This window comes from Melopsittacus undulatus, chromosome 27 (genome assembly GCF_012275295.1).
Source record: "Melopsittacus undulatus isolate bMelUnd1 chromosome 27, bMelUnd1.mat.Z, whole genome shotgun sequence".
In the NCBI taxonomy this organism is placed as follows: domain Eukaryota; kingdom Metazoa; phylum Chordata; class Aves; order Psittaciformes; family Psittaculidae; genus Melopsittacus; species Melopsittacus undulatus.
The window spans coordinates 359,542-422,814 of NC_047553.1; the positions used below are offsets into that span (position 1 = coordinate 359,542).

At 58.9% G+C, this 63,273-nt stretch overlaps 8 protein-coding genes across 9 annotated transcripts in view; 5 read left to right on the top strand and 3 right to left on the bottom strand.

Moving 5' to 3' along the window:
* PRR12 (proline rich 12) overlaps nucleotides 1-3,618 on the bottom strand; it is a 26,761-nt gene extending 23,143 nt beyond the window's left edge. Inside the window, exon 1 of the mRNA XM_034072358.1 lies at nucleotides 3,514-3,618. Coding sequence (XP_033928249.1) covers nucleotides 3,514-3,599 — 86 coding nt within the window. The 5' untranslated portion in view covers nucleotides 3,600-3,618. The remainder of the gene's footprint in view (nucleotides 1-3,513) is intronic.
* A 2,647-nt stretch (nucleotides 3,619-6,265) lies between these two features.
* Nucleotides 6,266-14,693, top strand: NOSIP (nitric oxide synthase interacting protein). Of its 2 annotated transcripts, none has more exons than XM_034072392.1 (8): nucleotides 6,266-6,395; nucleotides 7,546-7,651; nucleotides 8,551-8,632; nucleotides 9,526-9,607; nucleotides 9,933-10,015; nucleotides 10,994-11,187; nucleotides 13,532-13,640; nucleotides 14,586-14,693. In XM_034072392.1, exons 1-8 carry the CDS (start codon nucleotides 6,326-6,328, stop codon nucleotides 14,655-14,657), a joined length of 798 nt encoding a protein of 265 aa, XP_033928283.1. In that variant the 5' UTR covers nucleotides 6,266-6,325; the 3' UTR covers nucleotides 14,658-14,693. The 2 variants fall into 2 exon arrangements, with proteins under 2 accessions (XP_033928283.1, XP_033928284.1); XM_034072393.1 differs by having other exon boundaries at nucleotides 10,994-11,127.
* Nucleotides 14,694-16,018: 1,325 nt separating this feature from the next.
* Nucleotides 16,019-20,658, bottom strand: LOC117437748 (proline-rich AKT1 substrate 1). The gene is made up of 4 exons (XM_034072359.1): nucleotides 20,172-20,658; nucleotides 19,229-19,297; nucleotides 18,412-18,560; nucleotides 16,019-16,254 (listed from the first exon to the last, which is right to left on the bottom strand). Exons 1-4 carry the CDS (start codon nucleotides 20,656-20,658, stop codon nucleotides 16,129-16,131), a joined length of 831 nt encoding a protein of 276 aa, XP_033928250.1. The 3' UTR covers nucleotides 16,019-16,128.
* LOC117437749 (TBC1 domain family member 17-like) lies at nucleotides 20,432-32,934 on the top strand. The gene is made up of 17 exons (XM_034072361.1): nucleotides 20,432-20,601; nucleotides 21,137-21,216; nucleotides 21,302-21,403; nucleotides 22,041-22,103; nucleotides 22,680-22,761; nucleotides 22,859-23,045; nucleotides 23,125-23,203; nucleotides 23,931-24,062; nucleotides 24,162-24,290; nucleotides 24,720-24,796; nucleotides 25,274-25,368; nucleotides 26,890-26,988; nucleotides 27,502-27,602; nucleotides 28,021-28,108; nucleotides 28,601-28,692; nucleotides 29,896-30,090; nucleotides 32,857-32,934. The coding sequence occupies exons 2-17, from the start codon at nucleotides 21,190-21,192 to the stop codon at nucleotides 32,932-32,934; spliced, it is 1,626 nt and encodes a 541-aa protein (XP_033928252.1). The 5' UTR covers nucleotides 20,432-20,601; nucleotides 21,137-21,189.
* Nucleotides 32,935-33,028: 94 nt separating this feature from the next.
* GRWD1 (glutamate rich WD repeat containing 1) lies at nucleotides 33,029-41,160 on the top strand (the record flags this gene model as incomplete). Its single annotated transcript, XM_034072423.1, is given in 8 exon segments — nucleotides 33,029-33,224; nucleotides 33,936-34,053; nucleotides 34,819-34,984; nucleotides 36,831-37,047; nucleotides 38,234-38,285; nucleotides 38,287-38,374; nucleotides 39,496-39,693; nucleotides 40,849-41,160. Coding segments are annotated over 8 exon segments (1,347 nt in total), but the record flags the coding sequence as incomplete, so codon positions are not given.
* Nucleotides 41,161-42,186: 1,026 nt separating this feature from the next.
* TSEN34 (tRNA splicing endonuclease subunit 34) lies at nucleotides 42,187-43,207 on the bottom strand. Its single transcript, XM_034072362.1, has 3 exons — nucleotides 43,192-43,207; nucleotides 42,933-43,106; nucleotides 42,187-42,440 (listed from the first exon to the last, which is right to left on the bottom strand). Exons 1-3 carry the CDS (start codon nucleotides 43,205-43,207, stop codon nucleotides 42,247-42,249), a joined length of 384 nt encoding a protein of 127 aa, XP_033928253.1. The 3' UTR covers nucleotides 42,187-42,246.
* Nucleotides 43,208-45,798: 2,591 nt separating this feature from the next.
* Nucleotides 45,799-57,822, top strand: MBOAT7 (membrane bound O-acyltransferase domain containing 7). Its single transcript, XM_034072363.1, has 9 exons — nucleotides 45,799-45,923; nucleotides 46,825-46,954; nucleotides 48,301-48,427; nucleotides 49,250-49,406; nucleotides 50,195-50,546; nucleotides 51,933-52,097; nucleotides 53,088-53,297; nucleotides 54,871-55,226; nucleotides 57,710-57,822. Exons 1-9 carry the CDS (start codon nucleotides 45,848-45,850, stop codon nucleotides 57,820-57,822), a joined length of 1,686 nt encoding a protein of 561 aa, XP_033928254.1. The 5' UTR covers nucleotides 45,799-45,847.
* On the top strand, nucleotides 57,706-60,271 carry LENG1 (leukocyte receptor cluster member 1). Its single transcript, XM_034072364.1, has 4 exons — nucleotides 57,706-57,966; nucleotides 58,969-59,124; nucleotides 60,025-60,134; nucleotides 60,190-60,271. The coding sequence occupies exons 1-4, from the start codon at nucleotides 57,835-57,837 to the stop codon at nucleotides 60,269-60,271; spliced, it is 480 nt and encodes a 159-aa protein (XP_033928255.1). The 5' UTR covers nucleotides 57,706-57,834.
* The last annotated feature ends 3,002 nt before the right edge of the window (nucleotides 60,272-63,273 follow it).

The following is a 63,273-nucleotide window of genomic DNA, read 5'->3' on the forward strand; positions in this document are numbered from 1 at the left end:
TGTAACCGGTACCAGTAACCAATGTAACCGGTACCAACCCCCAATGTAACCGGTACCAACCCCCAGTGTAACCGGTACCAACCCCCACTGTAACCGGTACCAACCCCCACTGTTACCGGTACCAACACCCAATGTAACCGGTACCAACCCCCAATGTAACCGGTACCAACCCCCAATGTAACCGGTACCAACCCCCAATGTAACCGGTACCAACCCCAATGTAACCGGTACCAACCCCCACTGAGACCGGTACCAGTAACCAATGTAACCGGTACCAACACCCAATGTAACCGGTACCAGTAACCAATGTAACCGGTACCAGTAACCAATGTAACCGGTACCAACCCCCAATGTAACCGGTACCAACCCCCACTGTAACCGGTACCAACCCCCAATGTAACCGGTACGAACACCCACTGTAACCGGTACCAACCCCCAATGTAACCGGTACCAACCCCCGCTGTTACCGGTACCAACACCCAGTGTAACCGGTACCAACCCCCAATGTAACCGGTACCAACCCCCAATGTAACCGGTACCAACCCCCAATGTAACCGGTACCAACCCCCAATGTAACCGGTACCAACCCCCAGTGTAACCGGTACCAACACCCAGTGTAACCGGTACCAACCCCCAATGTAACCGGTACCAACCCCCAATGTAACCGGTACCAGTAACCAATGTAACCGGTACCAACCCCCAATGTAACCGGTACCAACACCCAATGTAACCGGTACCAACCCCCAGTGTAACCGGTACCAACCCCCAGTGTAACCGGTACCAACCCTCAATGTAACCGGTACCAACACCCACTGTAACCGGTACCAACACCCAATGTAACCGGTACCAACCCCCAATGTAACCGGTACCAACCCCCAATGTAACCGGTACCAGTAACCAATGTAACCGGTACCAACACCCAATGTAACCGGTACCAACACCCAATGTAACCGGTACCGACCCTCAATGTAACCGGTTCCAACCCCCACTGTAACCGGTACCAACCCCCAATGTAACCGGTACCAACCCCCAGTGTAACCGGTACCAACCCCCACTCTTACCGGTACCAACACCCAATGTAACCGGTACCAACCCCCAATGTAACCGGTACCAACCCCCAATGTAACCGGTACCAACACCCAATGTAACCGGTACCAGTAACCAATGTAACCGGTACCAACCCCCAATGTAACCGGTACCAACACCCACTGTTACCGGTACCAACCCCCAATGTAACCGGTACCAACACCCAATGTAACCGGTACCAACCCCCAATGTAACCGGTACCAACCCCCACTGTAACCGGAACCAACCCCCAATGTAACCGGTACCAACCCCCAATGTAACCGGTACCAACCCCTAATGTAACCGGTACCAGTAACCAATGTAACCGGTACCAACCCCCAATGTAACCGGTACCAACCCCCAATGTAACCGGTACCAACCCCCAATGTAACCGGTACCAACCCCCAGTGTAACAGGTACCAACCCCCACTGTAACCGGTACCAACCCCCAATGTAACCGGTACCTGTAACCAGTGTAACCGGTACCAACCCCCAATGTAACCGGTACCTGTAACCAGTGTAACCGGTACCAACCCCCAATGTAACCGGTACCTGTAACCAGTGTAACCGGTACCAACCCCCAATGTAACCGGTACCTGTAACCAATGTAACCGGTACCAGTAACCAATGTAACCGGTACCAACCCCCAATGTAACCGGTACCAACCCCCAATGTAACCGGTACCAACACCCAGTGTAACCGGTACCAACCCCCAATGTAACCGGTACCAACCCCCAATGTAACCGGTACCAACCCCCAGTGTAACCGGTACCAACACCCACTGTAACCGGTACCAGTAACCAATGTAACCGGTACCAACACCCAATGTAACAGGTACCAACCCCCAATGTAACCGGTACCAACCCCCAATGTAACCGGTACCAACCCCCAATGTAACCGGTACCAACCCCCAATGTAACAGGTACCAACCCCCACTGTAACCGGTACCAACCCCCAATGTAACCGGTACCTGTAACCAGTGTAACCGGTACCAACCCCCAATGTAACCGGTACCTGTAACCAGTGTAACCGGTACCAACCCCCAATGTAACCGGTACCTGTAACCAGTGTAACCGGTACCAACCCCCAATGTAACCGGTACCTGTAACCAATGTAACCGGTACCAACCCCCAATGTAACCGGTACCTGTAACCAATGTAACCGGTACCAACCCCCACTGTAACCGGTACCAACCCCCAATGTAACCGGTACCAACCCCCAATGTAACCGGTACCAACCCCCAATGTAACCGGTACCAACCCCCACTGTAACCGGTACCAACCCCCAATGTAACCGGTACCAACCCCCAATGTAACCGGTACCAACACCCCCTGTTACCGGTACCAACCCCCAATGTAACTGGTACCAACACCCAATGTAACCGGTACCAACCCCCAGTGTAACCGGTACCAACCCCCAATGTAACCGGTACCAACACCCCCTGTTACCGGTACCAACCCCCAATGTAACTGGTACCAACCCCCAATGTAACCGGTACCAACCCCCAATGTAACCGGTACCAACACCCAGTGTAACCGGTACCAACCCCCAATGTAACCGGTACCAACCCCCAATGTAACCGGTACCAACCCCCAGTGTAACCGGTACCAACACCCACTGTAACCGGTACCAGTAACCAATGTAACCGGTACCAACACCCAATGTAACAGGTACCAACCCCCAATGTAACCGGTACCAACCCCCAATGTAACCGGTACCAACCCCCAATGTAACCGGTACCAACCCCCAATGTAACAGGTACCAACCCCCACTGTAACCGGTACCAACCCCCAATGTAACCGGTACCTGTAACCAGTGTAACCGGTACCAACCCCCAATGTAACCGGTACCTGTAACCAGTGTAACCGGTACCAACCCCCAATGTAACCGGTACCTGTAACCAGTGTAACCGGTACCAACCCCCAATGTAACCGGTACCTGTAACCAATGTAACCGGTACCAACCCCCAATGTAACCGGTACCTGTAACCAATGTAACCGGTACCAACCCCCACTGTAACCGGTACCAACCCCCAATGTAACCGGTACCAACCCCCAATGTAACCGGTACCAACCCCCAATGTAACCGGTACCAACCCCCACTGTAACCGGTACCAACCCCCAATGTAACCGGTACCAACCCCCAATGTAACCGGTACCAACACCCCCTGTTACCGGTACCAACCCCCAATGTAACTGGTACCAACACCCAATGTAACCGGTACCAACCCCCAATGTAACCGGTACCAACCCCCAATGTAACCGGTACCTGTAACCAATGTAACCGGTACCAACACCCAATGTAACCGGTACCAACACCCACTGTTACCGGTCCCCCCCCCCCCCCGCTGTTACCGGTACCCCCCCCCCCGCTGTTACCGGTTCCCCCCCCCGCTGTTACCGGTTCCCCCCCCCCGCACCCGGTCCCCTGTATCCCCTCCCCCCTCACCTGGCCTTGGCCGAGCGCTCGTAGCTCCACCCGGGCCCGGCCCCCAGCGGGTCCCCGAACCCGGCCCCGGGGTAGTTCCGGTCCATGGGGGCGGTACCGGATGTACCGGGGGGGGGGGGAGGGGGGGGCGGGGCCGTCGGTTCCGGTTGTACCGGACGGGGGGGGGGGGAGGGGGGGGAGGCGGCGGCCGCGGGATGGGGAGGGGGGGGGGGGGGGAAGCGCTCACGGGGCGGCCATGTTGGATGGGGCCGCGCGCCGCTTCCGCCCACAATGCAACGCGGCGGGGAAAGGGGCGGGGCGGAGGGGGTGGGGGGGGAGAGGAGGGGGCGGAGCCAAAGGGGAGGGGGAAGGGGAGGAGCCAATGAGGTGGAGGGAGAGAGGGAGTGGGCGGGGCTAGGAGGTGGCGGGAGAGCGAGGGGGCGGGGCTATGGGGCAGGGAAAGGGGCGGGGCTAAGGATGTGGCGGGAGCGCGGGAGTGGGAGGGGCCAATGGGAGGGCGGGGCCAATGGGGAGGAGGGGGCGGGAAAGGGGCGGGGCTAATGGGAGGGAAGGGGCGTGGCCTAGCGAGGTGGGCGGGGCCGGAGCGCGAAGGGGGCGGGGCTTTGGGGCTGGGTCGGCCCCCTTGGGAATGGGGATAATGGGGGGGGGGCTGGGGATGATGGGAGGAAATGGGATGTACTGGGGGGAATTGGGATGTACTGGGGGAACTGGGATATACTGGGAGGATTTGGGGTGTACTGGGATGTACTGGGAGGAACTGGGATGTACTGGAAGGAATTGGGGTGTATTGGGATGAACTGGGAAGAACTGGGATGTAGTGAGAGGAATTGAGATGTACTGGGATGTACTGGGGGGAATTGGGATGTACTGGAACCGGGATGTACTAGGATGTACTGGGGGGAACTGGGATGTATTGGGAGGAACTGGGATGTACTGGAAGGAATTGGGGTGTATTGGGATGAACTGGGAAGAACTGGGATGTACTGAGAGGAATTGAGATGTACTGGGATGTACTGGTAGGAACTGGGATGTACTGGGAGGAACTGGGATGTACTGGAACTGGGATGTACTGGGATGTACTGGGAGGAACTGGGATGTACTGGTAGGAACTGGGATGTACTGGGATGTACTGGGAGGAACTGGGATGTACTAGGATGTACTGGGATGTACTGGGATGAACTGGTCCCAGTAGGGACGAGCAAACACCGGGAACCACCCGGACCTTTACGTCTGCTGCACCCGGCGACGCCTCAAGGGAACTTCCGGTTGGAGGAGGGGCCGGTCCCCTTTCAGCGTCGCACTTCCGGTAGGAGCTCGGTTCCGGTAGCGGCACTCGGGCTTCCGGCGCGGCCGGGGACGGAGGTGTCGGGTCCGGCTCCGACCGAGGCTCATCCGGTACCGGCCGAAGCTCATCCGGTACCGACCGAAGCTCATCCGGTACCGACCGAAGCTCATCCGGTACCGACCGAAGCTCATCCGGTACCGACCGAACCTCATCCGGTACCGACCGAAGCTCATCCGGTACCGGCCGAAGCTCATCCGGTACCGGCCGAACCTCATCCGGTACCGACCGAAGCTCATCCGGTACCGACCGAAGCTCATCCGGTACCGGCCGGAACCTTCGGGACCCCCCTGAGCTCATCCGGGACCCCTCGAACCCTATTCGGGAGCCTCCGGTACCGTTTGAACCCCATCCGGTAACGTCCGGGGCCGTTCGGGACCGTTCGGGCCCCCCCCAGCCCCATTCGGGACCCCTCGAACCCATCCGGGACCGTTCGGGACCCCCCCAGGCCCATCCGGGGCCTTCGGGACCCCCCAAACCCCTTCGGGATCCCCTCCAGCCCCTTTCGGGCCCCTTCGAGACGCTCCGAACTCCTTCGGTACCTTCCGGGACCCCCCCGAACCCCTTCGGGAGCCTTCGGGAGTGTTCGGGGCCCTTCGGTACCTCCCGAACCCCATTCGGGACCCCTCGAATCCCTTCGGGACCCCCCAGCCCTATCCGGGACCTTCGGGACCCCCCTGACCCCTTCGGCCCCTCCGAAGCCCCTCGGTACCGTTCGGAACCGCTCGGAACCGTTCGGGTCCGTTCGGAACCATTCGGGACCCCCCTAACCCCATTCGGGCCCTTTCGGCTCCCTCCGAACCCTTTTGACCCCCTCTCTCCCCCCCAGGTCCGTTCGGGTCCGTTCGGGTCCATTCGGGTCCGTTCGGAGCCGCTCGGGTCCGTTCGGAACCGTTCGGGTCCATTCGGAACCGTTCGGGTCCGTTCGGTTCCATTCGGGTCCGTTCGGTTCCATTCGGGTCCGTTCGGGTGCGTTCGGGTCCGTTCGGGTCCATTCGGGTCCGTTCGGAACCGCTCGGGTCCGTTCGGGTCCGTTCGGGTCCATTCGGGTCCGTTCGGAACCGCTCGGGTCCGTTCGGGTGCGTTCGGGTCCGTTCGGGTCCATTCGGGTCCATTCGGGTCCGCTCGGAACCGTTCGGGTGCGTTCGGAACCACTCGGGTCCGTTCGGAGCCGCTCGGGTCCATTCGGGTGCGTTCGGGTCCATTCGGGTCCGTTCGGGTCCGTTCGGGTCCGTTCGGGTCCGTTCGGGTCCATTCGGGTGCGTTCGGGTCCATTCGGGTCCGTTCGGGTCCGTTCGGGTCCGTTCGGAGCCGCTCGGGTCCATTCGGGTGCGTTCGGGTCCGTTCGGGTCCGTTCGGGTCCGTTCGGGTCCGTTCGGGTCCGTTCGGGTCCGTTCGTGTCCGTTCGGAACCGTTCGGGTCCGCTCGGGTCCGTTCGGGTCCGCTCGGCAGCGCCCCCCCGAGGCCGCCATGACCAGGCACGGCAAGAACTGCACGGCCGGAGCCGTGTACACCTACCATGAGAAGAGGAAGGACACGGGTGAGATGGGGGGTATAGGGGATATAGGGGGTATATATAGGGGGTATATAGGGGGGTAAATAGGGGGTATATAGGGGTAAATGGGTATAGGGGGGTATATGGGGGGATATAGAGAGTATGAGGGGGTATATAGAGGATATAGGGGGGTATAGTGGGTATGTAGAGGGGTATATAGGGAGGTATATAGAGGGTATAGGGGGGTATACAGGGGGGTATATAGTGGTATAGGGGGATATAGGTGGTATATAGAGGATATAGGAGAGTATATATGGGGTATACAGGTTGTACATAGAGTGTATATAGAGGAATGTATAGGGGGTGCATAGAGGATATAGGGGGTGTTAAGGGGGGATATATGGGCATGTATAGGGGGTATATAGGGGGTGTAGGGGGATATATAGGGTGTACAGGGGGTATGTAAGAGGTATAGGGGATATAGAGGGTATAGTGGGGTATATAAGCACAATAGAGCATATATGAGGGATGTAGCAGGTATATAGAGGGTATATAGGGGATATATAGCGGTATATAGAAGGTACGGCAGGTATACAGGGAGAATATAGGGTTTATAGGGCACATATAGTGTATATATGGAGGATATAGGGGGGTACATAGAAGGTATATAGGGGTACATAAGGGTACATAGGAGGTCTATGGAGGTACGTAGGGGGGTGTATGGGGTACATGGGGGTACATAGGGGGTGTATGGGGTACATAGGTGGTGTATGGGGTACACAGGGGTACATATGGGGTACATAGGGGGTACATGTGGGTACATATGGGGTGTATGGGGCTACATGGGGGTGCATAGGGGGTGTATGGGGTACATATGGGGTGTATGGGGTTCATGTGGGTACATATGGGGTACATATGGGGTGTATGGGGGTGCATAGTGGGTACATGGGGGTGCATAGGGGGTGTATGGGGGTGTATAGGGGATGTATGGGGTACATATGGGGTACCTAGGGGTGCATAGGAGGTACATGTGTGTACATAGGAGGTCTATGGGGGTACATAGGGGGTACATGTGGGTACATAGGGGGTACATGTGGGTACATAGGAGGTCTATGGGGGTACCTATGGGGTACATAGGGGTACATGTGGGTACATATGGGGTGCATGGGGTCTGATGGTGCTGCCCCCCCCGCAGCCGCCTCCGGTTACGGCACCCAGCGGCTGCGCATTGGCCGTGATGCTGTCAAGGACTTCGACTGTTGCTGCCTGTCCCTGCAGCCCTGCCGGGACCCTGTGGTCACGTGAGGCACCAAAACACCCCAAAACACCCCAAAATCACCCTGAAATCACCCTGAAACACCCCAAAATCACCTGAAATCAACCCAAAATACCCCAAAACACCCCAAAATCAACCCAAAACACCCCAAAATCACCTGAAATAGCCCAAAATCACCTGAAATCACCCCGAAATCACACGAAATCACCTGAAACACCCCAAAACCAACCCAAAATCACCTGAAACGCCCTAAAATCACCCCAAAATCACCCTGAAACACCCCAAAATCACCCAAAATCAACCCAAAATCAACCCAAAATACCCCAAACACCCCAAAATCACCTGAAATCAACCCAAAATCACCCCAAAACACCCCAAAATCACCCTGAAACACCCCAAAATGACCCAAAACTCCCCAAAATTACTTGAAACACCCCAAAAACACCCAAAATCATCCCGAAACACCCCAAAAACACCCGAAACACACCAAAATCACCTGAAATCACCCCAAAACACCTCAAAACACCCCAAAATCACCCTAAACACCCCAGAACTATCCCAAAATCAACCCAAAATCACCTGAAATCAACCCAAAATCACCCCCAAAATCACCCCCAAAACCCTCAAAATCATCCCAAAATCACCTGAAATCACTTGAAACACCCCAAAATCACCGGAAATCAACCCAAAATCACCCTGAAACACCCCAAAACAACCCCAAAAAACCCAAAATCACCCAAAATGACCCAAAATCACCCAAAATGACCCAAAATCACCCAAAAATCACCCCAAAAACGACTCAAAACCCCAACCCCCCCATCCCCCCCCCTCCCCCCCCATCCCCCCCCCTCCCCCCCCCAGTGACCCCCATGACCCCCCCCCCCCTCCCTTCCCCCAGTGACCCCCCCTGTGCCCCCCCCCCAGCCCCGATGGGTTCCTGTACGAGCGCGAGGCCATCGTGCAGTACCTGCTGCACCGCAAGGGGGAGCTGGCGAGGCAGAGGAAGGTAATGGGAGCCTATGGGAGCCTATGGGAGCCTATGGGGAGCCTATGGGAGCCTATGGGGAGCCTATGGGGAGCCTATGGGAGCCTATGGGAGCCTATGGGAGCCTATGGGGAGCCTATGGGGAGCCTATGGGAGCCTATGGGGAGCCTATGGGGAGCCTATGGGAGCCTATGGGGAGCCTATGGGGAGCCTATGGGGAGCCTATGGGAGCCTATGGGGAGCCTATGGGGAACCTATGGGGCACTTATGGGGCACTTGTGGGGCACTTGTGGGTCTCAGGGGGGCACTTATGGGGCACTTGTGGGGCACTTAATGGGCACTTATGGGTTTCGGGGGCACTTGTGGGGCACTTATGGGTCTCAGGGGGCACTTATGGGTCTCGGGGGGCATTTATGGGGCACTTGTGGGGCACTTGGGGGGCACTTATGGGGCACTTAATGGGCACTTATGGGTCTCAGGGGGTACTTATGGGGCACTTATGAGGCACTTATGGGTCCCAGGGACCACTTATGGGTCCCAGGCTGTCACTTATGGGGCACATATGGGTGCCATGGGGCACTTATGGGGCACGTTTAGGTCCCAAGGGTCACTTAGAGGGCACTTATGGGTCCCAAGGTGTTAGTTAGGGGTCCAGTAGCATCATACAGGGGTCACTTAGGGGTCCCAGTTGGTCACTTATGGGGCACATTTGGGTCCCAGAGGGCACTTAAGGGTCACTTATGGGTCTCAGGGATCACTTATGGGTCCCATGTTGTCACTTATGGGGCACATATGGGTCCCAGGGATCACTTATGGGTCCCAGTTGGTCACTTATGGGGCACTTATGGGTCCCAGGGGGTCACTCATGGGTCACAAGGGTCACTCAGGGGTCACTTATGGGGCACCCCCCCCAGGCCTATCGGCGGCAGCAGCAGCAAGAACGGGAGCAGCAGAAGCAGAAACAGAGCCCCCAGGCGGCCGGAGGGAGCACTGATGGTATGGGGGCTATGGGGCAGGCTATGGGGCAGGCTATGGGGCTGGGCTATGGGGCAGGGCTATGGGGCAGGCTATGAGGCAGAGCTATGGGGCAGGGCTATGGGGCTGGGCTGTGGGGCAGGCTATGGGGCTGGGCTATGGGGCAGGCTATGGGGCAGGCTATGGGGCAGGGCTATGGGGCAGGCTATGGGGCAGGCTATGGGGCAGGGCTATGGGGCTGAGCTATGGGGCTGGGCTATGGGGCTGGGCTGTGGAGCAGAGCTATGGGGCTGGGCTATGGGGCAGCCCCACAGCTCTGACACCCCCCTTACCCCTCCCCCCATAGATCCTGGCCCCTCCGGGACCCTCCCAAGCTTCTGGATCCCATCCTTGACCCCCGAGGCCGGAGCTGAGCGGCTGCGCAAGCCGGTGAGTGCCCCATAGCGTGGTGCCCCTGCCCCATAACCCCTCTATGGGGCAGCCCCATAACCCCTCTCTATGGGGCAGCCCCATAACCTCTCTCTATGGGCCAGCCCCATCGTCCCTCCCTATGGGGCAGCCCCATAACCCCTCCCTATGGGACACCCCCATAACCCCTCTCTATGGGGCAGCCCCATAACCCCTCCCTATGGGTCACCCCCATAACTCTCTCTATGGGGCAGCCCCATAACCCCTCCCTATGGGGCACCCCCATCACCCCCCACTATGGGTCACCCCCATAACCCCTCTCTATGGGTCACCCCCATAACCCCTCTCTATGGGTCACCCCCATAACCCCTCTCTATGGGCCACCCCCATAACCCCTCTCTATGGGTCACCCCCATAACCCCTCTCTATGGGGCAGCCCCATAACCTCTCTCTATGGGTCACCCCCATAACCCCTCTCTATGGGGCAGCCCCATAACCCCTCTCTATAGGGCACCCCCATAACCCCTCCCTATGGGTCAGCCCCATAATCTCTCTCTATGGGGCAGGAGGGGGGCGCTCTCTCTCTCTCTATGGGTCACCCCCATAACCCTTCTTTCTATGGGGCAGCCCCATAACCTCTCTCTATGGGGCAGGAAGGAGGCGCTCGCTCTCTATGGGGCAGCCCCATAACCCCTCTCTATGGGGCAGCCCCATAACCCCTCTCTATGGGGCAGCCCCATAACTCTCTCTATGGGGCAGCCCCATAACCCCTCTCTATGGGGCAGCCCCATAACTCTCTCTATGGGGCAGGAAGGGGGCGCTCGCTCTCTCTCTATGGGGCAGCCCCATAACCCCTCTCTATGGGGCAGCCCCATAACCCCTCTCTATGGGTCACCCCCATAACCCCTCTCTATGGGTCACCCCCATAACCCCTCTCTATGGGGCAGCCCCATAACCCCTCTCTATGGGTCACCCCCATAACCCCTCTCTATGGGGCAGGAGGGAGGCGCTCGCTGCCCCATGAGCGGCCGCCGCCTGCGCCTGCGGGACCTGACCCCCGTGCGCTTCGTGCCGGTGGAGCCAGGGCTGAGGCGCCAGCAGCTCCTGGCACTGCCACAGGGATCCCGGTACAGGTGTGCGGTGAGCGGAGACCCCCTGGGCAATGCCAGCCCCTGCGCCGTGCTGCGGCCATCGTGAGTCATGGGGACCTATAGACACCCTATAGAGACCATATAGACCATATAGAGACCCATAGGGACACCATAGAGACCCCATAGGGAACCATAGAGACACATAGAGACCCTATAGAGACCCCATAGGGATCCATAGAGACCCCATAGGGAATCATAGAGACACATAGAGACCCCATAGAGACCATATAGAGACCCTATAGAGACCCTATAGAGACCCCATAGAGACCATGTAGAGACCCTATAGAGACCCCATAGAGACCCTATAGGGACCATATAGAGACCCCATAGAGACCCTATAGAGACCCCATAGAGACCATATAGAGACCCCATAGAGACCCTCTAGAGACCCATAGAGACCTTATAGAGACCCTATAGGGAGCCATATAGAGACCCATAGGGACCATATAGAGACACATAGAGACCCCATAGAGACCCTATAGAGACCCCATAGAGACCCCATAGAGACCATATAGAGACCCTATAGAGACCCCATAGAGACCCTATAGAGACCCCATAGAGACCCTATAGAGACCCCATAGAGACCTCATAGAGACCCCATAGAGACCCTATAGAGACCCCATAGAGACGCCATAGAGACCCTATAGAGACCCCATAGAGACCATATAGAGACCCCATAGAGACCATATAGAGACCCCATAGAGACCCTATAGAGACCCTATAGAGACCCCATAGAGACCCCATAGAGACCCTATAGAGACCCTATAGAGACCCTATAGAGACCCTATAGAGACCATATAGAGACCCTATAGAGACCCCATAGAGACACATAAAGACTGATAGGGAACCCATAGAGACACATAGAGACCCTATAGAGACCCCATAGGGAACCCATAGAGACACATAGAGACCCCATAGGGAACCAGAGAGACTCCATAGGGAACTCATAGGGAACCATAGGGACACCATAGAGACACATAGAGACTGATAGGGAACCATAGGGAACAATAGGGAACCCATAGGAACACCATAGAGACCCCATAGGGAACCATAGAAACCCATAGAGACCCCATAGGGAACCAGGGAGACCATAGAGACTCCATAGGGACCTCATAGAGACCATAGAGAGTCCATAGAGACCATAGGGAACCATAGGGAACCATAGAGACTCCATAGTGACCTCATAAGGGACCCATAGACACTACAGCAACCCATAGAGACCATAGAACACTATAGAACCCCATAAGTAGTGTAGAGACCCACAGAGACCCATAACTGAGCCCTGGGACCCATAAGTGACCCCTAAGTGATGCCTGGGACCCCCAAGTGCCCCTGTGGGACCCATAACAGACCCCTGGGCCCCCCAAGTTCCCCCCATAGGACCCCCAAGTCCCCCCCATAGGACCCCAAACTGACCCCATAGGACCCCCAAGTGACCCCATAGGACCCCCAAGTTCCCCCTATAGGACCCCAAACTGACCCCATAGGACCCCAAACTGACCCCATAGGACCCCCAAGTGGCCCCATAGGACCCCCAAGTGACCCCATAGGACCCCCAAGTTCCCCCTATAGGACCCCAAACTGACCCCATAGGACCCCAAACTGACCCCATAGGACCCCCAAGTTCCCCCCATAGGACCCCAAGTGACCCCATAAGACCCCCAAGTGAACCCATAGGACCCCAAACTGACCCCATAGGACCCCAAACTGACCCCATAGGACCCCCAAGTGACCCCATAGGACCCCCAAGTGACCCCATAGGACCCCAAACTGACCCCATAGGACCCCCAAGTTCCCCCATAGGACCCCCAAGTCCCCCCCATAGGACCCCAAACTGACCCCATAGGACCCCCAAGTTCCCCCCATAGGACCCCAAACTGACCCCATAGGACCCCCAAGTTCCCCCTATAGGACCCCAAGTGACCCCATAGGACCCCAGACTGACCCCATAGGACCCCTAAGTGACCCCCATAGGACCCCCAAGTCCCCCCTATAGGACCCCTAACTGACCCCATAGGACCCCCAAGTGGCCCCCATAGGACCCCAAACTGACCCCATAGGACCCCCAAGTTCCCCCCATAGGACCCCAATCTGACCCCATAGGACCCCCAAGTGACCCCCATAGGACCCCAAACTGACCCCATAGGACCCCCAAGTGACCCCATAGGACCCCCAAGTTCCCCCTATAGGACCCCAAACTGACCCCATAGGACCCCAAACTGACCCCATAGGACCCCCAAGTTCCCCCTATAGGACCCCAAACTGACCCCATAGGACCCCCAAGTCCCCCCTATAGGACCCCAAACTGACCCCATAGGACCCCAAACTGACCCCATAGGACCCCTAAGTGACCCCCAGGTGACCCTGACCCCCATGTGTGGGGCAGGGGGTCAGTGGTGACACTGGAGTGTGTGGAGAGGCTGATCCGGAAGGAGATGAAGGATCCGGTGACAGGAGAGGCCCTAAGTGAAGGAGACATCATCGTCCTACAGAGGGTGTGTGGGGTCAATGGGGGTTAATGGGGGTTAATGGGGGTTAGTGGGAGTCAGTGGGGTCAATGGGGCTCAATGGGAAGCAGTGGGGTCAATGGTGTCAATGGGGCTCAGTTGAGTTCAAGGGGAGTCAGTGGGGTTCAATGGGGTGCAATGCGGCTCAATGGGAGGCAATGGGGTCAATGGGAGGCAATGGGATCAATGGGGGTTAATGGGGGTCAATGGGAGGCAATGGGGTCAATGGGAGTCAATGGGGTCAATGGGGCTCAATGGGGATCAATGGGAGGCAATGGGGATCAATGGGGATCAATGGGAGGCAATGGGGATCAATGGGAGGCAATGGGGTGCAATGGGGGTCAATGGGGCTCAATGGGGTCAATGGAGATCAATGGGAGGCAATGGGGATCAATGGGAGGCAATGGGGGCTCAGTGGGAGGCAATGGGGTCAATGGGAAGCAATGGGGTGCAGTGGGTTTCAATGGGGGTCAGTGGGGCTCAATGGGAGGCAAAGGGATAAATGGGAATCAATGGGATGCAATGGGGACCAATGGGGGTCAATGGGGCTCAATGGGAGGCAATGGGGTCAATGGGGTTCAATGGGGATCAATGGGAGGCAATGGGGATCAAGGAGAGGCAATGGGGATCAATGGGTGGCAGTGGGGGTCAATGGGCTCAATGGGGCTCAGTTGAGTTCAAGGGGAGTCAATGGGGGTCAGTGGGAGGCAAAGGGATAAATGGGAATCAATGGGATGCAATGGGGATCAATGGGGCTCAGTGGGGTTGAATGGAGATCAATGGGAGTCAGTGGGGTCAATGGGGCTCAATGGGAAGCCATGGGGATCAATGAGATACGATGCGGCTCAATGGGGGTCAATGGGGCTCCACAGGAGGGGTCTGTGGGTTTTGGGGCCCCCCCTCACCCCCATTTCCCTTCCCCCCCCATTCCAGGGTGGAACCGGATTCGCCGGCTCCGGGATCTGTTTGGAAGCACAGAAATCCCGACCCGTGATGCAGGCATAGGGGGGACCCCAAAACCCCCCATTGACCCCCAAGTGCCCCCCAAGTCCTCCCATTGCCCCCCAAGTCCTCCCATTGCCCCCCAAGTCATCCCCATTGCCCCCCAAGTGCCCCCCAAGTCCTCCCCATTGCCCCCCAAGTCCTCCCATTGCCCCCCAAGTCATCCCCATTGCCCCTCAAGTCATCCCCATTGCCCCCCAAATCATCCCCATTGCCCCCCAAGTGTCCCCCATTGCCCCCCAAGTCATCCCCATTGCCCCCCAAGTCCCCCCTATTGCCCCCCAAGTCAACCCCATTGCCCCCCAAGTCCTCCCCATTGCCCCCCACGTCCTCCCCATTGCCCCCCAAGTCCCTCCATTGCCCCCCAAGTCATCCCCATTGCCCCCCAAGTCCTCCCCATTGCCCCCCAAGTACTCCCCATTGCCCCCCAAGTGCCCTCCAAACCCCCCCATTGCCCCCCAAGTCTTCCCATTGCCCCCCAAGTGCCCCCATTGCCCCCCAAGTGCCCCCATTGGCCCCCAAGTCCTCTCCATTGCCCCCCAAGTCCTCTCCATTGCCCCCCATGTCCCCCCCATTGCCACCCCAATTGCCCCCCAATAAAGCCCTTTGTGTGTTCACCTTCATGCCCCCCCATTTATTATAGGGGACCCCAAACCTCAGCCCCACACTCCCCATTGTGGCCCCCCCCTTAGAGCCATTGCCCCTTTAAGCCGCTTTAAGAGACGCAGCCCCTCCCCTCCCACCGCCTCCACCAATCAGAGCGCACCGCCCATAAAACACAATGAGTCTTTATTGGCTGCAGGGGGCGGGGCCTCGTGGGCGCCGACCAATCATCTTTGGACAAAAATAAAGGGGGCGGGGCCACCCCGGCTCTGCTAGAAAACAAGGGGGCGGAGCCTCGGGCAGCTCCGGCCACGCCCCCTTAAAGGGGCCGCTCCCCTCTATGGGGACCCCCTATTTGTGCAAGGGGGGGGGGGTTAAACCCTCCCATCCCCCCCTTAATAAGACACTTGTGGGGGGAGGGGCTGTAGTGTGGGGCCCCATTTGCCCCTCCCCCAACCCCTATGGGGGGGGGGCAGCGCTTATGGGGGGTCTCTAGGGTGCTCCCTCCCCCCCACTTTGGGGGCAGACCCATAGATGTGGGTGCCCCATAGATAGGGGGTGCCCCATAGATGGGGGGTGCCCCATAGACGGGGGGTGCCCCATAGATGTGGGGTGCCCCATAGATGTGGGGTGCCCCATAGAAGGTGCCCCATAGATGGGGAGTGCCCCATAGACGGGGGGTGCCCCATAGATGTGGGTGCCCCATAGATGGGGGTGCCCCATAGATAGGGGTTGCCCCATAGATGTGGGGTGCCCCATAGATGTGGGGTGCCCCATAGATGTGGGGTGCCCCATAGAAGGTGCCCCATAGATAGGGGGTGCCCCATAGACAGGGGGTGCCCCATAGATGTGGGTGCCCCATAGATGGGGGTCATTGGGGGTCCCCAGCCAGCAGTGGGGGGCGGGGCAGGTCCCCGAACATCTCGGTGCCGTCGCCCCCCCCCCGCAGCACCAGCGCCCGCATGGAGGCCGCAATGCGCTCCAGGTCCGGGGATGCCTATAGGGGGGGCAGGGATGGAGGTGACACATAGGGACCCACTCCCAGCCCCATAGATTGACCCATAGAACCATATCCAGCCCCATAGAACCATATCCAGCCCCATAGATTGCCCCATAGCCCCATAGATGCACCCCTATGGGTGCCTCAGCCCTATAGCAGTGCCCCATAAGCCTTCGCAGCCCCATAAAGTCCCCCCTGCCCCATAGGGACCCCCCCAGCCCCATAGTTTGCCCCATAGAAACAAACCCAGTCGCATAACTCCCTATAATCCTCCTATCCCCATAGATGCATCCCTATAGATCCCTCAGCCCTATAGCTCTGCCCCATAGCCCCTCCCAGCCCCACAACAGCCCCCCCCACCCCATAGAACCTGGGTTACAACCCCCTATCCCCATAGATACACCCGTATAGGTCCATCAGCCCTATAGCAGTGCCCCATAACCCCTCCCAGCCCCATAGATCCCCCCATAGGACCCATCCTATGCCCCCCCCTGCCCCATAGATCCCCCCTCCCAGCCCCATAGATCCCCCCATAGGATCCATCCTATGCCCCCCTCCTGCCCCATAGATCCCCCCCCCCTGCCCCATAGATCCCCCCATAGGACCCATCCTATGCCCCCCTCCTGCCCCATAGATCCCCCCTCCCAGCCCCATAGATCCCCCCCATCGGACCCATCCTATGCCCCCCTCCTGCCCCATAGATCCCCCCCCCCTGCCCCATAGATCCCCCATAGGATCCATCCTATGCCCCCCCCCTGCCCCATAGATCCCACCTCCCAGCCCCATAGATCCCCCCATAGGACCCATCCTATCCCCCCCCTGCCCCATAGATCCCCCCCCCCTGCCCCATAGATCCCCCCCCCTGCCCCATAGATCCCCCCCATAGGACCCATCCTATGCCCCCCCCTGCCCCATAGATTCCCCCCCCTGCCCCATAGATCCCCCCCCTGCCCCATAGATCCCCCCATAGTACCCATCCTATGCCTCCCCCTGCCCCATAGATCCCACCTCCCAGCCCCATAGATCCCCCCCCGCCCCATAGATCCCCCCCCCTGCCCCATAGATCCCCCTCCTGCCCCATAGATTCCCCCTCCCGCCCCATAGATCCCCCCTCTCAGCCCCATAGATCCCCCCATAGGACCCATCCTCTGCCCCCCCCTGCCCCATAGATCCCCCCCCTGCCCCATAGATCCCCCCCAGCCCCATAGATCCCACCCCCTGCCCCATAGATCCCCCCCTGCCCCATAGATCCCCCCCCTGCCCCATAGATCCCCCCCTGCCCCATAGATCCCCCCCCTGCCCCATAGATCCCCCATAGGACCCATCCTATGCCCCCCCCTGTCCCATAGATCCCCCCTCCTGCCCCATAGATCCCCCCATAGGACCCATGCTCTGCCCCCCCCCTGCCCCATAGATCCCCCCCATAGGACCCATCCTATGCCCCCCTCCTGCCCCATAGATCCCACCTCCCAGCCCCATAGATCCCCCCATAGGACCCATCCTATGCCCCCCCCTGCCCCATAGATCCCCCCCCTGCCCCATAGATCCCCCCCATAGTACCCATTCCATGCCCCCCTCCTGCCCCATAGATCCCCCCCCCTGCCCCATAGATCCCACCCCCTGCCCCATAGATCCCCCCCCACTGCCCCATAGATCCCCCCCCCCTGCCCCATAAATCCCCCCCCTGCCCCATAGATCCCCCATAGGACCCATCCTATGCCCCCCCCTGCCCCATAGATCCCCCCCCTGCCCCATAGATCCCCCATAGGACCCATCCTATGCCCCCCCCTGCCCCATAGATCCCCCCCCAGCCCCATAGATCCCCCCCTGCCCCATAGATCCCCCCCCTGCCCCATAGATCCCCCCCCTGCCCCATAGATCCCCCCCCCCTGCCCCATAGATCCCCCCCCAGCCCCATAGATCCCCCCCTGCCCCATAGATCCCCCCCCGCCCCATAGATCCCCCCCCAGCCCCATAGATCCCCCCCCTGCCCCATAGATCCCCCCCCCCTGCCCCATAGATCCCCCCCCGCCCCATAGATCCCCCCCCAGCCCCATAGATCCCCCCCCAGCCCCATAGATCCCCCCCCTGCCCCATAGATCCCCCTGCCCCATAGATCCCCCTGCCCCATAGATCCTGCCCCATAGATCCCACCTTATGAGCACCTCCCTCGGTGTGTGGGGGGCGGGGCCCCGGGGGGGGTCGCAGGGCCCAGGAGGGCACCGAGACGGGCAAGGAGCGAGCGTAGAGAGGAGCCCCATGGGGGGGGGGAGGGGTCAGCGGCTCCTCTGTGGGGCTGCCCTCTGCTGGCCGGGAGGAACACAGCGTCAGAGCCCTAGGAGCCACGTGACCCTGACCCACGTGACCCTGAGCCACGTGACCCTGAGCCACGTGACCCTGACCCACGTGACCCTGACCCACATGTTCCTGACCCACATGACCATGACCCACATGACCATGACCCACGTGATCCTGACCCACGTGAAACTGACCCACGTGAAACTGACCCACATGATCCTGACCCACGTGACCCTGACCCACGTGACCCTGACCCACATGAACCTGAACCACATGAACCTGACCCACATGATCCTGACCCACATGACCCTGACCCACGTGACCCTGACCCACATCCCCCCTCTGACCCACATGACCCTGACCCACATGTGCGTGTCCAATTGACCCTGACCCACATCCCCCCTCTATCCCCATGTTTCTGCCCCACATCCCTCCCTCTGCCTCCCATGTTGCTGACCCACATCCCCCTCTCTGCCCCACATATTCCTGCCCCACATTCCCACTCTGCCCCCTCTATCCCTGCCCCACATCCCCTCCCTCTTCCCCCCATGTTTCTGCCCCACATTCCTCCCTCTGCCCCCCACGTTACTGACCCACATCCCCCTCTCTGCCCCACATGTCCCTGCCCCACATCCCCCCTCTGCCCCCATTCCCCCCCCAGCCCCTCCCCCACCATCAGGGCTCTCAGGGTCTGAATCCGGTTCCGGTTCCTCCTCAGGGTCCTCGTCCATCAGGAACAGCCCTGGGGGGGGAGGGGCAGATTCAAGGTGGGTGCCCATCCCCCACCCCCCCAACAGCCCCTCCCCCCATTGACCCCATTTACCCCTCCCCCACCCCCCATTGACCCCAACTTCTCCCCTCCCCCCACCCCATTGACACCAATACCCCTCCCCCATCAATGACCCCCATTGACCCCTTTTACCCCTCCCCCATTATCACCCCTCCCCCACCCCATTGACCCCAATGTGCCCTAATGACCCTAATCCCACTCCTCCCCCCATGACCCCCATTGACCCCTCCCCCATCCATTAAAACCAACTTGCCCCTCCCCCACTCTCCCCTCCCCCCCATTGACTCCCATTAACCCCTCCCCCACCCCACTGACCCCAATGTGCCCCTCCCCCACCCCCCCATGACCCCATTGACCCCTCCCCCACCCATTCACCCCAACGAGCCCCTCCCCCACTCTTCCCTTTTCCCCCTCCCATTGACTCCCATTGACCCCTCCCCCCATTGACCACCCTTAGCCCCTCCCCCACCCATTAACCCCAACTCACCCCTCCCCCCTCCCCCATTGACTCCCATTAATCCCTCCCCCACCCCCTCAATGACCCCATTGACCCCTCCCCCACCCCACCAACTCCATCGCGCCCCTCCCCCCTTTGCCCCCAGGTTCCCCCTTCCTCCCCTCCCCCACTCTCCCCTCCCCCCCATTAACTCCCATTGACCCCTCCCCCACCATTAACCCCCACTCGCCCCTCCCCCCTCCCCATTGACCCCCATTAACCCCTCCCCCACCCATTGACCCCTCCCCCACCATTAACCCCCACTCGCCCCTCCCCCCTCCCCATTGACTCCCATTAACCCCTCCCCCCCTCCGCCCCTCCCCCACTCACCGGTAGCATCACTCAGCGCCCCCCTCCCCCCCCCCCACCCGCGCAGGAGGAGGGGGGAGGGGCTACGTGGGCGGGGCGAGCTCCCCGGGGGCGTCACCACGGCAACGGCTGGGGGCGTGGCCTCCGCCAGGGCAGGGGGCGTGGCTTGGGAGAGGGGCGTGGCCTCCGCCAAGGCAGGGGGCGTGGCCTGCGCTGCGGGGGGCGTGGCCTCGGTCCGGGCAGGGGGCGTGGCCTCGGTCCGGGCAGTGGGCGTGGCCTGCGCCGCGGGGGGCGTGGCCAGCGCCCTGTGCGCAGCCGCAATGTCGGGCAGGAAGCGGCGCGCGGCCTGGCCTAGAGGCCCGTGCCCGTGGTGCGCGTACCCGCGGCCTGCAGCGGGGCCGCGCCCGGCCCAGGCCGTGAGCAGAACGACCTCAGCCCCCGTCGCTAACCGGTAACCTTCGGCCGCCGCCACCAGTGCGGCCCAGCGCTCCCGGTGCCCCTCCCCCATGGCCGCGGCCCACATCGGGGTGGGGGAGGGGAGGGGGGGAGGGGAACGGAGGGGGGGGGGAGGGGAATGGGGGAGGGGGAACCGGAGGTACCGGTAACGGCGGCTGCGGAGCGCCCCGGGGCCGCCCCGCCAAGATGGCGGCGGCGGAAGGGGTGGGAGCGGAAGTGGAGGGAGGGGAGGAGGGAGGGGATTGGTTGGGGAGGGGGCGGGGTTACAGCGGGAGGGCCAATGGGGAGCGGGGGTGAGGGAAGAGGGGGTGTGGCTTCGGAGGGAGGCGTGGTCGGAGGAGGAGGGGGCGTGGATTGGAGCCTATTGGCTGTAGGGCAAAAGGGGGCGTGGCCACACGGGAAAGCTATGCGCCTATTGGCTGTAATAGAGAAAGGGGCGTGGCTACAAGGAAAAACTAAGCGTCTATTGGCTATAACGGAGGAATGGGCGTGGCCACAGGGCAAAGCTGAGCGCCTATTGGCTGTAACAGATGATGGGCGTGGCCGGAAGGGGCGTGACCACCGCAGGAAGCGGAAGCGTTCTATGAGAATGGAGTCCGTGTGCGAGCGGGTGAGCGCCACCCGCCCTTGCATGACGTAAACGTGACGTCATCGCGACGTCAGCATGACGTCACCGTGACGCCCCGCCCCCATAGGTGCTGCTGGAGGTCACGGGGGTCTCCATCCACCCCAGGCTCCGCCCCTCCCCCCCCCACCGCGACGGGCTCGTGAGGGGGAGACTGCGCGTGCTCGAGGGGGTGGGGCCATGGGGGGTCAATGGGGGTCAATGGGGGGAACTGGGATAGACTGGGAGGCAATGGGAAGCACTGGGATAGACTGGGGGGGAATGGAAGGGCTATGGGGGGGAATGGTATAGACTGGGAGGCAATGGGGGGGGAATGGGATAGACTGGGTGGGAAATGGGAGGCACTGGGAGGGCAGTGGGAGGCACTGGGATAGACTGGGAGGGAATGGGGGGGAAATGGGATGGACTGGGAGGGAATGGGGGGGAAATGGGATGGAATGGGAGGGCAATGGGGGGCACTGGGATAGACTGGGAGGCAATGGAAGGGCAATGGGGGGGAATGGTATAGACTGGGAGGGAATGGGGGGCACTGGGGTAGACTGGGAGGCAATGGGAGGGAAATGGGATGGAATGGGAGGGCAATGGGAGGTACTGGGATAGACTGGGAGGCAATGGGGGGGAAATGGGATAGACTGGGAAGGAGTGGGTGCCTCTGGAATAGCCTGGGAGCGGTGAATGGAGCCATTGGAGGTGGCTGGGGCCAGTGTGGGTCTGTACTGGTTCATACTGGTGTGTACTGGTTCATACTGGTGTGTACTGGTTCATACTGGTGTGTACTGGTTCATACTGGTGTGTACTGGTTGGCGCAGGCCGATGGGCTTGTGCTGCACTGGGAACCACTTGAGGCGCCGGGGGAGGCCCCCGAGGACACGGTGAGACCCCCCCCATTGACCCCATGCTGACCTCATTGACCCCATGGTGACCCTATTGACCCCATTGTGACGTCATTGACCCCATTGTGATGCCATTGATCCCCCCATTATGATGTCATTGACTCCATTGTGACATCATTGACCCTATTATGATGACATAGATGCTTTCCTTATGATGTCGTAGACCTTATTGTGATGTCATTGACCCTATTGTGATCTCATTGAGTCTCATTATGATGTCATTGACTCCATTGTGAGCTCATTGACCCCATTGTGACGTCATTGATCCCATTATGACGTCATTGATCCTATTATGACTTCAGAACCCCCATTATGGCCTTGCTGACCCCATTGTGACGTCACTGATCCCATTGTTACCTCACTGACCCCATTGTGACATCATTGTCCCTGTTGTGATCTCATTGGCACCATTGTGACGTTATTGATTCTATTGTGCTGTAATTGACCCCATTACGACATCCTTGACCCCCATTATGATGTCATCGGTCCCATTGTGACGTCATCGTTCCCATTGTGACGTCACTGACCCCATTGTGATCCCATTGCCCCCCCCAGGAAGGGGCGGAGCCACCAGACCCTGGCTATGAACCTGACTGGGCCGTCCTGAGCCCCCCCCGGCCCCGTCCCCAAGCCCCCGGTAAGCTGGGGGGCACTGGGATGAACTGGGATGGTGTGTGGGGGGGGCACTGGTTTGAACTGGTCCATACTGGTTTAACCCCCCCCCCCCCCCCCAGGTTGGGTGTGCGGCTTCCGCCTGGCGCTGGGGGAGCTGTGGGGGCTGCGCTGGGGCCCCCCCGGCCTGCGCCCCCCGTTCCTGGTGCTGCTGCCCAAGGGGGGGCCCTGCCCCTGCCCCCCCCCCTTGCACTTCCCACGGGGGGGGGCCCGGAAGCTGCTGCAGATGCTGGGACCCCATTTGAGGCCGTGAGTGGGGGATGGGGGGGGGAGGGGGGGGGACCCCAAAACCACCCCCCCCCCATTGACCCCCCCCCCCCCCCCCCAGGCACCCCCATGACCCCCGCTTGTTCCTGGTGACCCCCCCCGAAGAGGCGGGGCCAGGCCCCTCCCCCAGCCTTGTTACTGTGAGTATGGGGGGGAAGGAGGAAGGGGGGATCAATGGGGGGTTCAATGGGGGGGTCAATGGGGGGTCAATGGGGGGGATCAATTGGGGGGTCAATGGGGGGAGATCAATGGGGGGGATTAATGGGGTGGGATCAATGGGTGGGTTCAATGGGGGGATCAATGGGAGGGTTCAATGAGGGGGGATCAAAGGGGGCGATCAATGGGGGGGGTCCAATAGGGGTCATCAATGGGGGTGGTTTAATGGGGTGGATCAATGGAGGGGGATCAATGGGGGGGATCAATGGGGGGGGTTCAATGGGGGAGATCAATGGGGAGGAGATCAATGGGGGGGTTCAATGGGGGGATCAATGGAGGGGGATCAATGGGGGGGATCAATGGGGAGGGGATCAATGGGGGGGTTCAATGGGGAGGCGTCAATGGGGGGTTCAATGAGGTAGGATCAATGGGGGGGTTCAGTGTGGGGGGTTCAATGGGGGGATCAATGGGGGGTGATCAATGGGGGGGTTCAATGGGAAGGGGATCAATGGGGGGGCAATCAATGGGGGGGCTCAATGGGAGGGGATCAATGGGGGGGTTCAATGGGGAGGGGATCAATGGGGGGTTCAATGGGGGGATCAATGGAAGGGGATCAATGGGGAGGATCAATGGGGAGGATCAATGGGGGGGATCAATGGGGGGGGCCCTATTGGGGTCCCAGCTCCTGACCCCCCCATTCCCCCCCCCCAGCGCCTGTTGCAGGGTCCCTATGCAGCCACCGTGGGGGGGCTGAGCCGCCTGCTGGGGGGGGGGAGCCCCCGAGGCCCCTCCCCCTGCGAGGAGGGGGCGGAGCCTGAGCCGCCCTTTGAGGTCATCGCCTGTGTGAGTGGGCGGAGCTTAAGGGGAGGGGGCGGAGCTTAAGGGAGGGGGCGGGGCTTGAGGGGAGGGGGCGTGATCTGATTGGCTCCCCCCCCCCCCCAGGTGAGGCTGGGGCCCCGCCCCTCCCCCGCGCGGGGGCCGCCGGTGACGCAAGAGGAGTGGGGGCGGAGCCACGACCCCGAGGGGCGGAGCCTGGACCCGGAGGGGCTGCGCGCGCGCATCTTCCGGGGGGTGAGGGGCGGGGCTAGGCAGGGGGTGACGCCATTGGCTGGGAGCAAGAGGTGGGCGGGGCCACAGGGAGGGGCGTGGTCATCTCTATAGGGGCGGGGCTAGGCAGGGGGTGATGCAATTGGCTGGGAACCAGAGGTGGGCGGGGCCACAGGGAGGGGGGGTGGTGTTGGGGGCGTGGTCATCTCTATAGGGGCGGGGCTACGCAGGGGGTGATGCCATTGGCTGGGAGCCAGAGATGGGCGGAGCCACTGGGTGGGGGCGTGGTCATCTATGTAGGGGCGGGGCTAGGCAGGGGGTGACGCTATTGGCTGGGAACCAGAGGTGGGCGGGGCCACAATGGGGCGTGGTTACGTAGGGGGCGTGGTTATCTATATAGGGGCGTGGTTTGCGGTGGCCACGCCCCCTTCTCATCCCCCCCCCCCTTTGCAGGGGCTCAGCCCCGAGGTTCGGCCCCAGGGCTGGAGGCTGCTGCTGGGGGGGGGCAGCGAGGACCCCTCTGAGCGGAGGTGAGGGGGGCTATGGGGGCTATAGGGGGTCTATGGGGGGATATAGGGGACTATAGGGGGGCTATAGGGGTCTATGGGGGGCTATAGGGGTCTATGGGGGGATATAGGGGGTACGGGGGCTATAGGGGGCTATAGGGGTCTATGGGGGGCTATGGGGGCTATAGTGATCTATGGGGGTCTATGGGGGTATATAGGAGGCTATGGGGGGTATAGGGGCCTATGGGGGGTATAGGGGTCTATGGGGGGCTATGGGGGCTATAGTGATCCATGGGGGTATATAGGGGGCTATGGGGTCTATAGGGGTCTATGGGAACTATAGGGGGCTGTAGGGCTGTATGGGGGGCTATAGGGGTTTATAGGGGTCTATGGGGGGCTATGGTGGCTATAGAGGGCTATAGGGGGCTATAGGTGGCTATGGGGTCTATAGGGGGCTATGGGGGTCTTTGGGGGCTCCCCATTGTAACGGGGGGGCCCCAGGGCCTCCTATTTCCGCATGAAGCTCCAGTGGCGCTCGCAGAGCCCAGGGCAGCTGCAGCGGAACCGGCTCCTGCGGCGCTACCGGCACCGACTGGGTGAGCCCCATAGAGACCCATAGGGACCCATAGAGACCCATAGGGACCCATAGAGACCCATAGGGACCCATAGGGACCCATAGAGATCACCCCCTAACCTGCCCCATAACCCCTCTATCACCCCCAAACCTGCCCCATAACCCCTCTTATCACCCCCAAACCTGCCCCATAACCCCTCTATCACCCCCAAACCTGCCCCATAACCCCTCTATCACCCCCAAACCTGCCCCAAAACCCCTCTATCACCCCCAAACCTGCCCCATAACCCCTCTTAACACCCCCCAACCTGCCCCATAACCCCCCTTATCACCCCCAAACCTGCCCCATAACCCCTCTATCACCCCCAAACCTGCCCCATAACCCCTCTATCACCCCCAAACCTGCCCCATAACCCCTCTATCACCCCCAAACCTGCCCCATAACCCCTCTTATCACCCCCAAACCTGCCCCATAACCCCTCTATCACCCCCAAACCTGCCCCATAACCCCTCTATCACCCCCAAACCTGCCCCATAACCCCTCTATCACCCCCAAACCTGCCCCATAACCCCTCTATCACCCCCAAACCTGCCCCATAACCCCTCTTATCACCCCCAAACCTGCCCCATAAACCCTCTTATCACCCCCAAACCTGCCCCATAACCCCTCTATCACCCCCAAACCTGCCCCATAACCCCTCTTATCACCCCCTAACCTGCCCCATAACCCCTCTATCACCCCCAAACCTGCCCCATAACCCCTCTATCACCCCCAAACCTGCCCCATAACCCCTCTTATCACCCCCAAACCTGCCCCATAACCCCTCTTATCACCCCCAATCTACCCCATAACCCCTCTATCACCCCCAAACCTGCCCCATAACCCCTCTATCACCCCCAAACCTGCCCCATAACCCCTCTATCACCCCCAAACCTGCCCCATAACCCCTCTATCACCCCCAAACCTGCCCCATAACCCCTCTATCACCCCCAAACCTGCCCCATAACCCCTCTATCACCCCCAAACCTGCCCCATAACCCCTCTTATCACCCCCAAACCTGCCCCATAACCCCTCTTATCACCCCCAATCTGCCCCATAACCCCTCTTATCACCCCCAAACCTGCCCCATAACCCCTCTCTCACCCCCAAACCTGCCCCATAACCCCTCTCTCACCCCCAAACCTGCCCCATAACCCCTCTATCACCCCCAAACCTGCCCCATAACCCCTCTATCACCCCCAAACCTGCCCCATAACCCCTCTATCACCCCCAAACCTGCCCCATAACCCTTCTTATCACCCCCAACCTGCCCCATAACCCCTTTATCACCCCCAAACGTGCCCCATAACCCCTCTTATCACCCCCAACCTGCCCCATAACCTTTCTATCACCCCCAATCCTGCCCCATAACCCCTCTATCACCCCCAAACCTTCCCCATATCCCCTCTATCACCCCCAAACCTGCCCCATAACCCCTCTTATCACCCCCTAACCTGCCCCCCACCCCCTCCATTGCCCCACATGTGCATCCCCCCCCATAGAGAAGGACCTCGCTCGGTGCCATGGGGACTCCTCCAGCCAGCAGAGGGCGCTGATGCACGACGTGCTCATGACCTACTGCATGTACCACTTCGACCTGGGTATGGGGGGGGCCTTAAAGGGGCTATGGGGGGGGGGGGGGGGCCTCTTAAAGGGGCCATGGGGGGGCGTCTTAAAGGGGTCATAAGGCCCTTAAAGGGGCCATGGGAGGGGCCTCTTAAAGGGGCCATTTCTGAAAGGGGCCATGGGGGGGCCTCTTAAAGGGGCAATGGGGGAGCTCTTAAAGGGGCCTATGGGGGGGGGTCTCTTAAAGGGGTCATGGGGGGATCTCTTAAAGGGGCCATGGGGGGGGGCTCTTAAAGGGGCCATGGGAGGGGTTCTTAAAGGGGCCATGGCGGGGGCCTTAAAGGGGCTATGGGGGGGGGGCTCTTAAAGGGGCCATGGGGGGGGGGGCCTTAAAGGGGCCATGTGGGGGGGCTCTTAAAGGGACCATGGGGGGGCCTCTTAAAGGGGCCATGGGAGGGGGACCTCTTAAAGAGGCTATGGGGGAGGCCTTAAAGGGGCGATGGGGGGGTTGAAGGGGGGTCCCTTCTGACCCCCCCCCCCCCCCCCAGGGTACGTGCATGGCATGAGCGAGCTCCTGCCCCCCCTCCTGAGTGTGATCCCCGATGAGGCCGAGGCCTTTTGGGGGTTCAGCAGCATCATGGAGCTGGTGGTGAGGGGGGGACCCCAAATGGGGGGGGGGAAAGAGGGGGGGTCCCAATGGGTGGGGGAGCAAAATAAGGGGGGGACCCCAAATTGGGGGGGGGGGGGAAAGGGGGGGACACTAAAAGAGGGGGTCCCAAAAGGGGGGGGGCAAAGAGGAAGTTCCCAAGGGGGGAGGGGCAAAATATGGGGGGGACCCTAAAGGGGGGGACTGTAAAAGGGGGGGGCAAAGGGAAAAGGGGGGGCCCTAAATATGGGGGGGATGACCCCAAATAGGGGTGACCCTAAAGGTGGGGGGGGGGCAAAAGTGGGGGGGGCCCAAATAGGGAGGGGGAAATGGGACCCCAAAAGTGCCTTCAAGGGGGCTTGGGGGGGGGGGAGGGGCCTGGTTTTAACCCCCCCCCCCCTTTTTGGGGTCCCCCCCCCAGGGGAGCAGCTTTGGGCCAAGCCAGGAGAGGCTGAAGCAGCAACTGGGAGAAGTGGGACAGTTACTGGGGGTACTGGAGCCACGGCTGGGTGAGAACATGGGGGGGGCACCCCAACAATGGGACCACCAAATGGGGGGGGCAGCCCTAACAATGGGACCCCCAAATGGGGGGGGAGACACCCCAACAATGGGATCCCCAAATGGGGGGGGGCACCCCAACAATGGGACCCCCAAATGGGGGGGGAACCCCAACAATGGGACCCCCAAATGGGGGGGGGACCCCCACAATGGGGCCACCAAATGGGGGGGGGCACCCCAACAATGGGACCACCAAGTGGGGGGGGGGCACCCCAACAATGGGACCACCAAATGGGGGGGGGGACCCCAACAATGGGGCCACCAAATGGGGGGGGCACCCCCAACAATGGGACCCCCAAATGGGGGGGGGGTACCCCAACAATGGGACCCCCAGATGGGGGGGGGGAACCCCAACAATGGGACCCCCAAATGGGGGGGGGGTACCCCAACAATGGGACCCCCCTAAGGTGCTGTCTCCATCCCCGTTGCCATGGTGACGGCAGAGGTCAGGGGGACCAGGAGATGCTGCTCCCGGTGGCTCCAGCTCCGGTTCCAGCCCCTGATGGGGCTTGAGGGGACCATGAGGCTGTGGGAGGTACTGGGGGTGTGGGATGGATGGGATATATGGGGTATGGGATATATGGGGTATGAGATATATGGGGTGTATGGGATATGGGATGTATGGGGTATGGGATGTATGGGGTATGGGATATATGAGGTGTATGGGATATGGGATGTATGGGGTATGGGATGTATGGGGTATGGGATATATGGGGTGTATGGGATGTATGAGGTATGAGATGTATGGGGTATGAGATATATGGGGTGTATGGGATGTATGGGGTATGGGATGTAGAATAGATGGGATATGGGATGTGGGATAGATGGGATATGGGATATGGGATAGATGGGATATGGGATGTGGAATAGATGGGATATGGGATAGATGGGATATGGGATAGATGGGATATGGGATGTGGGATTTGGACTGTGGGATAGATGGGATATGGGATGTGGGATAGATGGGATGTGGAATAGATTGGGTATGGGATAGATGAGATATGGGATATGGATTAGGTGGGATGTGGGACAGGGGGTATGGGATGTGGGATAGATGGGATATGGGGTAAGGGATGTGGGATATGGTATAGATGCGATATGGGGGTATGGGATATGGGATGTATAACATTGGGATGCAGGATATTGAGTTATAGGGTATGGGATATTAGGTATGGAGAATGGGGTATGGGATATATGGCATAAGGGCTATGAAATATGGGATATGTGGTATTGGAAGATGGGATATGGGATATGGGATACATGGCATTGGGATTTGGAGCATGAGGCTGTGGGATGTGGGGTATGGAATATGAGGTATGAAATACAAGGTATATGGCATTGGGGTATGGGGATATGAGGATGCGGGGTATAGGGTATGGAGGGTGGGATATGGGATATATGGGTTGCATGAGGTGTATGGGGTATGGGATATATGGAGTGTATGGGATGTAAGGTCCATGGGGTGAGGTCCATGGGGTGAGGTCTATGGGGTCTATGGGGTGAGGTCTATGGGGTGAGGTCTATGGGGTCTATGGGGTGAGGTCCATGGGGTGAGGTCCATGGGGTGAGGTCCATGGGGTGAGGTCTATGGGGTCTATGGGGTGAGGTCTATGGGGTCTATGGGGTGAGCTCTATGGGGTGAGGTCTATGGGGTCTATGGGGTGATGTCTATGGGGTCTATGGGGTGAGGTCTATGGGGTCAGCTCTATGGGGTCTCCCATCCCTGCCCCTGCTCCAGGTGCTGTGGACGGGGCTGCCATGTCCCAACTTCCTGCTGCTGGTGCTGAGCTCCCTCCTGGTGCTGAGCGAGGCCGAAGAGGAGGAGGAGGAGGAGGAAGAGGAGGGGGAGGGGGAGGAAGGGGACGGGGACCTCCCCCCACAGCCCCCCAACAACAGGGATGGGGACATGGATGAGGAGCATGGCAGGGAGGAGGTGAGGATGGGAATGGGAATGGGGGCAATGGGATATGGGGATGGGGATATGGAGATGGGGGCATTGGGATATGGGGATGGGGATATTGGGATATGGGGATGGGGATATTGGGATATGGGGATGAGGACATTGGGGTATGGGGATGGGGGCAATGGGATATGGGGATGGAGACATTGGGATATGGGGATGGGGGCAGTGGGATATGGGGATGGGGATATGGGGATGGGGGCAGTGGGATATGGGGATGGGGATATTGGGATATGGGGATGGGCACATTGGGATATGGAGATGGGGACATTGGGATATGGGGATGGGGGCAGTGGGATATGGGGACATTGGGATATGGGGATGGGGGCATTGGGATATGGGGACATTGGGGTATGGGGATGGGGACAATGGGATATGGGGATGGGGACATTGGGATATGGGGATGGGGACATTGGGATATGGGGATGGGGACATTGGGATATGGGGATGGGGACAGTGGGATATGGGGACATTGGGATATGGGGATGGGGGCATTGGGATATGGGGACATTGGGGTATGGGGATGGGGACAGTGGGATATGGGGATGGGGACATTGGGATATGGGGATGGGGACATTGGGATATGGGGATGGGGGCAGTGGGATATGGGGATGGGGACAGTGGGATATGGGGCTGGGGATGTTGGGATATGGGGCTGGGGACCCCCCCATGTGGCACCATCCCTGTCCCCCCCCACAGGGCCCATGGTTGGATCCGGATCTGGTGCTGAGCAGGGCTGAGGGGTTCCTGCTGCAGCTGAAGGCAGCACCTGTGAGCACCCCAAAACAGGGACACCCCATTGACCCCCATTGAAACCCATTGACTTCCCCATTGAACCCCATTGAACCCCATTGGAACCCATTGAACCCTATTGACCTCCCCATTGACCCCATTGAACCCCATTGAACCCTATTGACCTCCCCATTGACCCCATTGAACCCCATTGAACCCTATTGACCTCCCCATTGAACCCCATTGACCTCCCCATTGAACCCCATTGAAACCCATTGAACCCCTTTGACCCCCCATTGAAACCCATTGAACCCAGCCCATTTACCACCCCATTGAGCCCCATTGAACCCCATTCACCCCCCCATTGAACCCCATTGAACCCTATTGACCTCCCCATTGACCCCCATTTAACCCCATTCACCCCCCATTGAACCCCATCAACCCCCCACTGACTCCCCTCATTGAACCCCATTTACCCCCATTCATCCGCATTGACCCCCATTGAAACCCATTGAACCCCATTGACCCCACCCGAGTGACCCCCCATTGAATCCTATTGATCCCCATTGAACCCCATTGACCTCCATTGACCCCCCCAATGAACCCCATTGGCCCCCCATTGAACCCCATCAACCCCCCACTTACTCCCCTCATTGAACCCCATTTACCCTCATTGAACCCCATTGACCCCCATTGAAACCCATTGAACCCCATTGACCCCAGCTGATTGACCCCCCATTGAATCCTATTGATCCCCATTGATCCCATTGAACCCCATTCACCCCCATTCACCCCCATTGACCCCCATTGAACCCCATTCACCCCCATTGACCCCCATTGAACCCCATTCACCCCCCATTGACCCCACCCCATTGAACCCCATTTACCCCCCATTGACCCCACCCCATTGCCCCCCATTGACCCCCCCTTTATCCCCCCAGGACCTGCCCCCGGCGCTGCAGGAGCTGCTGGGATTGGGGGGGCCCCCCCCGAGCCCCCCCCCGGACACTGGTGGGGACCCCCCCCCAGCTCTGTGATGTTGGGGGGTCCCCCCCTTTGTGCTGCAATAAAGGTGCCCTATGGGCCCCTGAACCTATGGGCTCCTATGGGGGGTATAGGGGATCTCAGCCCTATGGTGTCTGTGGGGGGTCTCTATGGGGTGGCTATAGGGGTCTGCGGCCATATGGGTCTCCCTATAGGGGTTCTATGGGAGTATGGGGTCCCTATGGGGGTTCTATAGGGATCGGAAGCCATACAGGGGTCTGTACACAGGTTCTATAGGGGTTTGCAGCCATATAGGGCTCCCTATAGGGGTTCTATGGGAGTATGGGGTCCCTATAGGGGTTCTATAGGGATATCTGCAGCCATACAGGGGTCTGTACACAGGTTCTATAGGGGTTTGCAGCCATATAGGGCTCCCTATAGGGGTTCTATAGGGATCAGCAGCCATATAGGGGTCCCTATGGGGGTTCTATGGGGATCAGCAGCCATATAGGGCAGCCTATAGGGGTTCTATGGGGATCAGCAGCCATATAGGGCTCCCTATGGGGGTTCTATAGGGATCAGCAACCATATAGGGGTCCCTATAAGGGTTCTATAGGGATCAGCAGCCATATAGGGCACCCTATAGGGGTTCTAAAGAGATCTGTAGCCATATAGGGCACCCTATAGGGGTTCTGTAGGGAACTGCAGCCATATAGTCGTCCCTATAGGGGTTCTAAAGGGATCTGTAGCCATATAGGGCTCCCTGTGGGGGTTCTATAGGGATCAGCAGGTATCAATGGGGCACTGGGAGGCCGTATGGGTATCTATGGGGTATCTATGGGGTATCTATGGGGTATCTATGGGGTGTCTATGGGGGTTTATGGGGTATCTATGGGTCTCTATGGGTGGTAATGGTGATGCTGAGGGGGCGTGGCCTCGCCCCGTCTCCACGGCAACGGCGCCGCACCGGAAGTGCTCCCCACCGGAAGTGCTCCCACCGGAAGCCGCTGCCCCCCCCCTCAGATCCAAGATGGCGCCGCGCAGGACGCCACGCCGCCGCCGCTCGTCCCACCGCTCTACGGGCCCCATAGAGCCCCATAGAGACCCCATAGAGCCCCATAGAGACCCCATAGAGCCCCATAGAGACCCCATAGAGCCCCATAGAGACCCCATAGAGCCCCATAGAGACCCCATAGAGCCCCATAGAGACCCCATAGGGACCCATAGAGACCCCATAGAGCCCCATAGAGACCCCATAGAGCCCCATAGAGACCCACAGAGCCCCACGGAACCCGGGGTCTATATACCCGGGGTGGGGCCTCCGCTGGGGCCCGATGAGGAGCTGGTCATGGATGAAGAGGCCTATGTGTTGTATCACCGAGCTGGGACCGGTAAGAGCGGAGCTATGGGGTTCTATGGGGCTCTGTGGGGCTCTATGGGGCGCTATGGGGGACAATGGGGGTCAATGGGTCTCTATGGTTTCTATGGGTCTCTATGGGTGTCTATGGTCTCTATGGGTCTCTGTGGGTCCCTATTGGTCTCTATGGTCTCTATGGGTCTGTATGGTCTCTATGTGTCTCCATGTGGCTCTATGTGTGTCTATGTCTCTCTATGTGTCTCTATGTCTCTCTATGGGGTTCCTATGGATCTCTATGTGTCCCTATGTGTCCCTATATGTCTCTATGGGTCCCTATGGATCTCTATGTGTCCCTATATGTCTCTATGGGGTCCCTATGGATCTCTATGTGTCCCTATGTGTCCCTATATGTCTCTATGGGTCCCTATGGATCTCTATGTGTCCCTATGTGTCCCTATATGTCTCTATGGGGTCTCTATGGGTCTCTATGTGTCCCTATGTGTTTCTATGTTCTCTATGTGTCTCTATGTGTCTCTATGTGTCTCTATGTGTCCCTATGTGTCCCTATATGTCTCTATGGGTCCCTATGTGTCTCTATGTCTCTCTATGTCTCTCTATGTGTCCCTATATGTCTCTATGGGTCCCTATGTGTCTCTATGTCTCTCTATGTCTCTCTATGTGTCCCTATATGTCTCTATGGGTCCCTATGGGTCTCCATGTGTCTCTCTGGGTCCTTCCCCCACAGGATGCCCCTGCCTGAGCTTGGATGTGATCCGGGACCAGCTGGGTGAGGGTCGGGAGGAGCTGCCCCTGTCCCTGCTGCTGTGTGCAGGCACCCAGGCCCCGACGGCACAGGGCAACCGGTGAGTGCCCATAGAGACCCCATAGAGACACATAGAGACCCCATAGAGACCCATAGGGACACATAGAGACCCATAGAGACACATAGAGACCCATAGAGACACATAGGGACGCATAGGGACCCATAGAGACCCATGAGGACCCCATAGAGACCCATAGGGACCCCATAGAGACCTATTGGGTCCCCATAGAAACCCATAGAGATGCATAGGGATCCATAGAGACCCTATAGAGACCCATAGAGACACATAGAGACCCATAGAGACCCCATGGAGATCCATAGAGGTTATAGAGACCCATTGGGATCCATAGACTACAGGGACCCATTTGGACCCACAGGGACCATAGAGACCCCATGGGCCCTATAGGGACCCCATGGATATCCATAGAGGTTATAGAGACCCATTGGGATCCATAGAGACTATAGGGACCCATTGGGACACATAGGGACCATAGAGACCCCATAGAGACCATTGGGACCCATAGAGACCCATAGAGACTATAGATACCCATTGAGACCCATAGGGACCATCGAGCCCCGTAGGGACTATATGGACCCCATAGAGACTACAGAGCCCCATAGAGACTATAGGGACCCATTGGGATCCATAGGGACCATCAAGCCCCATAGAGACTATATGGACCCCATAGAGACTGCAGGGACTCATTGGGACCCATAGGGACTATATGGACCCCATAGAGACTATAGGGACCCATAGGGACCCATTGAGCCCCATAGCGCCCCATAGATCCCATATCTCCCCCAGGCTGCTGGTGATGAAGATGCAGAACCTGCATGGGCTGCGGCGCAGGGGGGGGGGCTCCAGCAGTGAGGATGAGGATGAGGATGAAGATGAGGATGAGGATGGGGGGCACCAGCCCCAGCTGCTGCTGGCCATGGCCCCACACTATGGGGCTATCAACCGCATACGGGTACTGGCCCCCCTGCAACCCCATATCCCCCCTGCACCCCAATATCCCCCCATAGGAACCCCCCTGCACCCCCATAGGAACCCATAGGACCCCAGTATGAACCCATACGAACCCCCATGCACCCCCATAGGAACCCCCTGCACCCCAATATGAACCCATAGGAACCCCCTGCACCCTAATATGAACCCATAGGAACCACCTGCACCCCAATATCTCCCCATAGGAACCCATAGGACTCCAATATCCCCCAATAGGCACCCATAGGACCCCTCCATCACCCCAATCCCCCCCCATCACCCCCATAGGCACCCATAGGAACCCCTCCATGCACCCCAATATCACCCCCATTGGCACCCATAGGAACCCCCCCGCACCCCAATAGGAACCCATAGGACCCCAATATCCCCCCATAGGAACCCCTCCATGCACCCCAATATCCCCCCATAGGAACCCCACCTGCACCCTAGTAGGAACCCATAGGAACCCCAATCACACCAATATCCCCCTATAGGAACCCCCCTGCACCCCAGTAGGAACCCATAGGACCCCCCCATCACCCCCATACCCTCCCATCACCCCAATAGGCACCCATAGGACCCCCCCCACCCCAATACCCCCCAATAGGCACGCACATGAGCCCCCCCATCACCCCCATAGGCACCCATAGGAACCCCTCCATGCACCCCAATATCACCCCCATTGGCACCCATAGGAACCCCCCCGCAGCCCAATAGGAACCCCCTGCACCCCCATAGGAACCCATAGGACCCCAATATCCCCCCATAGGAGCCCCCATCACCCCAATATCCCCCCATAGGCACCCATAGGAACCCCCCTTGCACCCCAATAGGAACCCATAGGACCCCAATAGGCACCCATAGGACCCCCCCATCACCCCCATAGACACCCATAGGACCCCCCCCACCCCAATACCCCCCAATAGACACCCATAGTACCCCTCTTGACCCCCATAGACACCCATAGGACCCCTCCATCACCCCAATCCCCCCCATTACCCCCATAGGACCCTCCCATCACCCCATAGACACCCATAGGACCCCTCCATCACCCCAATCCCCCCCCATAGGCACCTGTAGGACCCGTCCATCACCCCAATACCCCCTCCATCACCCCCATAGGACCCCTCCATCACCCCATAGACACCTATAGGAACCCCCCATCACCCCATAGACACCCATAGGACCCCTCCATCACCCCATAGACACCCATAGGACCCCCCATCACCCCCATACCCCCCCCATCACCCCATAGACACCCATAGGAACCCCCCTGCACCCCAATATCCCCCCATAGGACCCCCCAATCACCCCCATACCCCCCCATCACCCCCATAGACACCCATAGGACCCCCCCATCACCCCCATACCCCCCCCATCACCCCATAGACACCCATAGGACCCCCCCATCACCCCAATTCCCCCCCATCACCCCCATAGACACCCATAGGACCCCCCCATCACCCCCATAGACACCCATAGGACCCCTCCATCACCCCATAGACACCCATAGGACCCCTCCATCACCCCCATACCCCCCCATCACCCCCATAGACACCCATAGGACCCCCCCATCACCCCCATAGACACCCATAGGACCCCTCCATCACCCCCATAGACACCCATAGGAACCCCCCTGCACCCCAGTAGGAACCCATAGGACCCCCCCATCACCCCATAGACACCTATAGGACCCCCCCATCACCCCCATACCCCTCCCATCACCCCATAGACACCCATAGGACCCCCCCACCACCCCAATATCCCCCCATAGGACCCCCCCATCACCCCATAGGCCCCCCATTGACCCCCATATGTCCCCCCCCCAGGTGACCGAGCTGGGCTCTATGGGGCCGGTTGTGGCCATGTGGTCGGATCGGGGTCAGGTGGAGGTCGTGTCTTTAAGGGGGGCCCTGGAGGCACTTGGGGGGCTGGAGGGTGGGGGGGGGTTGGTCCTAAAGGAACAGCCCCCCCTGGACCCCCTCTGCACCTTCACTGGTCACATGGGCGAAGGCTACGCGTTGGATTGGTCGCCCACTGTGAATGGTAATGAGGGGGGCGGGGCTATGGGGGTGGGGGGGAGCTATGGGGGTCAATGGGGACGGGGGGGATGGGGGGGGATATGGGGTATATGGGGGGGGCTATGGGGATATGGGGCTCAAGGGGGTCTATGGGGATATGGGGGCTATGGGGATATGGGGGGGATATGGGGATGGGGGATATGGGGTCTATGGGGATGGGGGGATATGGGGCATATGGGGGGTGCTATGGGGATATGGGGGGGTCTATGGGGATGAGGGTGCTATGGGGATATGGGGGGGTCTATGGGGATATGGGGGCTATGAGGATGGGGGGGGGTTCAATGGGGATGGGGGGGTTCAATGGGGATGGGGAGGATATGGGGATGGGGGGTCTATGGGGATATGGGGGCTATGGGGATGGGGGGGGTCTATGGGGTTGAGAGGGTCTATGGGGATGGGGGGGCTATGGGGGCTATGGGGATGGGGGTATGGGGATATGGGGGGTATGGGGATGGGGGGGGTTCAATGGGGATGGGGGGGATATGTGGGTCTATGGGAATATGAGGGGGTCTATGGGGATGATGTGGTCTATGGGGATATGGGGGTGTCTATGGCGTTGAGGGGGTCTATGGGGATGGGGGGGCTATGGGGATATGGGGGCTATGGGGATGGGGGCTTCAATGGGGATGGGGGGGGATATGGGATGTATAGGGCTTGGGGGGGGCTATGGGGATGGGGGCTCTAGGGATATGGGGGTGCTATGGGGATGGGGGGTATGGGGATATGGGGGATATGGGGGGTCTATGGGGCTATGGGGTCTATGGGGATGGGAGGGCTCTGTGGGGATGGGGGTGCTATGGGGCTATGGGGCTTGGGGGGGGGCTATGGGGGTTCTATAGGGCCCAAAGCATCGCTATGGGTCTGTAAATTGCCCCGTCTTGGGGGGCGTGGCCTAAGCGAGTAGGCGTGGCCACCCCTGGAGGGGGCGTGGCCTAACCCAGTTGCCGGGGGGGCGTGGCCTAAGCGACTAGACGCGACCATTACTGATGGGAGAGGGGGCGTGGCCTAAACGAGTAGGCGTGGCCATCCAGGGGAGGGGGCGTGGTCTGAGATAGGGGGCGTGGCCACCCAGAGGAGGGGGCGTGGTCTGGGATATGGGGCGTGGCCACCCGGGGAGGGGGCGTGTCCTGACCCCCTGTCCCCGCCCCCAGGGCAGCTGCTGTCCGGGGACTGCTCCGGCCGGATCCATGTGTGGCGGCCGCAGGGGGGGGGGTTGGGCTGTGGATCAGAGACCCCTGCTGGGGCACAGCCAGTCCGTGGAGGACCTGCAGTGGTCACCCAATGAGCCCTCGGTGAGGGGGGGGGGCTATGGGGGTTCTATGCGTTCCTATGGGCTGCTATGGGGTGCTATTGGGTTCTATGGGGCGCTATGGGGTGCTATGCATTCCTATGGGGTGCTATGGGGTGCTATTGGGTTCTATGGGGCGCTATGGGGTGCTATGCATTCCTATGGGGTGCTATGGGGTGTTACGGGGGTGCTATGGGGTGTTATGGGGATCTGTGGGGTGTTATGGGGGTTCTATGGGGCTCTATGGGGTTTCTATGGGGTGTTATGGGGGTTCTGTGGGATTCTATGGGGCTGTGGATCAGAGACCCCTGCTGGGGCACAGCCAGTCCGTGGAGGACCTGCAGTGGTCACCCAATGAGCCCTCGGTGAGGGGGGGGGGCTGTGGGGTTCTATGGGGTGCTATGGGGGTTCTGTGGGGTGCTATGGGGGTCTGTGGGGTGCTATGGGGTTCTATGGGGCTCTATGGGGTGTTATGGGGGTTCTATGGAGTTCTGTGGGGGCTCTATGGGGTGTTATGGGGGTTCTATGGGGCTCTGTGGGGTGTTATGGCAGTTCTATGGGGTGTTATGGGGTACTGTGGGGGCTCTATGGGGTTCTATTTGGATCTGTGGGGTGTTATGGGGGTTCTATGGGGGTTCTCTGGGTCTCTATGGGGTGTTATGACGTTCTGTGGGGCTCTATGGGGTGTTATGGGAATCTGTAGGGTATTATGGGGTTCTATGGGGGTTGTATGGGGTTCTGTGGGGGCTCTATGGGGCACTGTGGGGTTCTATGGGGCTCTGGGGTGTTATGGGGGATCTGTGGGGTGTTATGGGGGTTCTATGGGGTGTTATAGGGGTTCTATGGGGCTCTGTGGGGGCTCTATGGGGTTTCTATGGGGTACTATGGGGGCTCTGTGGGTCTCTATGCTCTCTCTATGGTCTCTATACTCTCTATGGTCACTCTATAGTCTCTATGGTCACTCTATAGTCTCTATGGTCTTTATACTCTATGGTGACTCCATAGTATCTATGGTCCCTATAGTCTCTCTATGCTCTCTCTATACTCTCTATAGTCTCTATGGGTCTCTATATGGGTCTGTATGGTCTCTCTGGTCACTCTCTCCTCTCCTCTCTATGGTCCCAGGTCTTCTGCTCCTGCTCCGCCGACGCCTCCCTGCGGGTTTGGGACATCCGGGCCCCCCCCACCCGCGCCTGCCGCTTGGTGGCGCCCGCGGCGCACGCTGATGACGTCAACGCGCTCAGCTGGAGCCACAGCGACCCCTACCTGCTGAGCGGGGGAGATGATGGAGCCATCAGAGTGTGGGACCTGAGGCGGTTCCAGGTCAGCCCCATAGGGACATATAGGGACCTATAGGGACACATAGAGACCATAGAGACACATAGAGACCATAGAGACCATAGAGACCATAGAGACAAATAGAGAGACATAGAGACCATAGAGAGACATAGAGACTATAGAGAAACATAGAGACCATAGAGACACATAGAGACACATAGAGACCATAGAGACACATAGAGAGACATAGAGACCCATAGAAACCCATATAAACCTATAGGGGCCCCATAGACACCTCAACCTGCCCCATAGCTCCCCTTCAGCCATATATCCTACCCCATAGCCCCCCATAACCACCCCATAGAACCTATTGAGCCCCACATCCTGCCCATAGGCCCCCCATAACCACCCCATAGACCCCCTACAGCCCTATATCGTGCCCCATAACCACCCCATAGAAACTCTTGAGCCCCACATCCCACCCCATAGCCTCCCCATAACCACCCCATACCATCCCCATAACCACCCCATAGACCCCCTATAACCACCCCATAGACCCCCTTCAGCCCCACATCCCACCCCATAGCCCCCCATAATCACCCCATAGACCCCCATAGACCCCCTTCAGCCCCATATCCTACCCCATAACCACCCCATAGAAACTCTTGAGCCCCACACCCCACCCCATACCCCTGCTATAACCACCCCATAGCCCCCCATAACCACCCCATAGACCCCCTATAACCACCCCATAGACCCCCTCCAGCCCCACATCTCACCCCATAGCCCCCCATAGACCCCCTTCAGCCCCATATCCCCCCCATAGCTCCCTTTCAGCCCCACACCCCACCCCATAGCCCCCCATAATCACCCCATAGACCCCCTATAACCCCCCCATAGCCCCCTATAACCACCTTATAGACCCCCTTCAGCCCCACATTCCACCCCATATACCCCTTCCAGCCCCATATCCTTCCCCATAGGCCCCCATAACCACCCCATAGAACCTGTTGAGCCCCACATCCCACCCCATAGCGCCCCATAACCACCCCATAGTCCCCCATAACCACCCCATAGACCCCCTATAACCCCCCCCATAGACCCCCTATAACCACCCCATAGCCCCCCTATAACCACCCCATATCCCACCCCACAGCCCCCCATACCCCCCCCCACAATAACCCCCATCTCCCCCCCCAGACAGGCACCAGCGTGGCCACCTTCAAGCAGCACCGAGGCCCCATCGTGGCCCTGCAGTGGCACCCGGAGGCCAGCGGGGTCCTCGCGGCCGCCGGCGGCGACGACGTCGTCAGCCAATGGGATCTGGGCGTGGAGGGGGCGGAGCCTGAGCCCGACGAGGACCCCTCGGTGCAGGGGCTGCCCCCACAGCTCCTGTTCCTGCACCAGGGGGAGGGGGAGCTCAAGGAGCTCCGGTGGCATCCGCAGTGTCCGGGGCTGCTGCTGACGGCATCGAGGGAGGGGGTGGCGGCTTGGAGGTCGGTTAGTGTATAGGGGAGATGGGGGGTGGATATGGGGTGGATAGGGGGCGCTATGGGGCAGATAGGGGGTGGATAGGGGGCAATGTGGGGTGGGGAGGGGGAGTTGTGGGTTCACTAGTGTCTATGGGGCGCTATGGGGTGAATAGGGGGCTATGTGGGGTGGAGAGGGGGCGCTGTGGGGTGGATAGAGGGTGCTATGGGGTGTATAGGGGGTGATGTGGGGTGGATATGGGGTAGGATATGGGGCTGAAGGGGGTCTATGGGGTAGATAGGGGGCGCTATGGTGTGGATAGGGGGCACTATGGGGCAGATGGGGGCAGATAGGGGGTGCTATGGGGTGGATATGGGGAGGATAGGGGGCGCTGTGGGGTGGATATGGGGAGGATAGGGGGCGCTATGGGGCGGAGAGGGTGCGCTGTTGGGGCCATGAAGGGAGATGTGAGGGTCTTATGGGACAGCTATAGAGTGGGTATGGGTGGGAATATAGGGGTCTATGGGGCAGTTATAGCGTTAGGCTGACCCCCAAGTGTGGGGCAACGAGACCCACTTATGACCCACAGCACCCCCTTAACTCAAACCCAACCTCCCTCCCCCACCATCCCCCAGTTAGGGGGCATGGGGGGGAATATAGGGGTCCTATGGGTCACTTATAGGGTAACTATGGGGCTACAGTGACCCCCAAGTGTGGGTCGCCAACCCCCACTTATGGGGCAGTGACCCCCAAGTATAACCCTCCCCCCCCCCTTGTTCCTCATTGGTCCAATAAAACCCTTTCCTCTGCTTTAATTGGCCGCTCGCAGTCACATGATCTCAGGCGAGGTCTGCGCCCCATTGGTCCAATGGAACCCTTTCCTTCGCTGTCATTGGCTCCTCACAGTCACGTGATCAGCCCAGGTCGGCACGCCATTGGTCCAATGAAACCCTTTCCTTTGCTGTTATTGGCTGCCTGCAGTCACGTGGTCAGGCTCCATTGGTCCAATGAAACCCTTCCCTTCGCTGTCATTGGCCGCCTGCAGTCACGTGATCAGCCCAGGTCTGCACCCCATTGGTCCAATGTAACCCTTTCCCTCGCTGTCATTGGCCGCCTGCAGTCACGTGATCAGCCCAGGTCGGCACGCCATTGGACAGAGGTGTAGACGGGGCCGCCCCCTGGCGGCCCAGGGGAGCTCAGCACCAGGGTCTTCCTCACGTGGGTCCCCAGCCGGGCAAAGGTCACGAGGGAGCCGAGAGCCAATCGGGAGCCAGGAGAGAGGCACGTGACCAGGGAGGAGGCGTGGAACAGGGAGGGGGGGCCTGGGGGGGAGGGGCAGAGAGGGACATATAGAGACACATAGAGACCTATAGAGACACATAGAGACCCATAGAGACCCATAGAGACCTATAGGGACACATAGAGACCCATAGAGACCCATAGAGACCTATAGAGACCCATAGAGACACATAGAGACCCATAGAGATCCATAGAGACCCCATAGAGACACATAGGGACCCATAGAGACTCCATAGGGACCCATAGAGACCATAGAGACACAGAGACCCATAGAGACCCATAGAGACCATAGAGACCATAGAGACCATAGAGACCATAGAGACCCATAGAGACCCATAGAGACCCATAGAGACCCATAGAGACCCATAGAGAACATAGAGACCCATAGAGAGTATAGAGACCCATAGAGACCATAGAGACCCATAGAGACCCATAGAGACCCATAGAGACCATAGAGACCCATAGACCCCATAGACCCCATAGAGCCCCATAGCGTCCCCACCGCTGCCCCATACCTGGGTACACCAGGAAGTCGCCCCCGAACTTGCCGCCGTGGGTCAGGTAGAGGCCCCTGCCCCATAGATCCTTATACACCTGGTATCGATGCTCATGTGTGGGGCAGGGGGTGGGGGAGGGGCAGCTCCTCTCCGGGGGTGGGGGAGGGGCTGAAGGCTCCAGAGGAGGGGGGGCTGCAAGAGGGGGAGGGGTTAATGTGGGGCTGCCCCATAGAGCCCCATAACTGCCCCATAGGGCACCATAGCTGCTCCATAGCACCCCATAGCTGCCCCATAGCACCCATAACTGCCCCATAGGGCACCACAGCTGCCCCATAGCACCCATAACTGCCCCATAGGGCACCATAGCTGCCCCATAGAGCCCCATAACTGCCCCCCCCCATACCTGTGGGGCTCTGCTCCGGCTCATCCTGTGCCTGGAAGGGGAGGGAATAAGAAGGGGGCAGTGGTTGCCCCATTACCCCCATATCAGCCCCATAACCCCCCATAGATACGCCATAGCTACCCCATAACTCCCTATATCTACCCCATAATCCCCTATCAGCGCCATAACCCCTGTATCTGACCCATAACCCACCTATACCTACCCCATAACCACTATATCAACCCCATAAACCCCCCATAGCTGCCCCATAGCCCCCCATAACAGCCCCATAACCCCCATATCAGCCCTATAACCCCCCTATAGCTACCCTATTGCCCTCATATCTACCCCATAACCCCCATATCTGCCCCATAGTCCCACATATCTGCCCCACTGCTGCCCCATAGCCCCCATATCTGCCCCATTGCTGCCCCATAGCCCCCCCATATCAGCCCTATAACCCCCCCCCCCAGCTGCCCCATAGCCCCCATATCTGCCCCCTAGGCCCCTATAACCCCCTATATCTCCCCCATAGCAGCCCCATAGCTACCCCATACCCCCCATATCTGCCCCATATCCCCCCCATAGCCCCCCATAACAGCCCCATAACCCCCATATCCCCCCATATCTGCCCCATTCCTGCCCCATAGCCCCCCATATATGCCCCATAGCTGCCCTATAGGCCCATAGCCCCCCCATAGATACCCCATAGCCCCCATATCTGCCCCATAGCCCCTCCCCCATAGCCCCTCCCCCCCCCCCCTCTCACCCCTCCCCCGCGCACGCGCACTCCTCCCCCCTCCCGCAGCAGCCTCAGCTCCTCCGGAAGCAGCAGCGCCGGAAGTGACCCCGCGCGCGACCCCCGGGGGCAGGGGGCGTGGCCCCGGCCGGAGGGGGCGTGGCCTCGGCCGGGGGGTGGGCGGGGCCCCAGGAGGGCGCCGGTCACGTGGTGCCGCTCCCGCAGCGCGCGCGCCGACCCCGGGGCGAAGACGAGGCCGCGACCCCGGAGCACGCGCAGCTCCGGCGGCTCCGTGGGCGCCGCCATCTTGGACGCGCGGGGGGTGACGGGAACGGGTACGTACGGTGGGGGGGGGGCCTTAAAGGGGCAATGGGGACCAATGAGGGCGGCTCTTAAAGGGGCACTGCCCATCTCTTAAAGGGGCTTTTCCTGTCTTAAATGGACAGAGCCTCTTTAAGAGACCCCCATATCTTAAAGGGGCTTTTCTCTATCTTAAAGGGACAGAGCCCCTTTTAATAGCACCCCTATTTCTTAAAGGGGCTCTTCATTGTCTTAAAGGGACAGAGCTCTTTTAAGAGCCCCCCCATTTCTTAAAGGGGCCTTTCCCTGTTTTAAAGGGGACAGAGCCCCTTTAAGGGCCCCCCCCCATTTCTTAAAGGGGCTCTTCCGTGTCTTAAAGAGACAGACCCCTTTTAAGAGACACCCACCAAAGGTTCCTTTCGCTGTCTTAAAGAGACAGAGCCCTTTTAAGAGGTCTCTCTTTCTTAAAGGGGCTATTCCTTGTCTTAAAGGGACAGAGCTCCTTTAAGAGCCCCTCAGCTCTTAAAGGGGTCTTCAGTGTCTTAAAGGGACAGACCCGTCCCCCATCTCTTAAAGGGCTCGTTCCTTGTTATAAAGGGGTCAGAGGCCTTTAAGATCCCCCCTCACGTTTAAAGGGGCCTTTCCCTGTCTTAAAGGGACAGAGCTCTTTTAAGAGACCCCCCCCCAAGGTTCCTTTCACTGTCTTAAAGTGACAGAGCCCCTTTAAGAGCCCCCCCCCGTTTCTACGTACCGGAAGGGGCGGGGCCAAGCGGCCGCCATAGAGCTCTCGACCGGCTCCGGACTGGGGGATCTCTGCCGGTTGTTTCCGGTCCCTCTCGGCTGTTTCCGGTCTCGGTTGTTTCCGGTCTCTATCGGCTGCTTCCGGTCTCTCTCTGTTGTTTCCGGTGTCGCTGTTTCCGGTGACGCTGTTTCCGGTTCCCCTCGGTTGTTTCCGGTCTCTCTCTCGGTTGTTTCCGGTGACGCTATTTCCGGTCTCTCTTGGCTGTTTTCGGTCTCGGTTGTTTCCGGTCTCTCTCTGGGCTGTTTCCGGTGACGCTGTTTCCGGTGTCTCTGTCGGCTGTTTCCGGTGACGCTGCTTCCGGTGACGCTGTTTCCGGTCACTCTTGGTTGTTTCCGGTCTCTCTCGGTTGTTTCCGGTCTCAGGTGTTTCCGGTCTCGGCTGTTTCCGGTCTCTCTCGTTTGTTTCCGGTACCTACTGGGGTGTTTCCGGTGTGTCTCTGCTGTTTCCGGTGACGCTGTTTCCGGTCCCTCTCGGTTGTTTCCGGTCTCTCTCTGGGCTGTTTCCGGTGACGCTGTTTCCGGTGTCTCTGTCGGCTGTTTCCGGTGACGTTGCGCTGCTTCCGGTGACGTTGTTTCCGGTCTCTCTCTGTTGTTTCCGGTCTCTCTCTCTGTTGTTTCCGGTGTCTCGGTTGTTTCCGGTGTCTCTGTTTCCGGTGACACTATTTCCGGTGACGCCACTTCCGGTGCCGCCGGACCGGAAGGGGCGGGGCCATGACGCCGGAAGAGCTCACGTACGTGTCCGTTCTCATCTGCTCCATCCCTGCCGGGCGGCTCTTCAAAGGGAGAGGTGCGAGGGGCGGGGCCTGGGGGTCACGGGGTCAACAGGGGTCATGGGGTCAGTGGGGATCGATGGGGTTCGGTGGTTTCAATGGGGCTCAGTGGGGATCAATGGGGTTCAATGGGGTTCAATGGAGATCAATGGGGGTCAATGGGGCTCATTGGGGTCAATGGGGATCAATGGGGTTCAATGGGGATTAATGGGGGTCAATGGGGCTCAATGGGTTTCAATGGGGTTCAATGGGGTTCAGTGGGGTTCAATGGGGATCAATGGGGATCAATGGGGCTCAGTGGGGATCAATGGGGTTCAATGGGGATCAATGGGGGGTGGTCAATGGGGTTCAGTGGGTTTCAGTGGGGTTCAATGAGGTTCAATGGAGATCAATGGGGATCAATGGGGGGTCAGTGGGGTTCAATGGGGGGGTCAGTGGGATTCAATGGGGCTCAATGGGGTTCAGTGGGTCTCATGGGGTTCAATGGGGATCAGTGGGGGTCAATGGGGTCAATGGGGCTCGATGGGTGTCAGTGGGGTTCAATGGGGATCAATGGGGTTCAATGGGTTTCAATGAGGTTCATTAGGTTTCAATGGGGGGGTCAGTGGGGTTCAATGGGTATCAATGGGTTTCAATGGGGCTCAATGGGGGGGTCAATGGGGTTCAATGGGGCTCAATGGGGGGGTCAATGGGGGTCAGTGGGTCTCAGTGGGGTTCAATGGGGGTCAGTGGGGTTTAATGGGATCAATGGGGTTCAATGGGTGTCAATAGGTCTCAAAGGGGGTCAATGGGATCAATGGGTCTCAATGGGGGTCAATGGGGCTCAATGGGGGGGTCAGTGGGGTTCAATGGGTTTCAATAGGGATTAATGGAGTTCAATGTGGGGTTCCCCATTTCTAACCCCTCCCCTCCCCCCAGGCCCCCGGTTCCGGCAGTGGGTGGGGTCAGGCCTGGGGGCGGGGCTAACGCTGGTCACGTGTGGCCCCCATGCCCTGCACTCATTGGTCACCGCTCTCGGCACATGGCTGGTGCTGCGCGCAGCCCCCAGGTGGGCGGGGCTTGTGGGTGGGCGGGGCTTAGGGAGGGGCTTAGTGGGCGGGGCTTGGGGAGGGAGGGGCTTGGGCGTGGGAGGGGCTTGTGTATGGGAGGGGCTTAGGGAGGGGGCGGGGCTTGAGGGAGGGGCTTGGGGAGGGTGGGGCTTGTGGTGGGAGGGGCTTAAGGAGGGAGGGGCTTGGGTGGGAGGGGCTTTGGGGTGGGAGGGGCTTTGGGGTGGGAGGGGCTTATGGGGTAGGGGCTTGGGGAGGGGAGGGGCTTGAGGTGGGAGGGGCTTGGGGAAGGGGCTTGGGAAGGGGAGGGGCTTGAGGTGGGAGGGGCTTGGGGAAGGGGCTTGGGAAGGGGAGGGGCTTGGGGAGGGAGGGGCTTAGGGTGGGAGGGGAGGGGCTTGGGGAGGGAGGGGCTTGGGGGAGGGAGGGGCTTGGGGAGGGGAGTGTGTGGTTGCTCCCACCATAGGGGATAATGGGGGGTGCATTGGGGTCCATTGGGGTCTATTGGAGTGTATTGGGGTCCATTGGTGCCCATTGGGGTCCCTTGGGGTCTATTGGGGTGCATTGGGGTCCCCATTGATGCCCATTGGGGGGTTCCTATTGATGTCTATTGGGGCTACCCATTGATGCCCATTGAGGGTGTCCATTGGGGGGTGCCTATTGATGTCCATTGGGGGTGTCCATTGAGGGTCCCCATTGAGGGGTCCCCATTGATGTCCATTGGGGGGTCCTCATTAATGCCCATTGGGGGGTGCCCATTGGGGGTCTCCATTGATGCCCATTAGGGGGTGCCCATTGGGGGGTGCCCATTGATGCCCATTAGGGGTTCCCATTGATGCCCATTAGGGGGTGCCCATTGGGGGGGTCCCCATTGATGCCCATTGATGCCCATTAGGGTCCCCATTGATGCCCATTGGGGTGCCCATTGGGGGTGCCCATTGGGGGGTGCCTATTCATGCCCATTAGGGGGTGCCCATTGGGGGGTCCCCATTGATGCCCATTGGGGTGCCCATTGATACCCATTGGGGGGTCCCCATTGATGCCCATTGGGGTGCCCATTGATACCCATTGATACCCATTGGGGTGCCCATTGGGGTCCCCATTGATGCCCATTAGGGTACCCATTGGGGTCCCCATTGATGCCCATTGGGGTGCCCATTGGGGGTCCTCATTGATGTCCATTGGGGGCTGCCCATTGATGCCCATTAGGGGGTGCCCATTGGGGGGTCCCCATTGATGCCCATTGGGGGTGCCCATTGGGGGTGCCCATTGGGGGTCCTCATTGATGCCCATTGGGGGTCCCCATTGATACCCATTGGGGTGCCCATTGTGGTGCCTGTTGCCCCCCCAGGCGCTGCGGTTGGGCCACCCTGGTCTGGACCTTCGGGTACCTCCTGTTCTTCCGCACCCCTGAGCTATGGGGTCTGCCCCAGCCCCCCCCATATGCCAATGCCCTGCAGCTGCTGCTCACACTCAAGGTGGGGGGGGCATAGGGGGGGCTATAGGGGGCTATAGGGGGGCTAGGTGGGGGGTATAGGGGGGCTATAGAGGGGGTCCATAGGGGGCTATGGGGGGGGTCCATAGGGGAGTATAGGGGGGCTATGGGGGTGTATAGGGGGAGTCCATAGGGAGCTATAGGGGGGCTATGGGGGGGGTATAGGGGGACTATAGGGGGGTCCATAGGGAGCTATAGGGGGGCTATGGGGGGGTATAGGGGGGCTATAGGGGGGGTCCATAGGGAGCTATGGGGGGGGTGTAGGGGGACTATAGGGGGGTCCATAGGGAGCTATAGGGGGGCTATGGGGGGGTATAGGGGGGCTATAGGGGGGGTCCATAGGGAGCTATAGGGGGGCTATGGGGAGGGGTATAGGGGGGGGTCTATAGGGGACTATAGGGGGGGTCTGTAGGGGGCTCTGGGATGGCTACAGGTGGGATCCATAGGGGGGGTCCATAGGGGACTATAGGGGGCTATGGGAGGGCTACAGGTGGGATCCATAGGGGGGGTCCATAGGGGACTATAGGGGGGGTCCATAGGGGGCTACAGGGGACTTTAGGGGGGATCCATAGGGGGGGTCCATAGGAGGCTATAGGGGGTCCATAGGGGGTCCATAGGAAGCTATAGCGGGTCCATAGGGGACTATAGGGGGCCCATAGTGGACACCAAGGGGTCGGGGTGAGGGGGGATCTATGGGGTCTTAAGGAGGCTGACGGGGGGGGGGGGGGGGGGGGAGGAACGTGGCCTCTGATTGGTCCTTACCTTGGTGGGCGTGGCCTCCTTGGCCCCGCCCCTTCCCCCCCAGATGGTGAGCATGGCCATTGACGTGCAGGACCAGCGGGAGGCGGAGCTTAAGGGCGTGACGTCATCGGAACGGGGCGAGCTGATTGGTGGGCTCCAGGGCTGCCCGGGATTGGTGGAGATCCTGTGTTACAGCTACTGCTACCTGGGGCTGCTGACGGGTGCGTGGGGGGTCTATGGGGCAATATGGGATCTATGGGGTTTTATGGGGTCTATGGGGCTGGGGGTCTATGGGGCTCTATGGGCTCTATGGGGCTGGGGGGTCTACGGGGATCTATGGGATCTATGGGGCTCTATGGGATCTATGGGGCTCTATGGGGGTCTATGGGGCTCTATGGGGCTGGGGGGTCTATGGGGATCTATGGGGGTCTATGGGGCTCTATGGGCTCTATGGGGCTGGGGGGGTCTATGGGGCTAGGGGGTCTATGGGGCTCTATGGGGCTTTGTGGGGCTCTATGGGGCTGGGGGGTCTATGGGGCTCTATGGGCTCTATGGGGCTCTAGGCTCTATGGGGCTCTGTAGGGCTCTATGAGCTCTATGGGGCTCTGTAGGGCTCTATGGGGTTCTATGGGCTCTATGGGGCTCTGGGGGGCTCTATGGGTTCTATGGGGCTTTATGGGACTCTATGGGGTTTCTATGGTCTCTATGAGCTCTATGGGTCTCTATGGCCTCTATGGGTCTTTCTTTATGGTCTCTATAGGTCCCTATAGTCTCTATGGGTCTGTATGGTTTCTATAGGTCCCTATGGTTTCTATGGGTCTCTATGGTCTCTATGGGTCTCTCTCTATGAGTCTCTATGGTCCCTATAGGTCTCTATGGTCTCTATGGGTCTCTATGCTTTCTATGCGTCTCTATGGTCTCTATAGGTTCCTATAGGTCTCTATGGTCTCTATAGGTCCCTATGCTCCCCATACCTCCCTATACCTCCCCCACCTCCCTCTCTCCCCAGGCCCCTTCTACCGCCTCCGCACCTACCAGGACTGGCTGTGGGGCCCGACCCCCCCAGTGCCCCCATCCCTGCTATGGGGCCGCCTGCGCTGGGTCCCATTGCTTGCATTGGGGGCCGAGGTTGTGGGTCGCGTCTTCCCCTCTGGGGCACTTATGGGGCCGGCGCTATGGGGCTGGCCCTTCCCATGGCGCCTGCTCTATAGTGCCCCAGTGTTCTTGGCCTTCCGCTTGAGGTTCTATGTGGCCTGGTTGAGCTCGGAGGCTGCTTGTGTGGCTGCTGCCTTTGGGGGGTACCCCAAAGAGTGGGGGGCACGGCCTGGATGCGGCCCCACGAGGAGGGGGGAGATGGGGGGGTGAGTTGGGGGGGGGAATGGGATCAATGGGGGGCAATGGGATCAATGGGGGGCAATGGGTTTCAATGGGGGTCAGTGGGATCAATGGGGGGTGAGTGGGGATCAATGCGGGTTAATGGGGGGCAATGGAAGTCAATGGGTTTCAGTGGGATCAATGGGGGGGAATGGGGGTCAATGGGTTTCAATGGGGTGAGTGGGGATCAATGGGGGGGAATGGGTTTCAATGGTCAATGGGGGTCAAGGGAGGTTAATGGGGGTCAATGGGTTCAATGGGGGGAATGGGGATCAATGGAGATCAATGGGGGTCAATGGGATCAATGGAGGTCAATGGGATTAATGGAGGTCAATGGGGATCAATGGGGGTCAATGGAAGTCAATGGGATCAATGGGGGGGAATTGGTTTCAATGGTCAATGGGGGTCAATGGAGGTTAATGGGAGTAAATGGGAATCAATGGGGGCAATGGGGGTCAATGGGGATCAGTGGGATCAATGGGGGGCAATGGGGATCAATGGGGGTCAGTGGGATCAATGGGGGGCAGTGGGGGTCAATAGGGATCAATGGGGATCAGTGGAATCAGTGGGGGTCAATAGGATTAGTGGGGGGGAATGGGTTTCAATGGTCAATGGGGGTCAGGGGAGGTTAATGGGGGTCAATGGGTTCAATGGGGGGAATGGGGATCAATGGAGATCAATGGGTTTCAATGGGGATCAGTGGGATCAATGGGGGGAATGGGGGTCAATGGGGGGCAATGGGGGTCAGTGGGATCAATGGGGGGCAATGGGATTAATGGGTGTCAGTGGGATCAATGGGGGGGAATGGGGATCAGTGGGATCAATGGGGGGGAATGGGGGTCAATGTGTTTCAATGGTCAATGGGGGTCAATGGAGGTTAATGGGGGTAAATGGGGATCAATGGGGGGATTGGGGGGGAATGGGGATCAGTGGGATCAATGGGGGGGAATGGAGGTCAATAGGGATCAATGGGTGTCAGTGGGGGTCAGTGGGATCAATGGAGGTCAATGGGTGTCAATAGGGATCAATGGGTGTCAGTGGGGGTCAATGGGGATCAATGGGTTTCAATGCGGGTCAGTGGGATCAGTGGGGGGGAATGGGGGTCAATGGGTTTCAGTGGGGATCAGTGGAATCAATGGGTGTCAGTGGGGGTGATTGGGATCAATGGAGATCAAAGGGATCAATGGAGGTCAGTGGGGATCAATGGGGTTCAATAGGGGTTAATGGGTTTCAGTGGGGATCAGTTGGGGGCAATGAGTATCAATGGGGTCAATAGGCGGCAATGGGGGCCAAGGGGGAGCTGTGGGGATGGGTTCATGTGGTGTGCTCAATGGGGTTTCTATCCCATTCCCACCCCATATCCCACCCCATAGGCAGCCCCCTGAGCACTGGGACTACGAGTGCATCCGCACAGTGGATCCATGGGGCACAGAGAGGTGCTATGGGGTGCGAGAGGGGCTGAGGCGCTGGAACATGACAGTGCAATGGTGGCTGCAGCACTATGTGCACCGGCGCATGCCGGGGCCCCCCCTGTTCAGGTAATGGGGGGCTATGGGGGTAATGGGGTAATGGGGGTTATGGGGGTAATGGGGTAATGGGGGTAATGGGGGTGATGGGGGTGATGGGGTAATGGGGGTGATGGGGTAATGGGGGTGATGGGGTAATGGGGGTGATGGGGGTAATGGGGGGAATGGGGGTAATGGGGGTGATGGGGGAATGGGGGTGATGGGGTAATGGGGTAATGGGGGTAATGGGGTAATGGGGGTAATGGGGGTAATGGGGGTGATGGGGGAATGGGGGTGATGGGGTAATGGGGTAATGGGGGTGATGGGGTAATGGGGGTAATGGGGGTGATGGGGTAATGGGGGTGATGGGGGTAATGGGGGTGATGGGGTAAAGGGGGTGATGGGGGTGATGGGGTAAAGGGGGTGATGGGGGTGATGGGGGTAATGGGGGTAATGGGGTAATGGGGGTGATGGAGGTGATGGGGTAATGGGGGTAATGGGGTAATGGGGGTGATGGGGTAATGGGGGTGATGGGGTAATGGGGGTAATGGGGGTAATGGGGGTGATGGGGGAATGGGGGTGATGGGGTAATGGGGTGATGGAGGTAATGGGGTAATGGGGGTGTCACTGAAGGGGCTGCTCTGGGCAGGCCTGTGGGGCTCCAGGTGCTGTGTGAGCTGTAGGTGCTGTGTACTCTATGGGTTCTATATTGTCTATAGGCTCTCTATATAGGCTCCATACAGTCACTATACCCTCTCTATAGGGTCCCTCTATAGTCTTTCTCTATAGATTCTCTATACAGACTTTCTCTATAGGCTCTCTGCAGTCTCTACAGTCTCTATAGGCTCTCTATAGGCTCTACAGTCTCTATAGGCTCTCTATAGGTTCTCTATAGGATCTCTATAGGCTCTCTATGGGCTCTCTACTGTCTCTATAGGCTCTCTACAGTCTCTCTAGGCTCTATACAGTATCTATACAGTCTATATAGGGTCTCTATAGGCTCTATAGGTGTCTCCCCCATAGGGCCGCGGTGACGCTGCTGGTCTCCGCCTACTGGCACGGGCTGCAGGGGGGTCTGTACCTGAGCCTGCTCTCCTTACCGCTATGGCTGGCGGCCGAGCGCGCTCCCGTGCCGCTGCCGCGCGCGCTCCCGCCAGCGCTGGTGGGGGCCGTGCGCCGCGCGCTCCCCATGCGCGGCTGCCAGGACCTGAGCCTGCTGCCGCTGGGGATATAGGCTCTCTATGGGCTCTCTATGGGCTCTCTATGGGTTCTCTATGGGCTCTCTATAGGCTCTCTATAGGCTCTATAGGCTCTCTATGGGTTCTCTATGGGCTCTCTATAGGTTCTCTATGGGCTCTCTATAGGCTCTATAGGCTCTCTATACAGTCTCTATAGGCTCTCTACTGTCTCTATAGGCTCTCTACAGTCTCTCTACAGTCTCTATAGGCTCTCTACAGTCTCTCTACAGTCTCTATAGGCTCTGTATACAGTCTCTATAGGCTCTCTATACACTATAGGCTCTTTACTGTCTCTATAGGCTCTCTACAGTCTCTATAGGCTCTCTATACAGTCTCTACACTCTCTCTACAGTCTATAGGCTCTCTCTACAGTCTCTATAGGCTCTCTATAGGCTCTATAGGCTCTCTATGGGCTCTCTACAGTCTCTATAGGCTCTGTGCAGTCTCTCTACTGTCTCTATAGGCTCTCTATGGGCTCTCTACTGTCTCTATAGGCTCTCTACAGTCTCTCTACTGTCTCTCTGCAGTCTCTATAGGCTCTCTATAGTCTGTCTATAGGTTCTCTATAGTGTCTATAGGTGTCTCTATGGTCCCCCCCCCATAGGGCCGCGGTGACGCTGCTGGTGTCCGCCTACTGGCACGGGCTGCAGGGGGGTCTGTACCTGAGCCTGCTCTCATTACCGCTCTGGCTATAGGCTCTCTATGGGATCTCTATGGGATCTCTACAGTCTCTATAGACTCTCTACAGTCCCTCTACAGTCTCTATAGGCTCTCTATAGTCTCTCTGCCGTCTCTATAGGCTCTCTATAGGCTCTATAGGATCTATGGGTGTCTCCCCCCATAGGGCCGCGGTGACGCTGCTGGTGTCCGCCTACTGGCACGGGCTGCAGGGGGGTCTGTACCTGAGCCTGCTCTCCTTACCGCTATGGCTGGCGGCCGAGCGCGCTCCCGTGCCGCTGCCGCGCGCGCTCCCGCCAGCGCTGGTGGGGGCCGTGCGCCGCGCGCTCCCCATGCGCGGCTGCCAGGACCTGAGCCTGCTGCCGCTGGGGATATAGGCTCTCTATGGGCTCTCTATAGGCTCTCTATGGGCTCTCTATAGGCTCTCTATGGGCTCTCTATAGGCTCTCTATACAGTGTCTATAGGCTCTCTATGGGCTCTGTACTGTCTATAGGCTCTCTACAGTCTCTCTATAGGCTCTCTATAGGCTCTATAGGCTCTCTATAGGTTCTCTAGAGACTCTATGCAGTCTCTCTGCAGTCTCTTTATAGTCTCTATAGGCTCTCTATAGCCTCCCTACAGTCTCTATAGGCTCTCTATACAGTCTCTATAAGCTCTGTACAGTCTCTATAGGCTCTCTATGCAGTCTATAGGCTCTCTACAGTCTCTATAGGCTCTCTATAGGCTCTCTACTGTCTCTATAGGCTCTCTACAGTCTCTCTACAGTGTCTATAGGCTCTCTATAGGCTCTCTACTGTCTCTATGCAGTCTCTATAGGCTCTCTACAGTCTCTCTGCTGTCTCTATAGGCTCTCTGTGGTCTCTATAGGCTCTCTATGGGCTCTATGCAGTCTCTATAGGCTCTATAGGTGTCTCCATGGTCCCCCCCATAGGGCCGCGGTGACGCTGCTGGTCTCCGCCTACTGGCACGGGCTGCAGGGAGGTCTGTACCTGAGCCTGCTCTCATTACCGCTATGGCTGGCGGCCGAGCGCGCTCCCGTGCCGCTGCCGCGCGCGCTCCCGCCAGCGCTGGTGGGGGCCGTGCGCCGCGCGCTCCCCATGCGGGTCTTCGAGTACCTGAGCGTGGGGTTCGTGCTGCGCCGGGGGGAGGATGTCATCCGGTACTGGGCGGCACTGGGATTCTGTATGCATATACTGCCCGTTGTGGGTATAGTGTTGGCGGTGGTGGGGGGGGGGAAGGGGAGGGGTGGGGGGCAGGGGGATGGGGGGCATAGGGGTGGGAGTCATAGGGATGGTACCCATAGCAACAGGAGTCATGGTGATGGGAGCCATAGGGATGGGAGTCATAGGGATGGGCACCATAGCAACGGGAGCCATGGAGATGGGAGTCATAGTGATGGTACCCATAGTGATAGGGGCCATAGGGATGGTCACCATAGCAACAGGAGTCATGGTGATGGTACCCATAGGGATGGGGGCCATAGGGATGGGGGGCATGGGGATGGGAGTCATAGCAACGGGAGTCATAGTGATGGTACCCATAGTGATGGGGGACATAGGGATGAGAGCCATAGGGATGGGGGCCATAGGGATGGGAGCTGTAGGGATGGTGGCCATAGCAACGGGAGCCATGGAGATGGGAGTCATAGCAACAGGAGTCATAGGGATGGGGGCCATAGGGATGGGGGCCATAGTGATGGGGGCCATAGGGATGGGAGCCGTAGTGATGGTACCCATAGGGATGGTACCCATAGCAACGGGAGCCATGGAGATGGGAGTCATCGTGATGGGAGTCATAGGGATGATACCCATAGAGATGGGCACCATAGCAACAGGAGCCATAGGGATGATACCCATAGTGATGGTACCCATAGCAACGGGACCCATAGTGATGGGGGCCATAGGGATGGGAGCCATACTGATGGACACCATAGCAACAGGAGCCATAGTGATGGGCACCATAGCAACGGGAGCTGTAGTGATGATACCCATAGTAATGATACCCATAGTGATAGTACTCATAGCAACGGGGGCAATAGGGATGGTACCCATAGTGATGGGAGTCATAGGGATGGTCACCATAGCAACTGGAGTCATAGTGATGGTCACCATAGTGATGGGGGCAGTAGGGATGGTACCCATAGCAACAGGAGCTATAGGGATGGGACCCATAGTGATGATTACCATAGCAATGAAGCATATAGGGATGGGAGCCATAGTGATGGTCACCATAGCAACAGGAGCTATAGTGATGGGAGCCATAGGGATGGGACCCATAGTGATGGTCGCCATAGCAACGAGGCTCACAGTGGTGGTACCCATAGCAATGATCACTATAGCAACGAAGCATATAGGGATGGTACCCATAGAGACGGTTGCCATAGCAACGGGGCACATAAGGATGGGACCCATAGCGATGGTCACCATGGCAACGGGAGCCATAGGGATGGGGGGGAGGGGGGGATGAGGAGGAGGAGGGGCCCTGGGGATGCTGCTAAGGGAGGAAGGGGGGAGGAGGAAGAGGGGGGGGCATGGGGGGACCCCCTTGAACCCCAATAGGCAATGGGGGGGGGGATACAGAGACCCCCAAGTGTGGGGCAGGGTTGGGGGGGGATCACCATCAATGGAGGCAATAAAGAGATGGAGGAATCCCCTCTGTGTGTGGTGAATGGGGTATTGGGGGGAAAGGGAGGGAAATTGGGCAAATTTGGGGTAAAATGGGGTAAATTTGGGTTGAATTTGAAGGAAATTGGGCAAATTTGGGGTAAAAAGGGGCAAATTTGGGTTGAATTTGAAGGAAATTGGTCAAATTTGAGGGAAAATGGAACAAATTTGGGGTAAAACAGGTAAATTGGGGAAATACAGGGTAAATTTGGGTTGAATTTGAAGGAAAATGGGTTAATTTGGGGTAAAATGAGGCAAATTTGGGGGAAATGAGGTAAATGTGGGTTGAATTTGAAGGAAATTGGGCAAATTTGAGGGAAAATGGAACAAATTTGGGGTAAAACTGAGGTAAATTGGGGAAATTCGGGGGAAATGAGGTAAATTTGGGTTGAATTTGAAGGGAAATGTGTAAATTTGGGGTAAAATGGAGCAAATTTCTGTTTAATTTGAAGGAAATTGGTCAAATTTGTGGTAAAATGGGGTAAATTTCATGTAAAACTGAAGGAATGGGGTAAATGTATGGGAAATGAGGCAAATTTGGGTTAAATCTGAGGGAAATCGTTCAAACTGGAGGAAAAAGGGGCAAATTTGGGGTAAAACTGAAGGGAATTTGGTAAAATTGGGGGAAATTCGAGGGAAATCGGGCAAATTTGGCGGAAATGAGGGAAATTTGGGGTGAATTCGAAGGAAATCATTCAAATTTGAGAATCAAGGCACATTTGAGAGAATCGAAGCGGATTTTGTATAAATTGAGGCAAATTTGGTGTAAATTGAGGCAAATTTGGTGTAAAACTCACAGAAATCGGTCCCATTTCCTCAAAACGACGTCAATTTTGGGGCTAAATCACCCAAATCCATCTCCAAACCCCCCCCAAGATGGCGGCGCTCCCTCAGCCCTCCGCGCATGCGCAGTGCACCCCTCCTCCTCACTACACCGTGCGTGCGTGCGTAAGGGGGCGGGCTCACCGCAGCAACCAATCACCTTGCGGCGTGCGTAAGGGGGCGGGCTCACGTCGGCGCGGCAGCCAATCAGCGCGCGGCGTGGCTGAGGCGGGGCCCAATCAGGAGGCGGCGCTCGCGGCCTGCGGAGGCAGCGGCATTACCGGAGCCGCATTACCGGCTACCGGAGCCTCGTTACCGGATACCGGAACCGGATCCAGTTCCGGTTCATCCGGTAACACCGGAAGGTCATGAACATCCTCCCGAAGAAGTCCTGGCACGTCCGGAACAGGGATAACGTCATCAGGGTGCGACGGGATGAGGCGGAAGCTGAGGCCCAGCGCCGGAAGAGGGAGGAGAGGGCCTTGAGGGCGGAGCAAGAGGCGAGGCCACGCCCACCGCGGAGTCACGTGACGGGGGAGGGGGTGGAGCATCACACTCAATGGGGGGGGGGGGGGGCGACACCATGTCTATGTGTGTATAGGGGGGTAATACACCCCCCCCGGGGGTAATTGGGGGGGTATGGGGGTAATAAGGGGGGTAATTATGGGGGGTAATGGGGGGGTAATTATGGGGTTATGGGGGTAATAGTAGGGGGGTAATTATGGGGCTAAGGGGGGTAATAGGAGGGGGTTATTATAAGGCTATGGGGGTAATGGGGTAATTATGGGTTATGGGGGTAATGAGGGGGATTATTATGGGGTTATGGGGGGTAATAGGAGGGGGTAATTATGGGGCTGGGGGGGCAATAAGGGGTAATTATGGGGTTATGGGGGGGTAATAGTAGGGGGGTAATTATGGGTCTAAGGGGGGTAATAAGAGGAGGGGGCAATTATGGGGCTATGGGGGTAATAAGGGGGGTAATTATGGGGTTATAGGGGTAATAGGAGGGGGTAATTATGGGGTTATGGGGGTAATAGTAGGGGGGTAATTATGAGTCTAAGGGGGGTAATAAGAGGAGGGGGGTAATTATGAAGTTATGGGGGTAATAAGGGGGGTAATTATGGGGTTATAGGGGGCAATAAGCGGTAATTATGGGGCTATGGGGGTAATGGGTGGTAATTATGGGGCTATGGGGGCAATAAGTGCTAATTATAGGGTTATGGGGGGATAATAACGGGGGTATTATGGAGGGTAATAAGAGGAGGGGGGGTAATTATGGGGCTATGGGGGTAATGAGGGGGGGTAATTATGGGGTTATATGGGAGTAATAAGGGGGTGTTATGGGAGGTAATAGGAGGGGTTGATTATGGGGTTATAGGGGGTAATAAGGGGGGGTAATTATGGGGCTATGGGGGCAATAAGGGGCAATTATGAGCCTATATGGGGCAGTTCTGTGCTCATTGACCCCCATTGACCCTGTCCCCTCCCCCCTCCCCCCCCAGGTCCGCACCAGTGTCCTCAGGAAGAGGGCTCGGGTGGGGGAGGGGAGCGGCCCCTGCCCCTCCCCCCACCTGGAGCTCTTCCCCCCCCCCCACGAGGGTGGGGGAGGGGCCATGGGGCCCAACCGGGAGCATGAGGAGGAGAAACGGCGAGAGAAGGTGGGGGAGGGGCGGGGGGGTGGGGTAATGGGGGTCAATGGGGTCAATGGGGTTCAATGGGGTCAATGGGGGTTAATGGGGTCAATGGCGATCAATGGGGGCCAATGGGGTTAATGGGGTCAATGAATCTCAATGGGTCTCAATGGGGATCAATGGGGATCAATGGGATCAATGGGAATCAATGGGTCTCAATGGGGATCAATGGGGATCAATGGGGTCAATGGATCTCAGTGGGGATCAGTGGGTGGCAATGGAGTCAATGGATCTCAATGGGGATCAATGGGGGCCAATGGGGATCAATGGGGTCAATTGGTCTCAATGGGTCTCAATGGGGATAATTGTTCTCAATGGGGATCAATGGGTCTCAATGGGGATCAATGGGTGGCAATGGGGTCAATGAGTGTCAATGGGGGCCAATGGGGATCAATGGGTTCAATGCAGGTTAACGGGAATCAATGAGTGTCAATGGGTCTCAATGGCTCTCAATGGGTATCAATGGGTCCCAATGGGATCAATGGTTCCCAATGGGTCTCAATGGGTCCCAATGGGTCTCAATGGTTCCCAATGGGTCTCAATGGTTCTCAATGGGTCTCAATGGGGTCAATGGGTCTCAATGGAAATCAATGGGGTTCAATGGGTCTCAATGGCTCTCAATGAGTCCCAATGGGATCAATGGGTCTCAATGGTTCCCAATGGGTCTCAATGGGTCTCAATGGGGTCAATGGGGTTCAATGGGTCTCAATGGGGTCAATGGGGTTCAATGGCTCTCAATGGGATCAATGGGTCTCAATGGTTCCCAATGGGTCTCAATGGGTCTCAATGGGGTCAATGGGGTTCAATGGCTCTCAATGGGGTCAATGGTGTCAATGGTCCCCAATGTTTCCCTATGTGCCCCCACAGGAGCATCAGGATCGGGCCCTCGGCCTCTTGACCTTCCTGGGTCAGAGTTCAGCCGAGGCCATGACCTCCCCCCCGTGGTACCTGCGGCCCCCGGAGCCCCGCCCCCCTCCGCAAGCCCCGCCCCCTAAGGAGACCCCGCCCCCTAAGGCCACGCCCCCTCCCAAGCCCCGCCCCTCCCTCGCCCTCTTACGTCATCAGCGGCTCCAAAGAGAGGCTCGGGAGGCACAAAGGAGCCGGGAGCTGCTAAGGGGGCGGGGCCAAGGGGAGGGGCGGGGCCAAGGGGAGGGGCGGGGCCAAGGGGAGGGGAGGGGCTTAGGGGAGGGGAGGGGCTTAGAGGATGAGAGGAGCAGGCCCTACAATAGCCGCTACCACCCGGAGCTGGGGAGGGGGGGGCTGCCCCATAGATGGAGTCTATAGATGTGGTGCTGCCCCATAGATGGAGTCTATAGATGTGGTGCTGCCCCATAGGTGTGGGGCTGCCCCATAGATGGAGTCTATAGATGTGGGGCTGCCCCATAGATGGAGTCTATAGATGTGGTGCTGCCCCATAGGTGTGGGGCTGCCCCATAGATGGAGTCTATAGATGTGGGGCTGCCCCATAGGTGTGGAGCTGCCCCATAGATGGGGGGGTTAATGGGGGGGGCTGTGCCCCATAGATAGGGGGGTTAATGGGAGGGGGCTGCCCCATAGATGTGGGGCTGCCCCATAGATGTGGGGCTGCCCCATAGATGGGGGGGTTAATGGGGGGGGGCTGTGCCCCATAGGTGTGGGGCTGCCCCATAGATGGGGGGGTGATAACCTATAGATGGGGGTTAATGGGAGGGGGCTGCCCCATAGATAGGGGTTTAATGGGGCGGGGCAGTGCCCCATAGATGTGGGGCTGCCCCATAGATGGGGGGGTGATGACCTGTAGATGGGGGTTAATGGAACGGGGCTGCCCCATAGATGTGGGGCTACCCCATAGATAGGGGGGGTGATGACCTATAAATGGGGGTTAGTGGGACGATACTGCCCCATAGATGTGGGGCTGCCCCATAGATAGGGATGTTAATGGGGGAGTTACCCCATAGATGTGGGGCTGCCTTATACATGGGGTGTTAATGGGGGGGCTGCCCCATAGATGGAGGGAGTCTATAGATGTGGGGCTGCCCCATTGATGTGTGGGGACAATAAAGTGGGGCTGCCCCATTGATTCTGTGGGGCTGCCCCATTGATGTTGTGGGGCTGCCCCATTGATGTTGTGGGGCTGCCCCATTGATTCTGTGGGGCTGCCCCATTGATGCAAGGGGACAATAAAGTGGGGCTGCCCCATTGATGCTATGGGGCTGCCCCATTGATTCTATGGGGCTGCCCCATTGATGTGTGGGGGGAGGGGGGGAATGTCCATAGAAAACTATTTTTATTGATAAATATTTCCCAAAATAGGGGAAAAAAACCCCAAAATCCTCAATGATGAAACACGTGGGGGGGGGGGAGGGGGGGGAGGGGTCACCCCATTGCCCCTCCCCCCACACCCTGCCCCATAGATCTATGGGGCAGAGGGAGGGGGGGCAAAAGCAAAGCCCCTTCCCCTTTGCCCCTATGGACACAGATAAAGGGGGGCTCCATTGGGGGTCATTGTGGGGGGGGGTGTGGGGCTCACCCCATAGATCTATGGGGCAGAGGGGGGGGGGCAAAAGCAAAGCCCCTCCCCCTTTGCCCCTATGGACACAGAGAGTGGGGGGAATGGGAGGCTCCATTGGGGGTCATTGGGGGGGGGATGTGGGGCTCACCCCATAGATCTATGGGGCAGGGGGGTCACTGTAGGTCCCGGTCCTCCAGGTAACGGTACTCGAAGGTGAAACCCTCCTTCTTGCGCTGGCCCCACTTCTCATAGTCAAAGTAGATGTAGGTGCCCTATGGGGCAGGGGGGTCAGGATGCTGCTCCCCATAGATATAGGGAGGCCTCAGACCCATAGAGACCCCTCGGCCCCATAGATTCTCAGCCCCATAGAATGCTTATTGCCAGGGAACAACCCTATTCACATAGAGCAACCCCCAGCCCTATAGATCCCCCCACCCCATAGAGCCCCCTATACCTCCCTACATCCCATAATTCCCTATATCCCCATAGAACCCCCCACCCCATTGATCTCCCCCATAGCGCCCCTCCTCCCACACCCCCCATCATAGCATCCCCATAACTGCCCATAGCCGCCCCATAGCATCCCCATAGCTGCCTTATAGCGCCCCATAGTGCCCCATAGCATCCCTCATAGCCACCCCATAGCCACCCCATAGCCACCCCATAGTCACCCCATAGCCATCCTGTAGCATCCCCATAGCACCCCATAGCTGCCCCATATCCACACACCCCCCCATAGTGCCCCATAGCGCCCCATAGCCACCCCATAGCTGCCCAATAGCAGCCCCATATCCACATACCCCCCCATAGCCCCCCCATAGCCACCCCATAGTCACCCCATAGCCACCCCACATCTGCCCCATAGCTGCCCCCTGCCCCATAGCTGCCCCACAGCTGCCCCATAGCGCCCCCTGCCCCATAGCCACCCTATAGCACCCCATACCCCCCCACATCCGCCCATAGTGCCCCACATCCGCCCCATAGCCGCCCCACAGCCGCCCCATAGCGCCCCATAGCTGCCCCATATCCACATACCCCCCCATAGCATCCCCATAGCCACCCCATAGCGCCCCATAGCCACCCCATAGCCACCCCATAGCTGCCCCATATCCACATACCTCCCCATAGCACCCCATAGCCGCCCCATACCCCCCCATAGCCACCCCATAGCGCCCCATATCCGCCCCATAGCCACCCCACATCCGCCCCATAGTGCCCCATAGCGCCCCATATACACCCCATAGTGCCCCATAGCCACCCTCACAGCCACCCCATACCCCCCCACATCCGCCCCATAGCTGCCCCACATCCGCCCCATAGCCGCCCCATAGCTGCCCCATAGCTGCCCCATAGCCACCCCATAGCCGCCCCACATCCGCCCCATAGCTGCCCCATAGCTGCCCCACAGCACCTGCTCGAACTCGTCGGTGATGGTCTTGGGCTCCTCGTGCCGCTGGAACCACATCATGTACTTGGTGTGGAAGCGCCAGGACTGCTTCTTGAGGGCCTTGGCTGCCAGGTACTGAGCCTTGGTGCCCTGTGGGGCAGGGAGCTATGGGGCAGCTATGGGGCAGCTATGGGGCGGCTATGGGGTGGCTATGGGGATGCTATGGGGTGGCTATGGG

Bases quoted from the DNA above. Each gene is read 5' to 3' on its own strand.
- NOSIP (XM_034072392.1), top strand. From the start codon at position 6,326: ATGACCAGGCACGGCAAGAACTGCACGGCCGGAGCCGTGTACACCTAC. The intron at 6,396-7,545 runs GTGAGATGGGGG...CCCCCCCCGCAG, and splicing joins TGAGAAGAGGAAGGACACGG to CCGCCTCCGGTTACGGCACC. The intron at 13,641-14,585 runs GTGTGTGGGGTC...CCCCCATTCCAG, and splicing joins ACATCATCGTCCTACAGAGG to GGTGGAACCGGATTCGCCGG.
- LOC117437748 (XM_034072359.1), bottom strand. From the start codon at position 20,658: ATGGGGGAGGGGCACCGGGAGCGCTGGGCCGCACTGGTGGCGGCGGCC. The intron at 18,561-19,228 runs GTGGGGGAGGGG...CCCGGCCAGCAG, and splicing joins AGACCCTGAGAGCCCTGATG to AGGGCAGCCCCACAGAGGAG. The intron at 16,255-18,411 runs GTGGGATCTATG...CCCCCCCTATAG, and splicing joins CCGAGGGAGGTGCTCATAAG to GCATCCCCGGACCTGGAGCG.
- LOC117437749 (XM_034072361.1), top strand. From the start codon at position 21,190: ATGAGAATGGAGTCCGTGTGCGAGCGG. The intron at 23,046-23,124 runs GTGAGTGGGGGA...CCCCCCCCCCAG, and splicing joins CTGGGACCCCATTTGAGGCC to GCACCCCCATGACCCCCGCT. The intron at 28,693-29,895 runs GTACTGGGGGTG...CCCCTGCTCCAG, and splicing joins GGACCATGAGGCTGTGGGAG to GTGCTGTGGACGGGGCTGCC.
- TSEN34 (XM_034072362.1), bottom strand. The intron at 42,441-42,932 runs GTATGGGGCAGC...CCTCCCCCCCAG, and splicing joins CGACTTCCTGGTGTACCCAG to GCCCCCCCTCCCTGTTCCAC.
- MBOAT7 (XM_034072363.1), top strand. From the start codon at position 45,848: ATGACGCCGGAAGAGCTCACGTACGTGTCCGTTCTCATCTGCTCCATC. The intron at 46,955-48,300 runs GTGGGCGGGGCT...TTGCCCCCCCAG, and splicing joins GTGCTGCGCGCAGCCCCCAG to GCGCTGCGGTTGGGCCACCC. The intron at 53,298-54,870 runs GGCTCTCTATGG...GGCTCTATGCAG, and splicing joins CTGCTGCCGCTGGGGATATA to TCTCTATAGGCTCTATAGGT.
- LENG1 (XM_034072364.1), top strand. From the start codon at position 57,835: ATGAACATCCTCCCGAAGAAGTCCTGGCACGTCCGGAACAGGGATAAC. The intron at 57,967-58,968 runs GCGAGGCCACGC...CTCCCCCCCCAG, and splicing joins CCTTGAGGGCGGAGCAAGAG to GTCCGCACCAGTGTCCTCAG. The intron at 59,125-60,024 runs GTGGGGGAGGGG...GTGCCCCCACAG, and splicing joins AGGAGAAACGGCGAGAGAAG to GAGCATCAGGATCGGGCCCT.